Consider the following 72,089-nt stretch of genomic DNA (forward strand, 5'->3'; position numbering starts at 1 on the left):
GGCCCTCCAGAGGCTATGCAGGTTCTTCAGCATCGTCATCTGCAGTCAGACTTGTTGCGAGTAAATTTTTCTTTTTTTTTTTAAATTATACAAACGCTGTTACTTGCTAAAACAACATTGGACAGTGAAAATGAATACCTTTGTGAGATTTGTATTCACACCTATTTTATACGGGGAGATGAGTACATCCTGTTACCTTTGATCATCTTTGGTAGTTTTCAAAACCACATGTTCCAGATCACAGTGTTCTGCCATAAAGGCTCTAATTTGTATAATCTGTAACATTTATGATTAGTTTCTAGTTTTGGAAAGTAGAAAAGCTTTCTCCAATTTTCCTTGGTTGTTTTTGCGGCTGCTGTGATAACATATGGTATTATAGGTAGACTTGACAATTACATAGTGAAAATATTTCTCACACCATGCAAGTATTTTAGTTTTAGAAGAAAAACAAACTGGGTTATGTGTATAACTTTATACGGTTCATATGGGGCAAAGCTAAGCTGCACTGAACTGGGAGGCACACAATTATACATTTCAAGACAAAACTGAGCCATAAAGGGAAAGGGGGTCTCTGCAGATTCAACTCAATTAAACTTTATTGATCTATAAATACTGGCCGCCTGATTCTGACGTGGCTCCCCGAACACATGACTGCAGATGAGATTGAACTCTCCACAACAGAATTAAAGAAGTTGTAACATCTTGCTGCAAACAATGAAGGACCTTACCTTCACCCAGTGGTCCAGTCAGCTCTATTACTTCTTGTAGACGATACAACTGCAGAGTGATCTGAGTATTCCTGCAGATGACCGGGCTCCCACTGGTACTGGAAGTCTGACCGTGTGCAGCGTGAAGAGGAATGGGGAGAGTACAGTCCCCTGTGGTGCTCCTGTGCTGCTGACTGGTCACACACTCAACCACTGTTACCTCTTTTCCACCAAACCAGTTCCTGTGCTGGTGCTGGTTCACAACATGTTCAACTTGCGAACCAGCTAAGAACCGGTTTGTTTTTTCATAGCTCGGGTGCTAAGAGGAGTCAGTTACATCACTGCAAATGTCAGTTACGTCCAGAGGTGTCAAGTAACGAAGTACAAATACTTTGTTACCTTACTTAAGTAGAAATTTTGGTTATCTATACTTCACTGGAGTAATTATTTTTCAGACGACTTTTTACTTTTACTCCTTACATTTTCACGCAATTATCTGTACTTTTTACTCCTTACATTTCATTTTGGCCTTTAAAAAAAAACTATCCAGTTAAATTGCTCCATCCGGATAGAGTGAATTTGGTTGTGGTTGTTTCAGATGTTCTTGTCCAGTTTTGTTCTTACATCCGTTCCCTCAGATTCCTGCAACTAAACTTGGATGTACATTCCAATAAAGGTTAGGATAAATGATAACATGCCTCTGAAGTTTGACTTTTTGCACCATTACAATACTTATAGGTAACTAGTCATCATATCTGCTGCTCTCTGAAACACATGTTAATGCTCAATAGTACACATATATGGTTCTTTAATATATTTACATTATACTAAGATGCATTCATTTTCAATGGCTTTTGTCCTTAATGGCTTTTTCCCCCTTACATTACTTTTACTTTTATACTTTAAGTAGTTTGGAAACCAGTACTTTTATACTTTTACTTGAGTAAAAAACTTGAGATGATACTTCAACTTCTACAGGAGTATTTTTAAACTCTAGTATCTATACTTCTACCTGAGTAATGAATGTGAATACTTTTGACACCTCTGGTTACGTCGCTGCGTTTGCATTGGCGCGAAACTGAAGCAACAACAGCGTATTTGCTCGTACTTGTAAGGTTTTACAAGTGAGGACGTGACTGTCCTGTACAACATTACTTCAGCTCAATCAGGTTTGTAGGGATTCATTTATACAAAGCGCTCTTCGGTCCACTTAGTTTGAGGTCTGGATGTTGATTGGATCATTGCAACACCGTGAGTTTGGTTTTTATCCATTCTGATGGAGATTTGATGTTTTTGGGGGGGATCTTCCCCCTCTCACATGACACAATTTAGCCAGGTTGTAAATATGTCCTCAGGTTTGATTCAACAATACTTAGGACTTCATGGCTGACTCAGGGACAGCAAGCTGTCCAGGTCCTGTAGCTACAAAACAAGCCCACACCATCACCCCTCCACCACCTGCTTGATGGTTGTTATAAGACATCATGGCCAAACATCTCCGCTTTGGTCTCGTCTGTCAAAGGGACATCGTTGCAGAAGTCTTTTGTTCAGAGACAGCTTTGTCAAACTTGAAATGTGACAGCATGTTCTTTTTCAAAGGAAAAAGCTTCTTCCTGATGACCCCAGAAGCTGTATTGTCTATATTTAGTTGTACTGGGAGGAACATTAACGTTGAACACGCTCAGTTTTTAGTGATTGTGTTTTTGCCATTTCTCCGTGCATTGTACTTTTGGTTTTGCGGTGAACTCAATGAGCTGCCCAAAAAGATTGACAACTGCCTGGAATGTTTTCACCTGTGAAAGGTATTTCTCACTGAAGAACATAAATTGTTTAAAAATTGGTTTTATAACACTTCCCACGTTGCTGTGCAGCAACAGTTGCTCCTTCTTTTATGATCGCTGCTGATTTCTTTCCTCTTTGACATTATAACACACCAGAATTTTCCAGATAAGCAAAGTGCTCACACTTGACCAGTTAATCAAGCAGTTTTGATTAGCAGCAGCTACGTACCTGGTGAACTCTGATGGAACCAGTGAGGCTGCACTTGGAATTTCACACACTGTTGTTCTTCAGCTGTGAGATCAACATTAGAATAAAAGCTCAGCAAGACATCAGTTGTGCATCATCTTGTGAAAAAACAGAAGTCAAAAGGTGGGAAGGTTCAGCCAGAAATGACGGAGAAATCCACAGGCAGCTGTTTGTTCAGCCCCAGCAACAACTCTACCAGCACTGCACACTTTGACAATAATAATGCAAAGTCTTAGTCATGTTGGTAAAAATGGAACAAGAGTGCACAGCGTCAGCGTGTTCAGCAGCATGGTTTCAATGTCTAATGGATGTGTGACGCACAAAGAGAAGAAGAAGAAAAAAGCATCACTTGGTCTTTGAAGTTAGAATCCTTTCATAGTTACAGTATCAAGATGGTCACTCAGGATTCAGATACAGACTTGTGATTTTATTTCTGGACTCATGGATAAGACCACTTAGAAAACAATAATAAAATTGTACGAAAAACAGATTGTTGATGGAAAAATATGCATATCAACTTCTGGTTCATCTAGTTCCAGTAAGGAGAAACTAGAGGAGTTTTACATTTGTGTTTGCTTGAATTTGCAAGCTCCGGAGGAAAACAATTGGTCTTCTGGTTTAGATGTTCTTAAGGTGGGAAAGAACCCAACGGAGGCCAACAGAACTTCTGTGGAGATAACAAACATGTCAGATCTTGGAGGTCCATGGACATTCACTCACCTTTGGAGCCAGTCCCAATCGCCAACAATTTTATTACCACACTGAAGTCAAACCAGAGGAAATACATATTTCAGTTCCTCAACTGACTACTGGAGGCCGGATCCAAAACGGAGTCAGTCTCCACTAACTCCCCTGTCAAAATGTTCACCTTTACAGCAGGAATGAGCAGGATTTTTTGATACCAGATCAGGTAAATTTATATAAATCAATACATTTATTTCTAATATGAGGCATAGACTTTTGGTTGTTGGTCAGCTCAACCAATGACTAGCCATTATCACTTCCTCGTCAGGTCCCCTGCTCCTCGGCGTAGCACAGTACAGGAAAAACCTCTTCAGAAGACCTGTGGGTGATGCTCATGGGTCATCAGTCTGGTCCAGTCTACGGCCCGGCCCTAGTGGTCGGTTGAGAGACTACAACTTTTCTTATTTCCACTCTGTCTTTGCAGCCTGGAAGTTGGGATGTTGGCACTTTGTTTCCCAGCAACTAAGCTTCCTCAGTGAACCCGACTGTGATGACGCTAACACTGTTTTTGCTGTCAGCGTCCTGCAGGACTCCCAGCTGATGAGCTCAATAATATTCATCACTCATGTTCATAAGCAGTGTCCCTGAGTTCTATTTGCGCTGCATGATTGCCTTTCTCTTCTGGCGTCTGGATCTAGGGCAGAGATTTAAATCTCTTTTTGTCAGGCGTCATACATTTTGTGGCGATAGCTTTGGAGAAATTGCACTGACACGAACTGCGAAGCCTTCCCTCCGCGTTTGCGTTCACTGTTTGTGTTTGTCCTCCTGTCGCTCTCCTATTTCAGCTAATCTGCCTCTCAGCCTCGAATTGTCCCTGAGTTGGTGATATGACACCCTGGGGGTCGGCAGACGTCACCCTTCACTTCACTCTCCAGGATATTAAGTGGATTTCTTCTTTTTCTTTTTTTTTAAGTAGTTGGCACAGAGCTGTCAGTCGTGATTCAAGGTGTTTTCTTAAACCGCTGCTGCAGCAGCTGGGTGATTTCAGGGTGATTTAGTGGTTCTGTGGCTACAGACGTCCCGCTGTAATGCATCACCACAGACGGGGGTCTCATCCCCGGATCCACTTCTGATTGAAGCTGCACCTACAAACAGAGCCGACACCAAACGGACTCTGTTTCTGTCATTATGGTTCCGAATAATCCGCTACTTTGTTCATTGATGTAATTATTATTTTTGGCTTATATAGATCTTTTCAAATGTATTCTCATGTTCCTGAATCACCACATGACCCGTGTTTGGAGGGAAATCAACATCCTCACACTGAACACTGTTGTGGGTTCAGCAGGTTTTTTTCTGCTGCAAACAACAAATATTAGTTTTCTATAAACAGAAATGTCCTCTTGTCACCTCTTGTTATCTGAAACTACCACAAACCACCTGTTTGTACGAACCCACCGTCGGGTAAATGTGACTGTCAGTTTTTATTCCAAAGTGGGGTCGACATGTTAAACGGTATATAACGGATCTCATATTACGAGGTTTCAATTTTGCAAACATAATGTGGTGGGAAAACAGTGCCATATTTGAAACTCTGAAAATGTAAGCTTGAAAAACAGCAAGGGGGCAATAAGACGTTTGAATCTCTGAAACTGTGAGGCTGAAATATGCATGTTGCAGTTGCGAAAAATAAAAATGCAAGTACAAAATTATACTTGCAGAGATTCAAAACTTTGTTTCAGACTTTCAAAAATTTAGTTAAGATTTTAAATTTTCAAACCCTGATTTTCAAGCTTTCAACATTTTTTCTTTCAGTTTCAGATAATGGCAGTATTCTCACCTCATAAGCTCGGACCCTTCAGCGTTTCCATTGGTAAACAGCAAAATGGACACAATCAGACACTAACGTCACCAATGTTGCATGAAGTTTGTGAAGGTGTGAAAAATGTCTCCATCGAACTGTCCCACTTCTTTTTTTTCTTTTGTCTTTTTATTATCATAATGGCATGGCATGAGAAAAATGTCCTCTAAAGCTGTAATTATTATTTCATCAGAAGGCATAAAAATCTTGGAAACTTCAAGGCGAGAGCTTCTTTTTTTTTTTTTCACTCAGCTCAGTCCTCTGGGCTGGAGTCTGCAGATTAAGGTGGATCAATCTTTTCTCTTACCTCAAAAAGTAAGACTCGTTTGCATCCTTGACAAAGGCCCTTTCCTCATGTACATGCTTCGGTGTCCCTCCTACGAACTTCTAGTTATTGTGCATATGAAAGGAAACACTTTTATCCTCCTCCACAGCATGACTGAGCACCGAAAGATGATTATGTTTAATTATTAATACAATAGGCTTTTATCATTGCCTCGGCTGGATGAATTAAAGTCCGTGTAAGGTGGTAGAGTTGAGAGCTGCTTTATCTTGCTGCATCCTCAGGCAGTGCCCGCACACAATTAGCTCTCCTGGTCAAACTCTGCAGAAAAAAAACAAATGTGCTGTGATCGTCAACAGGTCCACAAGCAACCAGTTAATACACGTTGCAATCACAGTGAACCAACTGACCGTGACTAATGTGAAAAAGGATATCGAGCATGCAGAGAGGATGATTATCCCAGCTCTGATAGGCCCACCGTTAACCAGCATTCAACAGAAATCAGCGGCCAAGGAGTCAGACAGAGCTAGAAGAGTGAATATTGGATTAAAATTGATCAGGGGTTTGGAGAGACACCTCTAAATGGATTCCTCGTGTTGTTTGCCGTTTCTGTAAGCAGGCTGCTTGTCAACACTATCGACATAATAAGGTAATTATGGACGATAAATCAGAGTGGCATGTTAGTCAGCAGCTGGGAAAGCAACATTAAACAGTCTAGAAGAAGGCAAAAATGTGGAGCTGGTCAACAGATCTCATTGTAGCACCAACACCTTGCACAGATTATTCATTTAGACAAGTGTGTGTGTGCGTGCGTGCGTGTGTGTGTGTGTGCGTGCGTGTGTGTGTGTGTGTGTTCAGAAGTCTGATTAATTGTGTTCCACTGTGTTGTCCAAAAGCTGTTAAGAACACACGAGTGAGCCGCACGGTTGCCGTCGGTGACATGAAGCTTTGCTACCACGACACACAGTCATGATGCCTCACAGTCCTGGAAACCCTTCATGAACATCAGAGGAAATAGTGTCCTCACTGCAGCTACAAATATGATTTTATTTTTTTGTTTTCTTTTTCAGACTGAAACCCAAGCAGACAGCCTCTTGGGATTTTACTTTCAGATAAAAAACAGCTCACATTGTTTCCAGAAAACCTTTCAGTCTCCCTTTGGCTTTATATCTCTGGGATGTAGCCCAGCTAATGTGTGTGATTGCACTAAAAAAACGCCAGTGGAATGTTTCCTGCTCAAACCTAAAAAAGTAGAATTAGGCGAAAAAGCGAATAAAATCTTCTTTACATTCTGAGGACTATGATGAGGTGATATAAAAAACCTTCCCCTTTTCCAGCTCTTAGAACTTGGCAAACAACAAGAACAACAAGGCAAGATTTATTACACTGCGTCATTATTTATTTAACAAAAACCAAACCAGAATACAGAAGTGTTGTGTTAAAAATCAGAGTACGCCCTTACTTCATCCACAGGATTTCAAACAGTAAGGAGCTGCCAGGTACTGCTAATCATTTCTATAGAAGCCGTTCTTTAGGCAGTTTACTGGTCTGGAGCATTCAGGTGTGTGTTAACTCAATGCCAAAGAGGCAATAAGCAATGAGCTTAACCCCTTGATGCCTCATGTCAGATATTTGATACATACCTTTCTGACACCTCTGCACTATGCCCAAAATCGAAACAATAACAATAACAATAACATCAAGATTATAAAATCATTCTAAAAAATAAACACAGTAAATAGAGGGGAAAGGCACAATTGGTAGGGTTTATAATTTCAGTATATAATAAACACAAAATTACATTTTCTGTGTATTATTTAACATATCAGGCAATAAGGGTAATAACAATTGCCCCATTACTCTGGTAGAGTAATACACCCATTTCTAAATAATTTTAAATTAATAATATTTCTACAGGGGAAAAGATTATTCACAACGAAGTTATCAAACCGCCCCTTGAACGCAGACGAGCCAGTTCAGTATCAGTTGCACAGGGACCAGAACTCAGACATCTGTAGCTCCCAGACCCAAAGAAGATTTTCCCAAAGTCCAGAAGAAGAACAATGACCTGAAGTACATTGAGGTCCCTTTCATGCCGTCAGTTACTTTGGTCAACAGAAAAAGCAGTTCAGAGACCTTCCAGTGATTGAATTTTGTACATCTTTAATCATCTTTGTGGTACAAAATTTTATATATAATATATAATTTTTGTTGGGTCTTGTTGAATAAATGCACGAATTTCATTGCTCAAAAAACACATTTTTTCATATGGTACGTTCATATGAGGTCCCTTATCACCATCTGTTGGAGACACTTCTTAGTACTTCAAATCTTTAGGATTTCCATCCCTGAGTGGATTCTGAGTGGGGGAATAAATCTCTCTGGTGTGGGATTTGAGCTTCGTAAACCTGCAGGCCTTATATGTGCAACAAAAGATAGATAACATGCCAAAGGAAAAAGAAAAAGCTCTCAAAAGCACAATTTATTTATACTCTCTGTTTCTGTGATGGGAGCTAGTTGTCATGGCGACCTGCTGTAACGGTACACCTGAGAGGTACTTTCTAAAGTGATGATGATAATAGGTTAGAGAATTATGTTGAGCCAAAACTCTGAGTTTTTGGTGTCAAAAAAGGTGGCTCCCTTTTAACACAACTTGATCACCATGGTAACTGGTGATAACGTAAGTTACGGATGTAACTATGGTTCTGTGAATTCCTGGATGACTGCCAGTGGCAGTAAACAGAGTGGATATGTCTCCTCGCGCTCCGCGCAGGTCGAGATTTAATAACAACAGTGTCACGTGAGTGACGTGTAGGCTACCTGTGCGTCTATAAATACCGCCCGGTAGACTACATCCGGCCTCCCAGAATCTTCTCGCAGGAAGTTCGGAGTGACCGGTGTGACTGGCAGTCATCCAGGAATTCACAGAACCATAGTTACATCCGTAACTTACGTTCTGTTTCATTCCTTCCAGACTGCCAGTGGCAGTAAACAGAGTGGATGACTCATACCAGCACTGTCACGAGGAACAACACCCACCTAGTGGTCAGCCGTAGAAGCCAAAGGCAGAACGGCCGAAGCCAGCGTGGACCCAGAGGCCACGTTAAGGCGATAGAACCTGGAGAAGGTGCACGGCACCGTCCAGGATGCCGCTGCACAGATCTCAGACAACGGTACCCCTCTCATTGCCGCCCAGGAAGTGGCCACACCCCTGGTGGAATGACAGACAACGCCTGACGGGGCAGGTCTACCTGCCACGTCATAAGCCTGTTTGATTGCTTCAACAATCCAGTGGGAGAGACGTTGCTTCGACAGGGCACGGCCCTTGTGCGCCCCCCTGTAGCACACAAACAACTGCTCAGAGCGTCGAAAGCTCTGTGTTGCCTGAAGGTAGAGCTGCAACGCCCGGACTGGGCACAGCAAATTAGCCCGCTCCTCCAGCCGGGACTCAAACGGGGGAGGATGGTATGCTGCCAACTCTATGGCCTGATTGGCATGGTCAGGGGGTAACACCTTTGGCAGGAAAGCGACATTTGGCCACAGGGTCACTCCTGAGCTGTCTGCCTTCCACCGAAGGCACGTAGGACTGACTGAAAGGGCGTGGAGCTCGCTCACACGCTTGGCAGACGTAACAGCCAACAGAAAGGCGGTCTTCCATGACGTCGTCCTCAAGGACCCCCCTGCCATAGGCTCAAAGGGTGCCTCGCCCAAGGCCTGCAGGACCAGCGGCAGGTCCCATGCTGCCGCACGCTGCACTCTGGGGGGGCGCAGTCTCCTGGCACCCCGCAGAAACTGTGCCACCCAGTAATGCGCACCAACTGGTCTACCATCGATGTGGCCATGGTGGACAGAAATAGCCGCTACGTGCACCTTCAAGGTCGAGGCCGCCCGGCCCGCCTCAAACAGATACTGCAGGTACCGCAGTACAATTTGTAACGGACAGGAGATCGGGTCAAAACCCCCGTCCCTGCACCAGGAGGAGAAAGCGGCCCAGCAATGCGAATACACCCTTCTTGTGGAAGGAGCTCTAGCATTCTGCAAGGTCTCACATACCGAGGGCTCAAGGTGCGTCAAGAATGACCCTTCCCTCTCAACGGCCAGGCCCAGAGTTGAAGGAGGCTCGGAGAGGGATGCCATACCTCCCCGCCCAGCTGGGACAGGAGGTCCGACCGTACTGGGAGCTGCCAAGGCTCCCCGTCCAACAGGCTGAGGAGCGTGGAGAACCAAATCCTCGAGGGCCACTTGGGCGCCACCAGGAGGACCCTGTGACCCGATAATCTCACCCTGTGAAGCGTGGGCATCACCAGGGGAATCGGAGGGAACGCATAAAGGAGGCCTCTCGGCCAAGTGTTGGCGAGAGCGTCCATCCCGAGCGGGGCACTGGTCTCTGCCAAGGAGAACCACAGTGGACAATGAGTCGTACACTCCGAGGCGAACAGATCCACACGGGCTTCCCCGTATCGATCCCAAATCATTCGCACCACCTGGGGGTGCAACCGCCAGTCCCCTGGGGGCAGCTGCCGGCGTGAGAGGGAATCCGCCACCACGTTGGCTCTGCCAGGGAGGTGCATTGCCCTCAAGGAGGCCAATTGAGGATGAGCCCACATCCACAACCTCCGGGCCTCGTTCAGGGAGTCCAGCGACCTGGTTCCCCCCTGGTGGTTGACATGAAACACTGTCGAAGTGTTGTCTGTCCGGACGAGGACATGCTTGCCCCTGAGAAAGGGCAAGAAGTGCCTCAGCGCCAAGTAGACAGTCCGGAGTTCTAGGACATTGATGTGCCGTCCCCGCCACAGAGGGCCCCAAACCCCCTGGACTGACCTCTTCTGCCATACCGCACCCCAACCCTGAGGTGAGGCATCTGTTGTCACCACCTCTCGCCTCGAAGGGACTGAGCCGAGAGGAACACCGTGCAATAGAAAGGTGCTGTCCTGCCACCGGTGGAGATGAATAAGGCACTGGTGGGTAACCTTGACCTTGACCCACCTGTGAAGGCGAGGGTCCATCTGGAGGCTGTTGAACCACATCTGCAGGGGGCGCAGGTGCAGCAGCCCCAGAGGTGTCACAGCTGAGGCCGCCGACAGCATCCCCAGCAGTCGGAGCCATGCGTGGACGGGCAACCTCATCCCGAGGCGGAAGGACCGTAGCAGGTCCTGAATCCGCTGTGCCCGCTCTGCAGTAAGGCGTGCCTGCATTGACACGGAATCGAGGGACAGGCCGATGAAGGTGGTCTGCTGCGTAGGACGCAACAAGCTCTTCTCCCAATTTACCGACATGCCCAGAGCCTCGATATGTGTGAGGACCCTGGATGTCATCAGCTCCGCCTCCTGGAGCGAGGGGGCGCATATAAGCCAGTCGTCCAGATATGGGAGAATCTTTACTCCCGACAGGCATAGCGATGTCAAGGCCGCCCTCATGCATCTGGTGAAGATGCGAGGAGCCAGGGACAGGCCGAAAGGCAGGACGGTGAACTGGTAGGCGTGGCCTTGAAAGGCAAAACTGAGAAACCGTCTGTGATCTGGGTGTATTGGGACGTGAAAGTAGGCGTCCTTGAGGTCTATGGAGGTGAACCACTCCCCTGGAGTGACAGATTGAAGGACGTCGCGTGTACGCAGCATCCGAAATGGGAGGACCTTCAGGTACTGGTTCAGACCCCGAAGGTCCAGCACAGGCCGAAGAGAAGTGTCTTTCTTCGGAATGAGGAAGTATGTTGAGTAAAACCCACTGCTCTGTGTATGTGGGTGAACTCTTGTGATGGCCTTTTTGTCCAAGAGTTTGGCTATCTCCTGTGACAAACACAGGGCCCTCCCGCGGTCTCTGACCGAGGTTTCCCTGACCCCGGAGGGTGGTGGGGGCCGGCGGCGGAACTGCAACCTGTAGCCCTGGGACAGTGTTCTCAAAACCCATACATCTGGAGAATGGGCTGCCCAATAGGCCAGGTGCTGATGTGAAAACCTGCCCACCGCCGGCCCGAGGCCCTCATAGAGTGCCTCGAGGATTATTTGGGGGTTTGGGGGGACGCTGGTGTTGCCCCTGCACCCGCTGAGACCGGCGAGGTGGAGGGTGTGCGCCCCTGGGCTGACGCCCACCACCCCCAGCAACCCGGCTGTGCTGCCAGGGCTGCGGAGGGGGGCTCGGGGGATGTGAGCGGCGCAGGTCTTGTGCGCCCCGTCTCCTGGAGTGCTGAGCTGGGGGTCCCATGCTCGCACTCCGACGACCCCAGGCCTCTGATGCCTGACCCGACTGCTTCCTGCGCTCCAACGCCTGTTCTGCCTCTGGCCCAAACAACTGGCCCGGCACTACCGGAAGCTTCCGTAGCGTCTGCCTGCAATCATCAGACATGGGTGCCTGCGCCAGCCACACCTGACGCCGCGTCACCACCAGGGTGGACATCAGGCGGCCAAGCTCTCTGGTCATCAGCCCGAAGGCTTGGAGCGCAGCGTCGTTAGTGTCACCCAACTCCCCGCCCTCATGCTCCGACTGCAACATCTGGGACTGGGCGAGGAGGAGCACGGAGAGGGAGTTCCCAATGCGAGCCATGCGGCCTGCCGCATCATAAGCCGTCGAGAGAAGGCTATCCGTTACCCGGCACTGAGGCCTAGGACAGCGCGCCTTATCTATGAGCGCCTCATCTCGTGAAAGGACCAGTGAGGCGATACACGGGTCCACGGGAGGCATGTGAACCAGGCCATGTTGCTCCGCCTGGCGCATGGAGGCCAAAGTCCTCGCATCCTTGCCATGGTAGGCAAACGCCTTTGGATCTGCCCAGCAGCGCCGCAGCTCCTGCAAAAAAGCAGGCGAGGGCGGGACATCAAAGGGCGGGGCTACAGGAGTCCGGCGAAAGAATGGGTTGCTCGCCGGTTGGGCAGCGGGCGCATCATCCAGCCCGACCTTAGCCAGGGCCGCACGTAGTGTCGCCTGCAAAGGGCAGGGCCCCTCTCCCAGCTCAGTGCTCCCAGAGCTCCTGAGGGATGTCTCCGAGCCAGCCTCTGCCTGTATGCTAGCTGGGTCAACCACCAGACACGGCAGCTCAGGGGAGGGATACTCGCCAGAGCTAAACACACTGTCACGGCCTTGAAACATGGAGTTTGAAGCCCTGGTAGACATAGCATCGTCTCCACAATCTGACTCCCAGGGGACCGCCAGAGGTGGGGAGGGCAGAGCCCGCTCCCTCACTAAGGCCTTAAGCTGCTCCAGTTCAGCCCGTAAATCCTCCATCTCACTGCGTGAGGGAGCATCCTTCGCCTTCTTCTGCGTAGGGCCACTGCGCTCGTCATGGGGCCCCGCTCTGCGCTTGTCCCGGTGCTTTTTGCGGGAACCTGCACTGACATGAGCGGGCCCAGAGGGTGGGAGGTCGCTCCTAAAGAGGAGGCCTTCCACCTGACGCAGCCGGTCCTCTCTCACCGAGAGCGGCAAAATGCTGCAGTTGATGCAGGGGTCGGAGAGGGCCTCCCTCAGGTGCCCCACCCCCAGACACTGGGGGCACAATTCATGGCCATCCTCTACCAACAGTAGAGTGCCACATGATGTACAAGCCATCATCGCTTCCTCCAAAAAATAAAAAGGGTCAAGTTAGGAAATCTGGGCGAGAACCGAGACTCGATCAGAACATCTAACAGACTCCTCACACCACTGTTCTTAATCCAAACAATTCAGTGTGGAGCCAGGCAATCCAAGCGAGAACTGTGGCCGCCACAGAACGCGTCCGGAACCTCTGGACTAGCTTTTTTTTTTTTTTTTTTTTTTTTTTTTTTTAAATATATATTTTTTTAAATTTATATATATTTTTATTTTTATTTTATTTTTTTTTTTTAAAGCTTAAGTAAAAAATACTCACCAAGCCAGGCTAGGAACCAACAGACGAGAGCAGTGGGCGGACCACTGAACGCGGCTGGGACATCTAGCATGTGGAGGAATCAGCTCAGCACAAACAATTCAAGACCGTTTGTGTGGCTGGGGAGCGAGCCAGCCCGACACACGGGCGCTCGGATCCTCCCGATGGAGAAAGGGAGAGGTAAGATGGCTTGACAGCCACAGCCTTAGAGGGCACAACGTGCGCTCCGACCAAGAGTCACAGGCAGGCTGTCAAACACCACCAACCAGAGTTGAGCTTACCTCCCCGAACCTGCAGAAAATATAGATCCGAAACACGGATCCACGGAGCGATTAACCAGCGATGTACGTCAGGTTAACAGCGAGAAGATTCAAGAGGCCGGATGTAGTCTACCGGGCGGTATTTATAGACGCACAGGTAGCCTACACGTCACTCACGTGACACTGTTGTTATTAAATCTCGACCTGCGCGGAGCGCGAGGAGACATATCCACTCTGTTTACTGCCACTGGCAGTCTGGAAGGAATGAAACAGAACTGATGATACTCTGAGGCAGGATAGGTTTCAGATTCAAATCAACTTTTCCTGATGATACCACAAAATCGATCAACAAGACAAAACCCATAATTTCAACAAACACAGCCGTGGAGGCTCCACTTCTGAAACACTCCCAGAGGGACCTGAGTTTGCACTGAGGACGGAGCAAAACCCCAGAGAAGCTGGACCGTGGCAGTTCCCTCCTCAGCAGGAATGAGGCTGACCTTCTACATATCGCAGCTTTACATATCATCAAGACATGTTTTGAATCTGCAAACCCCAACTCCGACAGAAGATGGGGCGGTAGAGAAAAGGCAATAGTTAAAGGGGACCTATCATGAAAAACACGTTTTCTCTTGCTTTAACATACAGTATATAAAGTGGCCTCCCCTCAGCCTGCCAACTCCGAGTAACGAAAATGCGTAACGAAACGTAACGGATATGCGTTTTACATAGTTTGGCCTCCGATGCGTGAAACCACGCCCACAACTAACTCCGCCGGCCGGAGCTTCCGCCATTTTTTCGTAGCGGTGTATCGCGTCATTCAGGCAGCCAATCAGCACAGAGCCTCATTATCATAGCCCCGCCCACTCAGAATCCCGCATAGATAATGAGGTTAGAGACTGGGATGATAAAGACATGGCTCAGAGGCTGAATTTCTAATTTATTTAGCAAAAACAATCAAAAGCTTGTTTTTAAGACATTCAAGGCCTGTTTAAAATAGGTATTAGATGCCATAATAGGTCCTCTTTAAGCTAATAGCCATTCACAAACCAATGTCATATCTTCCCAGCGTTCCCGGGTCTGGCTCGGAGCCTCCTTCTGGGAATCCTCCAGGAGGTTTCCTCACCAGGTGCCTGGACCATATGAGCATATGAGCTGGTTCCTCTCAATGTGGAGCAGCAGAGGCTCTACTCCCCCAGATGGCTGAGCTCTTCACCCCGTCTCCAACGAAGAGTCCAGCCACCCAGCGGAAGAAACTCACATTGGAGGATCGGCACACCTAAGTAGGCACACACATATTGCTTGTTCTTGCGGAGTACGGTTGGGCTCCATGGGTGAAGACCTAGTAACCATGGACGGGCCCCCCTGACGTGGCTCCAGGGTGGGGCCCTGGTGCCCTATATCCAGGTGAGGGATGGATGGCATTTGGCTTTTATTTTCCATGTTTGTCTAGAATCAGTTTGAGCCAGGCCCGTCCTCCAGGAACCAGAGTGCCTTGCAAGACTCCTTCAACATAGCTCCAGAGATCCTTTGGAAACACAAACTTCTCGACACCATTAAAGGAGCATGAGGCTCCTTTTAAGAAATGAGACTCTCTAGCGCCACCCTTCAACACGACGGCCGTCGGGGTACTGCAGCTAACAGCCGGCACGGGAGAACGGGGAGACCGTGCATGCAGCGTCATGTGACATCACATCTGCAGGACAGTGCGGGAAATTCGGGCCCGAATTGCAGCACATTTTGCAGCACACAGCCTGTTCAAGGCAAAGGAGAGATACACTAGAGGGCTCATTCTTTTGGGTTTGGAACGCTTCATCTGACATTATTACTAGAAAACTTAAAACATATACAAATTTTTTTCATAAATCCTGCCTCAATCCTGCCTCATGCTCCTTTAAGGTGGCAGGAGAGGTGACATAAATTTGAATGAAAAACAAACTTTTTTTTGATTGGGTTCATGTGCCTGAAATCCAGTTGAAAGTGTTTGTGTTCACTGATCAGAGATAAATATTTTTCAGCGAGAGGGTACGATTAAAATTCTGTTATAATTTATCAAATAAGAACAGAAACAACGTTGGGTTTCTCTCCTGTTTTACTTGCTCCATCAGTGTTGGTTTCTGCTTTAATCCTTTTTCAGGTCTTTAGAAATAAGCTGCTACTGATGTGTGCAGAGCCTGAAGAGCAATCATTTTGATGCCCCTTATGGTTTGTTGAGCCTACTAATACAATGAGAGTCTGACTGTGTTGAGTCTGCTTGGTAATTCCCCTCTCTGGGCTCTTATCCTTGTCCTGGAAGCAGGTTTATCAGCAGAGAGGGTCCAATTTTATGAGGATTCCTCAGCGAGGTTCTTGCTAAATCAGACAGATGACGTCTGCTTCATAATCCCAGCCTCTGGAAGCACTAAATCTATTTTGTCAGAAACATTTACCGTTATAAAGATTTCTATACATATTTACCAGCAGTGACATTTAAGTTTTCTGGGATCAAGGGGCATTATTCCCGCCGACCTCCAGCCCTCGAGGTGCTTTAGTTTGACTAAACGTCTGCAGACGTGCTTTATGCGAACGCTCCCGCGGGAGCCCTGTTGACGCTGATCCAACCCGTCAGCAACAGTGAGAAAATGAACCGTGTGCATCACTGATCTGTTGTTAAATATGCCCACAGGCGGAGGCAACATGGGATTACCCTCGCCGCCCGGATTCATGCGACGCTGGGTTTTTGTGAGGCCTGACTCCAGAGGTCCTCCACCTCAGGATGGATCTCGGATAAGAAATGCGTGCGCCCGTTGTGGGCTGTATTCAGATCCAGGAGAAGCGTAAGCTTGCTGCAGGCGGCTTGTGGTTGATCTGCCTACATGGCTGCGTTTGATGCCAGGGCGGCTGAATTAAGAGCTGGTGATTAAATAAAAGGTTTCTCACGCTGGTTTCACTCATCTCTGGACGGATGGAAATGGATTGTTGATCAGTCAAAAGTTGAGGTGAAGGTAGAGTTTTATTCTTTTCACCTGCCTCCTCGCTCTTCCTCATCTTCACATCTCCTTTTCCATTCTTTCGTCTCCCATTTATCCATCCCATTCATTCAACATCTGACCTTTTCTTCCTTCTCCAGTCTTTTCTTCCTCTCCTTATTCATGCTAATCTCGTTTTTGTTTCCTTGTCCCTCTATTATCCTCCATCCCATCATCTAATCACCTAATCATCTTTCATCTTTTTCTTCTTTATCATCTTTTCCCCTTCACTTTCTCATCTTTTGTTCCTTCTTCTTCTTCTACACCTCTCTTCATGATTTTTCCTCTCCATCCTCCCTTTCTTTTTCCTCATCCTCCTCTCCACTCTTTCACCTTCATCTCCTTATCTCTACTTTCCAGTCATCTCTCTTCCTCCCATCATGTCTTCTTCTTATTTTTTCATTTCTCCCTCCCTCATCATCTCCGCTTCATCGCTCTCTCCATCTCTCCACCTCCTCCCACACGCTCTCCTCTCTAATACCTTCCTCTCGTCTCCCACTTCATCCACCTTCTTCCTCCCTCTTCATTTCCAGCTCCTCTCTACGCTCTCAAATCCCTCTAGTCTTCCTCTTCTTGTTCTCCTTGAAAGAACTCATGCTTGCTCTCTCTCCTCCTCACTGATCTCTCACTCTCTCCTTTCATCTCTCCTCTCCGTTAGGCTCTCCTCTTCCTCGCCGTCCTCCTCCTCTCAGTAATAACTGAACAGAGGAGGCAGCAGCAGCAGTGTCACTCAGCTCCGCAACAACTCGCATCAAAGTGGGGACTCTTATTATTGTTTTCTCCTCTTTTTCTTAAATAGATTATCCTTTTAATCAGTTTCTTTTTGGTCAGTCTTTTCAGTCGATTCTTCTCTACTTTTCATTCTTTTTTCTGCTATACCGATCTTTGTCAGCGTGCAGCAGTATGGGGATACCATACATCCTAAAAAAGGTTTGTGCCCCTACTCCAACTAGAGCATATTGCCATATGCTCGTCTTTTTTTATTTTTTGCATCTCGTCGGACATAAGTAGGACAGTTTTGTGGTTTTCATACAGTATGTCAAGGTCTGGACTCCCACGTGCGCAGATGTGAATGGATCTTCAGAGGTATTTTTGAAATCTTGTGTCAATATACCTTTGATTGGGTGACAGGATGTGTGGTGGCATCGAGCAGTAACACATCACTAAGTATTGACCAAAGCTGTTGTCCAGCACGGACTGGAGAAATGTCATTTCAGTCTGACCGAAAGCTTAATTGTTCTTAAAAATCAAATATTCAAAAGCTGCAGGATATTTTTGGGGATATTTTTTTCGGCTCTGGAAACACAACTCTGTCTCTTTTTCCTTTGTGATTTCATGCTACTTTACTTTCTCCCTGGCTGGTACAAACACCCTCTCCCTGTATAAAATGCAAAAGAAGTTAAGCACACAAGCAAAATAAACAGCCATTTAACCAGGATGGACTTCCAAGATGTATCCACGACTGTCATGGCCACGTTCCCGTCCACTTTTCCACCAAATTCCTCTTTGGAGAATTCCAGCCAGACGTCCTCGTCCTCGTCCAGATCCCCTCCTCTGCCTCCGCACTCCCCGGTGGTGTCGGTGTTTATCGTGCTGGTGGTGTCGGTGATCATCCTGGGGACGGTGGTGGGGAACGTGCTGGTGGTGGTGGCCGTGTTCACCAGCCGAGCCCTGAGGCCCCCGCAGAACCTCTTCTTGGTGTCTCTGGCTTCAGCTGACATCCTGGTGGCGACGCTGGTCATCCCCTTCTCCCTGGCCAATGAGGTGAGGACACTCTTTCTTGGATTTTTTATGTACGAGAACCTTTGTTTGCACGACACAGACAAAATAAAGTGCTCCCATGAAAACAAAAGGGACGTGAAGCACCACTGGCATGAAAAACCTCATGATTAAACTTCTTCAGACAGGCAGCGATTTGTTGTAATCCAAATATGACCCTTTTCCCAAATTGCAAAGGTTCAGGGAATGACTTTAACTGTCATTATATCTTGTCATTTTAAGACAATGCGGTGATCATGCAGCGAATATCACGAAAGAAGAGAAACAATATTCAGGTTGGTCCTCTAAAGTCCAAATGCAGATCAGCCCATTCCTCCATCCCATATACTAGAACACTGGACACACCTCCTGAGGCGTCACCTGCAGGTTTTCTGAAGAGTGGCTCTGAAGCCTCTTTTCCCTTGTAATTCCACATGTTTTCCATCTTCCACATGAAGAGAACAGACACTCGAGAACGCTCCCACCGTATGTCAATCACAGTTAGCCTGGCTGAATTAACTTATGCTGACCTATGATGGTAATTAATACTACTTCACATTCGCTCTGATCAAACTTCTCCAAATATACTCATTTCAAGTGTCACTACTAAAAACAAGATCTGAAATGAGTGTTGCCAGAACTGAAATGAGGACTAGCAGAGCTTCGCTATGACCCACGGTTACTTGATCTCCAGCTTCTGGGATTAGAGCAACCTCGTCAGTAAAACCCAACAGTGACTACGTTTACATGCAGTCAAAATTCGGGTTATTGCTAATATTCCGGTTACTGAAACATTCGGAATATTCTGTTTCCATGCGTGAGCAAACAGGGTTATCCCTGTATACATAGTAATTAATCATTCGGGATATCCCGATCAAACCAGCGACGCTCGGAGAACGTAATGACGCAATTAGCATCATTTCCGCTTCCCCTTCCTGTATCCAAATTCAAAACAAATGCTGCTTCGCGCATCTTTTCGCTCACCTTCTTGTAAATCTCGCTATCCCGGTACTTTCTACCGTCTACAAATGCAGAAATGTTCATATCCTTCATTACATTTATAAGATGATTAGTCTCCTCCTCACTCCAAAGGTGTGGCGTGGTCTTGCGTTACGCCGAGTTTATAAGAACTTCCTGGACTCAAAAGACCAGGATTCCTTGTGAACAGAGCATGCGCAGAAAACAAATTCCTGTTCCGTTTGATGGGGATATCCCGTTTGGCGTTTACATGACCCAATATTCGGGTTTTAAAAGGAGTAACCCAGGGGTCATATTCAGGTTTTTAAAAACCAGAATATGAGCAAATTCGGGTTATTAAAAGGGGTTATTGGTGTTTACATGGCCGTGCAAATTCGGGTTATTGCCAATATTCAAGTTTTAAAAGGGTTATTGACTGCATGTAAACGCAGTCAATGTGACTCCAGGTCCCAGCAGACTTCTGCCTGGAAGGGTCCTGAAATGATCCCCCCTGACCCCTAGCTCCTCCAGCTGATCCTGTCATGGTTTTGGGTTTCTAGCTTTAATTGGCATCGTTCCCGGTAGCCTACTTCCTGTTCTACTTTGAAAGTCTGTGTCCTTGTGTCTTAAGTTCTAGTGTGACCTTTCTAGTTTCGTTGATTGTTTAAGCCTGTGTCTCGTCAGCCCTGCCTCTATATATTGTCTTGTCTTTCCTTTCCTCCCTGTTGGTCTGTGTTTTTTCCAGTCTGCGTTAGTCCTTGCCTTGTGGGTTTTTCCTATTTGATTTTTGTTTACCATTATTGAAGGTTTTATTTTTTCATTGCATTCCTGCCTGAGCAGAGCTTTTTCTTTAAATTAAGAATGTTTTGTTGTACTCCTACTGTCTCCATCTCCCACATTTGGGTCCTACAACTCGAATTGCAACAGGCGCAGAGGAGCTGTGGAGCATGTTTGCCACTGGATCTCCACTTTCAAATGTTGTTTCAGTGGCAAAATCAGAAATGGGAGCAATATTTCTGATGTTTGGTCAGCGCAAGCTGCCTGCTACATCGCCAAACTTCTTCCTCAGACCCTTCCAGACCAACCCACAGTTTGACTATGTTCTGTCCAGTCAATATTCACAGCTCAGATGTCCATACAGTGCTAGGTAGCAAAAGTGATGACTGCTTGCCTTTGGCTGTGTTGGCTGCCAATCAAAAGTCCACACCCCTAATTATTAGTCCCGTTCAAGAAGTTGTCAAGCTTTCCTCTTCCAAGAACACCCTCTGTCTTGAAATCCTGTTGTATCTACGCCTACTTTGGTATCTTCTATGTGACTGATTGATGGGTTGATTGTATTACTCTGTTGATGTTGCTTTGAACAAAAGCAACATCAACACTAAAAAAAAAAAAAACTTAATATAATGTTATTAAACATTTATTTATGGCTTTATTTACTTTTCCCTGATGAGGGACAACAAAATTCGGTCCAGTTGTCACGGGAATGACATCTAACTATGGAGATTTATCCATATTTTGGACTAGACCAAAATATGGATGGAGGTCAACTGAGATTGAGTCGCTGCTGGAGCCAGAGCCCAGTGGTGAGTAGAGGAACTGCACGTGTTTCTTCCTCCTGGATGTATAAAACCCCAAAGTTAGACCGTTGGAGCTCGTTCACTGTCCAGTGGAGTTAGTCTTGTCCACCTCGGATGCTATTCAGTTAAAAACATCTTTAAATTGTTTCCGTCACTGCAGGATGTGCACACTCAATATTTCCCCAATGATTTCCAGCAGCATCACTCCATTTGGTCCATATTCATGATCACCGAGACGACATGCAAATAACAAATGAACCCAGCGCAGGGTATCCATTTCAAACTGCCCTTAACTCCAACATACATGGTACTATTCATCTTTCTCAGTGGGTGTTTGAATAAACATTTACAGTGTTGTCATGGATTAGTATTACTAAAAATGGCTATTCCAACGTTTGGAAGGTTTGTGGCGTATGACTGGTTTTCCCTGACTTCACACCAGAACACCTCAGGTGATCTGGAGCATTTCAGCACACACTGAACTGGAAAACTGAAAAAGAGCCTCAAACTGTCACATGAGCCTGGAAATGTGCTATTATACCTCCACAGCTTGCGTGTGAGGCTTCTCTAAACTCTCTCACACTGTCACTACGGTCAAGAGCAAAAAAACAGCAGCAGCGAAAGTCAAGAGGGCCAGGTGAGATCCCGCTAATGGAAACATGACAGAAAGCTTCAGAGTGAACGATAACTGAAATGGTTGAGGCAATGCGATTATTTCGTCTCTCTAAAAGTAAGATAATTGTGCAGGTGGAATTATTCTACCTGCATGATCAAACATCCCCCTCTATCCAATGTTGGGTCCTCTGATGTGAAAACAAAATTAGCATTTTTACCCCTGGTACCCCAGGGTTTAGAAGTCTGAACTTAACAGCTGGTGCCGTGGTCACAGTGATCTCAGTTTAGAGGAGTCAGATGAAGGAATTATGATGGGCAGCGAGGCTAATGGCTGCTCATAATGAGGCTCACAGGAGGAATAATTGTCATGGGTACCCATGTCAAAGCTGGGTTAAATCACATCTAGGCCACACCTGCCTCCAGCAATACATGCCACGACAGATGTCACAACATCTGCCCCACATAACACTTACCGCCGGCAAAAGTAACTGCGATAAAACCCCAATGTGTCTCACCAATCTACAGCAAAGATAACAAAATTAATATTCCTCAACTCATGACTCGTCGTGTTAGTTTATAGATATGAATATTCAAACCTCAAGGTTCTTATGAATGGGAATGTAAAATCAACTCTTCTGATCAGGTGCAGGTTTTTAAGAGTTTACATGATGCATAAGTTTCCGGTACGACAGGCTCAGGTGTGTTAGTTTAAGAATGAAGAGAAATAAGAGCGTTAAACCCACCTGGTTATATGCGGTCTCACCCACTGTAATATTCCCTAAACAGAAAAAAACATCACAATTTGAAAAAAGAATATCTCAAATGTGCTGTGGAACCAGTGTGATGAATAATACATGACATATATAAAGCTTACAACATTCCCCGAAGCTTTCGCTGCACAGGAGAAATAAAAAATGGATGAAAACATCCGTGGGGACAAAACTGCATGAAAAAAAACATACATGGCACTTTCTTTCCTGTTTGTTTGTTTTTTTCCATCATGTTTGAAGTATTTTGTCTGGATTGATCCAGGACTGGCACGTCCAACCTTGCCTTACTTTTATATGTCAGAGGCAAGAGGCTGCATCCCACTTCTGCAAAATACAGAAAGTGAGAAAACTTCAGCAAGCCAAAGCAGTGGCTGGGAAAGCTGCAGTTCCTCTACTGACCTCTAGAGGCTGGTGCCAAAAGTGAGTCAATCGCCATGTGACCTCAATGTGAAGAAGTTTAACTTTACAGCAGAAATAAACACAACTTACAGCCTGGTACAAAAATACTTTGGGTCTCCTTAGTTAGATTTCACATCAATGGGGTCAGTGGTTGACATTTCCCCCAGTTTGTTTCTGTTTTGCCCCGCCCGTGTCCAATCTGCCCTGATTGTCTGCACCTGTGTCTCGTTATCCCCTGTGCCTTGCTCCTTGTGGTTCCGTACTGTGTTTTCCTCCATGTGTCCTGCCAAGTTTTTCCTCCAGTTTTTTTACCCCTGTTTCTGTGTTATTGATCCTGCTAAGCAGCGCTTTGGTTTTTGGTCCTTGCCTTTTTTGTGGAATAAACCCTTTTTTGTTGAACTCCTGCCTTTCGCTCTCCTGCATCCGGGTCCTCACCACACCAGTCGTGACAAATGGCAGCTGTAAATGTATATATAAATAGGGACGTGTGTGTGTGTGTTTGTACAATCCCCATTGTACTTGTTGAAACCAATGGGGCATATATTGAAATATCTTCCAGTGGGGTCCTGAGGCAAAGACCTTTAACGCTACTGGCTAACTACCTCATATCGTGAGCACAATCGAACAGAGAGACATACCCGCCCAGACGTCCCCTGGTCAAACAAGGTCTTTGTCAGGCACTGTGTTAGAAAGGACCGACTGGAACGTGAAATGCACCTGAGATCTGAACAAGGCTAATAATCTAGAAACCATAGTGTGCAAGGCTACATGAAGAGAATGTGGGACATGTGGATGCTTCGATACCCACAGTCCACGCTGACACAGAAACAGCCAGCAGTGTTCCAACATACAGAAACGCCAACTGCTCTCACAGCTAGAGGTCGAGGAGGTACAACACACAAATGGTATGGCAAGGGGGAACCAGGACAATAGGTTAGAAGAGGAAGTTGGTCTGGCATCTTAGTTGGTTCCCCTAAAAAAGATGTAAAATAACGTAGTGACGTGTTCAACTAAGGTGTGTCCTGTTATTGGCATCACAGGTGTCAGTCAGTCAGTCTGACTATTTAAAGGGTTGGGGTTAGGTTCCATCAACGTTTGAACCAACGTGGACGACTCCACTGTTGGAAGAACATCATCGAAAAGCCAGACTGGAATTTGTCTAAATGCATGTTAACAAACCACAAAATTTCTGGGAGAACTTTCTTTATGGGTAAATAACTGTCTACAGGTGCTGACGTGTAAATGAGAGTTACACAAATCCCTTTCATCTGTTAACTGTCAGCTGAGCTCCAAAGCAGAATTCATCCCAGATTCCTTAAAAAAAGAGATATTCCTTTACATTTTATGGTGCTCTAAGAGCAGAAAGTGAGCTCATGAGGCATCCAAATCTTGTGGTCACCACTTGTATTGTCTTATAAATAACCCATAAAACCAGTACCAGGAGCAGGGAGGTGCGGTTGTGAAGCGAACGAAGGAGTCTTGAGTGTCCCGACTGCTTTTGTACTGCGGTTTAATTCTTTTTAAATAAGTAATGACCCAGTTAAATAAATTATGGCAGTGTAATAGTTTGTGTGCTTTTCTGGGGTCGTATTTACTTCATCTTAAGACCTAGTATGAACTTTCTTTTTTTCTTCTTAATGCTCTTATTTGTAAAAAAAAAAAAACATCAAAGTTGTCTGAATTACTGGAGGGGACAAAAAAGCTGGTGCTGATTTGAAGAAATAGTTGTTATTCGAAGTTATTTCTCTCTTTTCTGTGGGTAGGCAGCATTGAATTACTTTGAGTTTCCTATTAAGCATTCTGCATGATAATTCTTCAAATTTAGACTGTAAACATCTTGTTAAAGTTTTAAAATATGAATAAGGAGTGGCGCTCCTCCCAGAGGTTGGTTTGCTTCTGCTTGATATAAAGCTGTTGATTCCTCGCCGATGATGTTCTCCACCCAGAAATCAGACGGCTCCTTTTCATCCTCACCAGGAGTTCAAGCTCTCTTGGCATATATCAGCTTTAGTTTGTCTATGTCTCAGCAGTATGGTTTCTTTTGATTAACACCTGTTTTATTCACAACAGCCTGGTACTTTGGATAATCCTTGTTTTTTGTGTCGTTCGCTAATTGTCTCTCAATTGAACTGGTTGCCCTGTTTTCCAGTTGATGGACTGATGGAATTATAATGAGGGGACTCTTTGTGACAAATGTTGTCACAAACTGAATTTGGAGCAAAAACAAACAAACCTGCCTTACTGAATCATTCAGACCCAGAACTACTCTGTATCCCAGTCGGAGGCTAAGTATATAAATGCCCTTGTTATGTAATAGATAAACACATATCACCAGAACGTACTGCTTCTTTTTTTCTCATCATGAAGTTAGAAAACAGCCTAAACTTCACGTCCACATCACCACTGACCCAACACGTCAGTAGCAACTGTTTGGGCCTGAAGTCCTGGCTGAGGTCAGTTACTGTTGCTGAACTCATGTTGAAGGGCAACATCACTGCTTCATGTGTCTCTGCTGGATTGGACTGCTCCAGTATGAACCAGGATGGGGGGATTGCATCCGACATCACCACACAACCATAAAACATTTATTTACACACACACACACCACTGCATCATTGACAACACACACCACGCTACACACACACCCCATCCATCGCTGTCTTCTGTCTTTCACTGTCTGTGGTTTCAGTCTCTGACAGAATCAATCTCAGGTCTCAGTAAAGTTTGTTAGATCAGACTGTCCAGAGGCCTGAAGGACACGTTCACCTTCACTCTCACGTACACACAGGAAAACCTACATCTACAGTACTGCAACATCAAATTGCATATTACTGTTTTTTTTCAATTGCTTACGCATTATTTCAAAACTATGTCTGTTTTTCTCACGGCTCTACCGACGAATTCAACTATTGGCCTTTGTCTCACATCAGAAACACATTCTTATGTATATTAACCACACACGGTTATATAGTATATATAGTATTTATGGCCATAATAGTTCATCCGCATTCCAGGCTATGTCTCTTTTCAAACATCAAGGAAAGAATCGAAGGCAACATCAGTGTCACCACATGCTTCCTCTATTGCCTGGAGAAGTTTCCAGCGGCATGTTGAAAATAATTCCTCAATTGGGTTTAGAAAAGGTCCAAAAACCAAAAACAGAAAAATTGGAACGCTTGGCAAACCAATTTTGGACCTACAGAGCGATGAAAACCTACATTATCCTATATAGCCATATGTTTTGCCTGGTTTGGATTCTCTGGGGTTGGAGCAAGAATCCCCTGAACAGTATCCAGAAATGTCAGGATATGTCCAGTGTTATAGAGGCCAAGTGTTGCATCTTGGTGCAGAACATCTTTATGAGTTATGGTGGAACACATGGTAACATTTCCTCCACGTTGGCCCGGGACATTGATAATTGCCCTCTCTCCGGTGATATTTCTCCCTTTCCATCTTAACTTATGTGGATAAGGTGGGATTCAACTTCATCCACATAAATATATTCATGGAGAACGGGGTGGGCATCCATCTCCAATATCCTCAGTATTACAGACAAAAGAATAGATCAAGGATATGCACTATACACTAGTCTGTCTCAGCAGGTGAAAGTGGGATGTACTGGCAGTACTATGCACAAACCTCCTGTGCTCATGCCGCAGGTTCTTGACTCTGTCACAGTTCCTTTCAAATGGGACCTTGTGCAGCTGCTTCAGTCGTAACTGATTTCTCTGGAGGACACGATGTATCATGGATAGACTGACAGCATCAATATCGTTGCATACAGTTACATCTTCCGCGATATGATTTTGAATCTCACGCATTCTAATGGCATTATTTGCCAAAACCATATTCACAATTGTGGTCTCCTGATCTTGTGAGTATATATGACTCCTTCCTCCATGATACTGTCGTCTTTGCATTCTGGAAAAATCAGAAATAGCTGTATGAGTGTACTGTACGTGCTGTAAGTCAAGGCTGCACTGCTCTGTGACCATTCATACAGTGTATAAATGGATGTTTTGAGCTACAATTTTACAGCTATGCAGAAATGGATATTACTGTACATTACTGTTGATTATTGCATTCCTTTTCTTATTTGAAAGGTTTGAATTATGGCTGCTGTGATGAAAAATTTAGCCTTGGCCACTTGACTAAACCAAAACTGCTTAGAGCAGCAAAATATAGCCTTAGCCTGACTAAATATACAGACTGGTAATCTGCTTGAAGAAGATTATCACTGACCTTAAATATGTTTTTGTCTACTCAAATCGTAAGAATGAATCATCCTTTATGCCTTAAGTATGCTTCCTTTGTTTCATTGTCATTCTGCATCAAGACGCCTGCTGTACTGTATGTTTCGACACTTTTGCATGCAACTGTTTAATTAAATCTACTGAAATCTGAATCATCTATCAAGTCTTATTCTAGGTAATTTAGACACTCACTTTCAGCCCAGATATTCACCTAGTTGGAAAGAACGTATTAAAGAGCATTTGATGGTTTTTCCAGAACAGCTGCCACTGTAAATCAACTCAAGTTGGGTTTGACCCTGAGTTCAACCTCTCTCATGGTCAACGTTTCCCAATCTTGGCACAAACCCATCATATACTGTTCATGCAGGGAGTTTTAAAAAAAGAAGGAAAAATAACAATTTACTGCTTCTTGAGCAACAAATGTTTTTCCAGCGTCCAGCTGTGGAATCGTAATCCTGATGTTTTTCACGTCTAGGTTAAAGTAAGTATTTATGAAACTGCAGACTGATTTCAGGTTTACATTATGTCTTGTTTGTTTGTTCTCCATTTGCATCATTTTTAGTTGTTATCATCATTTGTTTTGTAGCTCGATTGTGTTTCAGTAAAGAATACGACAACAAGCTTTTCAACCTTTGGCTACTTAGATCAGGTACAAACCCTTTAAACTTGTAGTCATTGGAGTCAGTACGGGTGGGTTCTGCATACCGGTAATCTCTGGTACCGGTACCTACCTGGGTCAGTGCCAATGAACTTTTAAGAAAGCGTGGCATTATCAACCTAACCATTATCAAGATCTAACCCTCTTGACATTGCTTTTATGTTGTTTCACTGAAAGATGTTGTTTTATTTTTACGTCCAATGATAACATCAAAACCGCCGTCTCTCGTAACTATGCATGTTGAAACGGTCAGTTATGAGAGAGACATTCGACAGCGTGCACTGCAAAAAATGCCAATGTCTTCTTCACAGCTTCTTCAGCTCCGACGCAGTCAGCTAAGTCTCATCTAGTGAGGGTATAATATTAATTGTAAAAATAAGTCTCAAACTAAAAATCTGACAACATTGAGTCACTTTCAATTTCTAACATTAAAAATGATTAATAACACCACAGGGAACAACAGCTGCAGCCTGGAATCTCTAGGGAGAGTCAAATTAATAATGATATTAATAGATTTTAGTAATAAGCACCTTTCAAAACACTGAAGGATGCTGTAGAGAGATTTAAAACGTAAGTGAATAAAAAAGCCTATCAAAGAAACTGAAAGATATGGACATTGTAATTACAGACAGACTATCTAGAACATGAGAGATTTTAGTCTGAATTTAAATGAGTTACTTTTATGGTATGTTTGGTTGGGCAAAGAAGACTAAAGAGAGATGGGGGAATTCTCATTTTGATCACAAATATCACATCCTGTTCACATGTGTTCATTTATTTTTGTTTGTTCCAAATTATAGAAACTAGTATCAATAAGAGTATCGGTAAGTGTTGGTATTGATGAGCAGCATCGGTGTCAACAACCACCTGAGCTCACAAATATCAGCTTTTAAATCCACATCCAAAAAAAGACCGACTTCTCTCCCAGATTTAAACTATGGTTTTATTTATAGTATGACATTCCTTGGTATTATGGTTTTATTTTTTCTTTTCATCTTTTTTTATTCACGCCGTCCTTGAGTGCTAGAAACTAGATGTATCTGGTTAAACTGTAATGATATAATAATAAAGTCTCAACGATGCCGTCACTAGTATGAAGTGCTTACCATAGGTATAGTTTTATGTTTTAAACCTCAATTTGAAAGCCAAAGTCAATAACTAAGTGCAAAACATGAAAATTAAGAAGCAAAAAGGAGCAGTTAAAACAATAATTTACCTAAACAAGTTCTGTTTGCTATTGCTGCAACAAAAATTACATACCAAGATTAGTTTATCTCAGCGACCATAAACTCTGTTTCGAATAAATCTGGTATCAAAATAGAAGTAACACAAGTGAGATTACAGCATAAGTGTAAAATCAAGTAAATATATTAGCAGGTGGGAGCGAATAAAGATGAAGCAGTGCTTAAATTGAGCAATTTATCTCTGTCTGACAAAATCTGAATCATGTGGTGAAGAGCTGAACCCTCCAGAAATCATTTCTATAACATCTCACCTTTTATAGTAGAAAGATGACTGTCCTGCTGTCGAAGAGGTTTTTAAAGAATGATGTCAAAGAATCTAATGTCTAATCTATGTCTGAATAATGTTTAGACTTGGCCATATTGGCAAGTCAGTCATTCAAGCCCCAAACAATAAAACTGGATTTAGTTGATAAACATGTTACGATTTAATTTCTTTAGGGTTTTAACTGTTTAGGGTTCATTTGTATCAGATGACCTCTTTGGTAGCTGCATTATCCAGCTCCCTATGGGTCAGTTGTTCCTCTGTGAGTGTTATTACAAGCCGATATCTCAGGAAACCCCTGAATCTCCACCAACAGAATCAGTATAAACTTCCCAGATTCATCTGCATTATCCAATCAGAACGATGGAAAGATTGTATATTTCATTAGATGACAACTCAGTATGTCTTCCTGTTTAAGAGTGTAGTGGTAATAAAATGTCTGAGAGATCAGAAATGATTTTGATTTGACAGACTTGAGATTAAATTAATCAAATGAGCTTTTCATTGGAAGATGATATAGATGGCAAAGCATCAAGGCTAAGACTGAATTCAGGGTTGGGCTGTAGAAGGTTAAGGTGCAGTGGTTCTTCGACTGCTAACTCATCTGGTTTTTGCTGCAGAGTGGTGGTTCTTACATGATTACAATCCGTGGAGTCTCAGCCTTAAACCAGTAAGAGGCTAGTTTTTGTAGCATGTAGTGTGCGGTTGATATTTGGGGTTTTCTGCGGCATGCATGATGTGTTTAGTCCGTAGCTTGCTGTTGGTACTGTGTTTTGTTTAGGAGGAAATGGTCTTTATAGGATTAAAGCTGAGCTTTTCCCATTTGTTTGATGTGCTGCATGTGAATGATGTATCATGTTCCATGTGATTAAAAGACCTTGAATGATCTCTGCATCATTTTGCTTTGAAGCAAAGCAAAAAAGTAGATTCCTGAACCTGGTTAGTCAGGTGCAAGAAATAAGTTGGGCTTCCCATCCTGATTCCCAGGGGTTAACGTGTGAAGCCAATTAATATTACTGTATTTTCATGCTTATCATATAATCAAATCTGCCCACACACCTTCATTTAAAGTGTCACTACTGCAACAACATCAAAAACGAGTGTTGCCAGAACTAAAATGACGATGATCAGAGACGATGATCAGAGCTGTGCTGGTCCTGATCATGAGGTCACTTAGCCTGCCGCTAGCAGGGGTTACACCTGTTGTCTGTCTAATAAACTGCCGGGACACAACTTGGGCTGAGTGTTGGTTCTGGAGGCAATGCTTTCGGCGGGAGCATTGCCACCATCAAAAGTTGGGAAATTTTCAACTTTTGATGCTTTAACACGCACATCAGTCCATCAAATTGCAGCCACACATTGAGTGCTGGCCAAGGAAATCATTCTTGAGGATGGGGCAATTTCAAAATACTTGGTTCATTAGTGGCGTGATTCATTTGATTGGTTGTTTATGGTCTGATTAATTCACGTCAAAAGCACCACCCGTCAAGCAATAATGCGGCGCTGCTGTGTGAGCGTAGCATTATTGTGGCCCATGTTGTGGTTACATATCTAGGGAAGTGCATGTCGGACTGATTAGGCAGCAGCCATCACCCCTCCCTCTCTCCAGCCACCTCCTCCAGCTCTCCAGTAACCCTTGACACAAGCGTGGGTAAATGATAAATGGAAGTGGATGGATGTCTAGTTAAAATGGAGGATTGGTTCCCAGCCACGACAGGCTACGACATACGCTATGGCGCTATGGCGCTGGGTCACCATCTAATGCCCTAGCTGTTTGCATGGCACTAGCATGACCTCAGGACCTGCAGTGATTTAAAAATGACACTCCAATGTCAGTGTTTTGTGCAGCGCACTGAGATGAAAGAAGCAAAATCTATTTTTAACACTATTTTACAGAAATGAATCTGGGGGTGTGTCGTCAAGGCCTTGCATTACAATTAACATTTATTTAAGAAATTTTACATGATATGAATTCAGATTAATTTTTCAATTCTTATTTTTACTTTTAGTCCAATAAAAGATTATTATTGTCATGGTCTAGGTTTCTGTGGGGTTTTGGGTTTCTTCTTCTTGTATTTTATTCGGTTCTTTAGATTTGGTCCTGTGTTTATGTTTTGTTTTGTAAATCAGGAATTGGCACTGAATTAATATCACAGATATCCTTTGCAACTATTACACATTATCGCAAGTCTGGAGTTAATAAGTTTCACAAACTTGAATTAACGAGATGGCTCTCGGATTTTGTAAAGTTTCTCTGAGCTACAGTTTTTTTTTTTTTTTTTTCTATTTTTATCCCCCGCACTGAGCTCAGGTCTCCTTCTTAACCTGAGGAGTGAGCAGCCGCTTCTTTTCACCAGACAGGGTGGGGCTTCTCCGGCCGGACGTAGCGCGTGGAAGGATCACGTTATTGCAGCCAGATCCTCCCCACCCCATCTGGCGCCCCGGTTGGCCAGAGGGGGCATGTATAGCCCAGGACTGTGTGCATGTTTTTGTGAGGGTAGCTCACATTAGCTACCCAAGGTAACACGGGGAGAACATGCAAACTCCACACAGAAAGATCCTTTCGCCAACCCCACCCAGGGTGTGGGCACTGAAGTCATGAAGGAACTTAACACAGGAATTGAACCCAGGACCTTCTTGCTGTGAGACGGCTGCACTACCTGCTGCGCCACCGTGCCCCTGAACTATATATAGTTTAACCATCAAGTGGCTTCCTGGGAAGATTAGCAAATGTCTTTCCACTTTAGAATGAAAGGACTCCATTTTATTTATAAACAGACTTATAAACCTGCTAGATTGATGGGCTGCTACAGTTGCTTCTCTGTGACTGTTGCTTATGTCTTTCCTGCTTGGCATTGCGTTTACAGAATGCACCAGATCAGCAAACTGCTTTAAAGACGTCCTCAAACTTGCTCATTGAGTGTAAATTATTAGCAGCACATGGCTGTATTTTACAAGTTCTGTTCAATATATAATGCCATAGTTTAATAGCAATTTGTTCTGTAATTATGTTTTTCTGTGGTTGTATTTGTGTGATTTAAGTGAGGTCCAAATCATTTTTTCACATCACAATATTTAGAGTATTATATCAGATGTCACTTTTAGTGGCTTCTGTTGCAAACTTTCACTGAAGTTCATTGGAAACAGGTTTTGCTGTAATTACGGCCTCATAGAATGAATCGCAGAACAAAGTAATCCTTCATTTTGATTTTAAATGAGGATGGGAGTAGCAGTTAAGAGAGAAAACATGTATCAAATTTTGCCTTTTTTAATTACAGTTCAATCCTGTGAAGCCTAAACACTTTTCAAGACACACATTATTCATGTGAGTTCTGTTAATGCCATCACTTTGCTTATTGTCTTTCCATCCATTTGTTAGTCAGTTATCGTGGCATCTGTTTCCCATAGCTGGTTGACTAACAAGAGACTGAGTTTGCTGTTCTGCTTAGTGAAGAGACTTGTGAGGATGTGTGCAGATGTAGATGTATTCTGCGCTTTACAACGTAACCAAATGTCTCAAGTGAACTGAATTTAAATTGAATTTAAGGGAATTATACAGTTACTCGTTTAGCAGACGCTTCAATCCAAAGCAACTTACAAAGGTGGGCTAACAATAAAGCTACAGTACAGTTATGGCGCTTTTGCATTAGTCCCGCCTCCACCCGGCTCGGCTCGGTGCGGCCCCGTGTTGCACGTTTGCACTAGGGGCTGAGACGGGTAGAGCTGCTCCAAGCAGATACTATTTCTGTAACCATTCCGGCGAGGTTCTTTGCGGGCTGAGCCGGGACTATTTCTGACGTCACCACCCTCCGCGCCTCTGATTGGTCGGGGGGCGGGGCCGTCAGACGTTTGAATCAGGAAGCGGGAGTCAGCGCGAGAGCGACCCGCGGCTCGCGGCGATTTTATTATAAAGCGCAAAATGTCTGTTTGGTGATCCAACTATGAGGTGCAGATGTTCATAAACCTGGTGGCTGAGGAGAGAATTAAAAAAGGGATGTAGACGGGCTGTTTTACTCTCAGCCGCTCGCGGCTCCAGCTGATTTCTCATCAGCGCCGACATGAACAAAGCGGTTGCGCAATCGAGTACGTCACAGCAGCTTCACCCCAACCTGCCCACTTCTCCCCTGGCTGTGGAAAAACAAACGGGTAGAGGCGGGTAGAGGCGGGTAGAGGCGGGTAGAGGCGGGTAGAGGCGGGTAAAGGCGGGTAAAGGCGGGTAAAGGCGTGACGAGCCGAGTCGGGCTCAGTAAGTCCTAATGCAAAAGTGCCATTAGAGACATTAGCCTTAAGTGCTAAGTCAGTTCAATAAATCCAAAAAGTGAATCATGTTAGTTTCCAAAAATGACAAAGTTAAATTTAGATATGTATAAGAAACTGAATGTTAAAAAAGTGCGGATGAGTTAGGAGAGGTGGTGTTCTCGGAAGAGATCCATTTTTAAAGGCTTCTTGTGTGTACAGTAGGAATTTTCCTACTCTGACAACAACTAGAACCTTGTTCCAGCAGGAAAAAAGTGTACATATATAGCATGCACATTTTTGGTTTCCTGTTTCACCATGGATAGCACTTTGGTAAGCCTTCTTTATATATCAGCAATGCATTAGCTGAGGAAGCTCAGGGACCGGCGCCGTCGCTCCATCTGGGTCCACAAAGAACTGCGAACCTGGTACATCCCTTCGCAGGGGCACATACAACCACACACACATCTACAATTTTGAATCATCAATCAACTGTGGGAGGAAGCCAAAGTACCCGGAGAAAGCATGAGTAGAACATGCAAACTCCACACAGACTCCGGCCGAGGCCGGTAGTCAAGGCAGGAACCTTCTTGTTGTACTGTGCTGCTTACAGTGCTAATCAGTAAGCAACCGTGCTGATCACGGTGTGATCAGTTCTGACACTTTCAAATCTTTCTGATGGTCATTCCAGCATGACGGGGTGGGCTATTTGAAAGTATTTTTTTTTTCCCAAGCTCTGTTTTCATTCTTGGGATCTGCATTAAGGAAGGCACAGTTGTGAACGAAACGTATGATAACTTTAATTATGAAGCATGAGCAGTCCAAAAATACATTTAAATATAAAAAATATCATATGTGGGAGCCAGGAAACATACAAAGATGGACCATCATTGTGTTTTGTGGCATTCAAAACACAATGATGGTAGATATGGTAGATAGATGTTCATGTCATAAAAGTTGCTACAATCACTTTTTTCCATTACTGACAAGAAAAGCAGCATTTATTTTGGAAAAAGAAGCTTAATTTTAGTTTTAACACAACATTTTCAAGATGTATCTCTAAAGTCCGGTTCTGGGGCCTCATCTATAAAGCTTGTTTGCGCAGAAAAAGCGCCTGAAAGTTGCGGAAGCCGCCATCTACGCAAAGCCTCGGATCTAAAAAGAAAAAACTAACCGAAAAATCTGCTTATCTTTACGGCAACTAGGACCCTCCCGTAAGAATTTACTTAAGACACGGCGACGCAGGCTGTGAGGTGGTGAAATGAAGCCAGATTCATGTCATACTCTTAATAATGTCATCACATATCACAACATATATCAGACTTATAATAAAATAGCGCTAATCGTGTTCCTCTTTGTGTGAAGCTCAGCGTCAGTCAGGACTCTGCTGCTGCTGTTGCTGCTGCAACCTCCTCTTCACCCACCGCTTTAGGACAGAACAAATCAGGGGCTTCGTAGAGCGTTTAGGGGCTCCACGGAGCCCCTCATTTCTTCCCTAAAGGGACACAGATTTTTTTATATATATAATGAGTTTTACGCGCGCGTGAAACCTTTAGGAAACCTTTAGGTTTAGGTTTAAGCCTAAATTATGGTTCAGCGTTAAAACGACGCAGAGCCTACGGCGTAGGGTACGCGGTGACGCGCACCTACGCCGTAGGCTCTGCGTTGGTGATGCAGAACCATAAATCAGCCCTGAGCAACTCTGAGGGGAGACGGGAGGGGAGGAGGGGGAGCGGGGCTGCCGGGTCGTTTCTCGCATCGTCTTCGCACAGGGTGTGTCGATGATTTGCAATTAATGGCTGATCCTACCGTTAGTTTTTAAACTGTAAAAAGTGGGGGGGACAAAAACATGATTTTGAAAAGACGGGGGGGCATGTCCCCACTGTTGCGCCGGGGCACTCACAGCGTTCCGCGCAGCAACGGCGTGCTGCCACTTGCTGTATTTTATACTATTTATTTTTCTACTTTTACTGTGACCACAAAATAATGTCGTTTTCCTGTCCTCCACCTCATCCTCAACATCTCGATCTCAGATCTCAGTGAAATTCAGTGGCACGGTGTCTGGATACTTCTCATTCATCCTGAAGCCAAACAGGCTGCAGGAAGCCACTGCGCATGCTCAGTAGGCTCACCCATATGCATTTATGGTAATAAGTGGGCGTGTAGAGGGCGGGATATGAGGCGGATTCAGCTGCGCAGCCTTTCAGCTGGGCTGTGATTTATAAAGCCAACATTGCGTGCAAGTGTGCTGCACATGGTTTTATTGATCCAGATTTTTTTTTGCTCCCGCCATTTTCGGCTTTTGGGTGTACGTGCACTTTTAGTATGACTCCTACGCAGTCCATTTTAAATGAGGCCCCAGATCATTGGTAATCCCAAATACCCAGACTGAACTCTCTCTATGCGAACAACGCGAGTTTTGATTTGTTTGCATTTAACACCAACTGTAGGTTGAACAGGTGTTACTGAACAATGTCAAATGCAGACTTCAGTTCTTCAGTAGTTTGTGGAAGGAGGATGATGAGCAATATAAGATGGGATCTTCAGCATAAAAATGATTGCAGACATGTGAGACATTTTCACACGGATAATTAACATATGAGAACAGAAGACACACACCTTTCTGCACATGAAACACAGAGGAGGAAGTTCCAGCTACTTGAACAGATTGTGTTCTTCCTAATTAATAATTGAAAAACCGATCTACTGCACGTTCACAGTCCACAATTATAGAGCCTTTTTGCAATGACATTGTGGTTTACTAAAGAGCTCTGTGTAAATCTACAAAAAGTGCTGCACAGTACTTTTTTTTACAATCCAGAGCACCAACAACGTCATTTACAGTTTTGACAGCTGCAGTTGTTGTACTTTCTCTCCCTAAAACCAGACTGATATTGAGATAATATATAGTTATCTTCTAAAAACTATTTCAGTTGTTCAATAGCAAGTTTCTCAAGGACATTTTGCAACAACACACAATTTTGATATTGGCCTGCAATTTTTAACAACTGAGGGGTCCCCTCATTTTAAGCAAAGGAGATTTTCAAGTGCCAGGGATTTCATGACTGATGATTGTCGGTAAAAATAAAAGTTAGAGGATATGATCTAAGCAGCAAGATTTAAAAATGTGGGTCTAATAAGTCTGGGCCAGCAGACTCATTAAGATCCAGTTGAGCTAGAGCTCTGTGTACGTCTGCTCCATCAATATAGGCAGAAAATTAAATGGCTGGGCCATGGGATTAAGAGGTGATAATTGGGAGGGATCAGATTGCTTGTTTGGCTATTTGGGGTCTGAGCATAATAAATCAAACAAGAAGCCTGAAGAAACAGTGTTCATTAAAACAGTTTAAAATGGCAGATTTCTCTGGTATTGTGGAACAGTCCTTTATGATGCAAGATTGCACATCATATTTGTGGAGATCCATAAAAAAAACAATTTATTACGTTTGAAAACTTTTTGGGTTATTTAAATGTTTAGTGGTTTTGGAGAAAGAGAACTCAGATTTTGCCTCAATGAGAGAAGTACATTTTGTCACAAAGTTATCTGAAGCAAATCAGCCTGACGTTTGGCTCTCCTTGCCTTGACTTAGCTGAGGCAACATCTCTGTCCTTTAGTAAACTAGACAGATTTCAAATAAAGCGTAATGAAGGGATATTCAAGCCAGCTCAACATCATTGATAAGAGAGATCCTGTCCCAATCCGTGCACCAAAGGTCATGGAGAAACGCCTCCTCACAGAACTGCTTGATCTGTTTTAAACAAGAGTATTATTCTTGTTTGAAATCACCAGAGTTCAACAAGAATTCATTGGCATTCTTGTTGCCTGAAAACGACTGTAATAATGATGCATCATACAGGTAACACGGGTGAACTCTCTGTGTTAAACATCTGGGATGCAAAGGTGCTCCTTCAGTCGGATGTCCAGAATTACATCTTCCGTTGTTAACGTACAATGCAGCACTCCTACCATACTCCTTTTGGTGTTTCAAGTCTTTATAAAATTGATGATGATATTAACACATTTTATTTATAGGCACCTTTCTCACACTCAAAGATACCGTACATATGGTGAAAACACTGTACCATAAATAAAACCATAATATACAAGACATAAAAACTATTTAAAATTAGAAACTGCAACTGCGGTCAGGTAGAGAAAGCAGTCTTAAACAGATGAGTTTGATCGTGGATTTACAAATTGTGAGTGAGTTGATATTTCTGAGCTCAGATGGTAATGAGATCCAGAGCTGTGGAGCAGAGCGACTGAACGCTGTGCTCCCCGTGGGGGTGACACGGACAAGGGGGTAGTCAAGTGGATTAAGGCAGATGATCTAAGGGTACGAGAGGCGTGGCAACATGAAGGAGGTTAGACAAATATTTGGGGGGGGGGTTAATGGATGACCTTGAATGTTAATAGGAGGATTTTGAATTCCGTGCGGATCTTGACGGAAAGCCAGCAGAGTTGTTGCAGGACGGGAGTGATATGATGGATGGAGAGGGTGCTGGTGATGATGCGAGCAGCTGAATTATGAACCAGTTGAAATTAATTGAGGGATTTGTAAGTGAGGCCAAAGAGCAGGGATTTGCTGTAATCCAGGCAAGAAGTAACAACGCTGTGAGCAAGGATAGCAGTTGTAGTACTGTCCAGGATGACACCCAGACCCATAACCTGTTGGGAGGTGGAAACAGGGCAATTGCCAATAACAAGAGAAAAATGGAAGTGGTTAGGTAGAGTTGAGTGTCATTAGTGTAACACTTGAGAGGCCCCATGATAGAGCCCTGGGGCATGCCTGAAGTGACAGGGGAAGGCTGGGATGTGAAAATCTGCTTGATTCATCCCAAATCCATACAGCAGTGCTGAGTGATGCTCATATAGCCACATCTTAAAAGACGGGATAGCTCACCCATCCTTACCTCCAGAGATCTTACACTCCACATGATTAGCTGGTCTTCCCGCATGTAAAAAAGTTCATGTTGTCATTGACACTCATCAAATCAAATGTTAAGAAGTCCCAGAGTCCTCCAGGCAGAACATCAGCTAAACCAACATGAAAAGTGTTTAAAAATCATAGTTTCAATAGAAAAAAGATCACTACTCAAGAAAATATGAAGACACACTTTGACAGAGAAACTGCAAGGGGCTGCCACTTACATCATCGACACATGAAGCAGTGTCCAACATTATTTCACACTTCTGAGATTCTGGTTTGTAATGTCTGGATAGAATGTTCAATTAGTCTGCTTAGCTACAGCAGCTGTCTGAGAGAAGCTGGTACCAAAGTGTGATCTGTAACTAAATTTCACCATTCCAGCAGATCCAAACACACCAGAGAGTTTGATATCAACCACCCGCCAAACTTTGATCTAACAACATTAACATAACACAGAGTTCCTCTGAAAATCCACAGTGCAAAATGCACTTCTTAATCTCATCAGATGAAAACACCCTGGCAATGAAAAGATGCATGTCTAGTCCTTATCTGCTACGACAGACTTCATTTTCATTGTAAAAGAAACTGCTGGAGTTCGAGGGTGGTTGTTTTTTGCAGCTGCAGAGAGATTGGTGGATTAAATAACTTTCAAGGTGACCGGTTTGAAACTGCGGCCAAGTTTTCCTCCAGAGCTTAAAAAGTTGCTACCAGGCTGGCACTAACAAAATATTGACTGCATTTTTATTTGGAGGTAAAATAAACCCTTAGCCACATCCACCAAGGCCTCCCTGACTGACTTGATTAACCTGACTGAACTCCCTGATTTGGGATTGAAATGTTGATATGAATAACTTCTCAAGGTCATAAATGTTTTCTTGTCTTTCTAGGTTATGGGATACTGGTACTTTGGGTCCACCTGGTGCTCCTTCTATCTGGCTCTGGACGTCCTGTTTTGCACTTCTTCCATCGTCCACCTTTGTGCCATCAGCCTTGATCGCTACTGGTCCGTCACTAAAGCCGTGAGCTACAACCGCAAGCGGACGCCGAAGCGGATTAAAGTGATGATCAGCATCGTGTGGCTCATCTCCATCGTCATATCGTCCCCACCTCTCCTCATGTCCCAGAATGAAAACGATTCGGAGACCGAGGACGAGAACAACGTGCACAGGCAGGAGTGCCTGATCAACAACGAGACGTGGTACATCCTGTCCTCCTGCATGGTGTCTTTCTTTGCTCCGGGAATCATCATGATCCTTGTTTACTGTAAGATCTACCGCGTTGCGAAGCAGCGAGCTTCTACTGTATTTGTAGCTAAGAATGTGATGGAGAGGCAGCCCTCGCAGTCGGAGACCTGCTTCGTGGGCAACGCCACCACGTGTCAAAGGAAGGGCGGAGCCCAGTACGAGCTGGACAGCCCGCTGCCCTCGAACCGACGCAGCTTTTCCAAAGTGGACACCAGCTGCAGCACTCACAGGAGAGGGGAGCTGGATGAAATCGATCTGGAGGAGAAGGGCTGTGACATCAAACGATCCTCGTCCTTTTCCTCATCGCTCCGCTTCCCTCGGAGAGCCAGCGGGAGGGTGAAAACCGAAGATGGAAAGGATGCCGAGGGAACAGCAAACAGGTTGAAACCCCCTCTTCCCCCTCCGTCCTGCGCCTCCATATCATGGACGACATCCGACCAGTGCTCCCAGCACTTCCTCCTCCCCTCCCCGCTGCCTCATCGCAACAGGCAGAGGTCTCTGTCCAAAAACAAAGTGGCACAGATGAGGGAGAAGCGCTTCACGTTTGTTCTGGCGGTGGTGATGGGGGTCTTCGTCCTCTGCTGGTTCCCTTTCTTCTTCACTTACAGTCTCCACGCCATCTGCAGAGACAACTGCACCATCCCGGACACACTCTTCAACCTGTTTTTCTGGATCGGATACTGCAACAGCTGCCTGAACCCTATCATATACACTATTTTTAACCGAGACTTCAGGAGGGCCTTCAAGAAGATCCTGTTCCAAGCTCATAAACGGACATAAGATGAGAATGTAAATGATGACATGTGTCGCACACAAGTATGCACACACACTTTTAATCCTGTTTTCCACTGTGCTGTCATATCGACATTAAAGGGCTCGTCATACTGCTGTTGTATTGATTTATTATTCAAGCACTCACTCATTTTTCAAACAATAACTTTATCTTCCACTAGAGGAAGATAATGATGACACTAATGCTGTGAAGGGGGCTATCTTAAACCCTGGCTCCTTGATGCAGCGACAGCTCGACGCTGCATCTTAGATTGTGTCTGAACTTGAATGATAATTAGAGGAAAATGGCTGCAGGGCAGTGAACTAATGTCCCCAGGGCGCTCCCAGACCTCTGTAACGAGCTGGTTGGCTCTTTCCGTAATTTATATAGTGACAGAAAAACAGGAAAAGCTGGGATAAATGTATTTATGTTTCGATTAATCCACCGAGTGTTAGTTTTTAACTTTTGTGCCTGAGAGTAATTAAACATGGGGATCATCTTAAGTTAAAACTGCAAGAACCGGCGTCTGTGAAAGTTATTAGTTTTTCCTTTCTGTAACAATGTTCTGTTGACACTGCAGGGCTCGAGGGCAAAGGCATTAAAAATTCATGTGCCGTTAAACAGATGGGTGGGTTGAGCTGTGAACGGAGACGACAGAAGAGAAAGAACGGGAGAGGGAGGAAAAAACAAAGCCCAACTAGACGCAAACCTCTGAGTAAATCAGAGGCTCGTGCAGCTCTGGGTAATTATCATCTTATTCTCGGGATGAAATAAGTGAGCAGGCGGCTGTGGGCTTAAAGAGCTCCATCACTGCTTCTGGAGAGCAGTAAAGAATCTGAAGAGCTTGACCTTACTCTGACCTGCAAATAAGGCACCATGCATCAATCAGCTCAAAGTTAATCAGTCACTTCATGTTATGGTAGAGCAGTTTGTTCAATAAAAGCCTGATGCTTTTTTTTCTGGGTGTCACAGCTGGCATTGGGCGATAAATCCGAAAAAATCATTCAACTGCTATGTAACATCGACCTGTCAGGTGTGTATACACACACACACACACACACACACACACACACACAGGCGGACAACTTTGTCGGTACCTATCCACCAAAGAAGGAAAAAAACACAATTGTCACTGAAATATCTTTTAAAATGACAAAAGTAATAATTTACTGAAATTAAACTCATGAAAATCAGACATTGGTTTTGAATTTTGGTTTAACAGAATAGTTTAAAAAGAAACAAACTAATAAAACTGGCTCATAGAAAGATACTTCAGAATAGTCCAGTGTTTGGTTCTGAGTGGTTCTTGGCTGGTTTTAGTTGTGTGTTTTGGGTCATTGTCCTGTTGGAGGACCCACGACCTGCGACTGAGACCAAGCTTTCTGATTCTGGACAGCACATTTGTCTCCAGAAGGTCCTGATGCTTCAGATTTCATTATAGCTTCACAGATTCAAGACACCCGGTACCAGACGCAGTAAAGCAGCTCCAGAACAGAACCAAGCCTTCTCGGTATCTGATGGACCTTGACCTTGGAGTTCACCTTGAATCTCTTTTGGTTTACATTCTGATTCCAACCGTAGTCCCAGGATCATCCAGCTGCTTGGAGATTTACCTTCAACATGCTGGTCTAGAAGGTTCTTCCTGATCTCCTCAGACAACTGTCTCCTGTACTGTGAACACCATGATACCAAACAGCAGAGGGACACTTTTCACCCTATAAATAGTCAGACAGAAGACTGATCACCTAGGATGTTAATCATGGGACATTTTAGTTTAACATGTCACTGTTTTGTCCAGGCAAGCTACATTAGTTTTTTGTTTGTTTTTGTTTTCTGGTGATTGTCTTGAACCACAAGTCAAAGGTAATGTCTGATTTTCACCAGTCAATTTTTAGTTATTTCAGTGATCATTCAAGGTTTTTCATGTTTTATTTTAATGGAAGCGGGTACCAACAAATTTGTCCATGTGTATGTCAGCATATTATCTGTAATGAAGTGAAAATACATAAAGAAGATCAATGACTATTTACAACAACACAAAGGTCTCTTTCCAGGCAGACAGGAAAGTTGCACTTTCATTGTTATGAAACTGAAATCGCACTTTCAGGGGAGCTGAATAAGTGAGACCAGAAAATGCAACACCAGTTTTTTTCTTGTTGTTGTTAATGCTTTTCTTTTTAAGGTAGAGCTCTTCTGAGGCAGCTTACGACACTATTGGGGTTTGACAGTGAGGCAAAGCTAAGGGAGAGATAAAGAAAATAGTTATTCATAATCTCGAACAGCTTTTGACGTGGTTTCCATGGTTACGGACTGTACAAAACTAAAAAGAAATATAGCCAGAGCTTAAGGAGAAAAACAATCTGAGTAGCAGCAGCGATCGATGACCTTCTGTTCCTGCATCACTGTAACTGTCCTTGGCAGCGTGAGACAATAATGTTTATAGTAGAACAGTTCAGAACATTTATGCAGTGGGAAAAGGTGGTAAGCCTTCAGGCCCGCATCAAACTTTAGTTTTTTGTTTAAATGATAAGACATCAGATGAAATTGCAATAACCTGAAAGCGGCCAAGGTGAATATACAGTATCTCCTCACTCAGAAAGAACCTCGACACTACTTTTCCCCCTGTGTTTCCGAAACAGGAGCTGCAGCCTTGTTTGTAACTTCCCATCACTGCTGCCAATTTAAAAACTGTATCTGTTTTATTTGTATAAAACATGAATTTGTATGATAAACCATGATTTATTATGCTGAAGATTGTTAATGGACTGAGAGCAGTTGTTTCACAGCAACGCCTGACCTGCAGAGCGGCTGCAGCCAGGCCTTGAGCAGCACATGTTAAACAGTCTCAGTCAATTTACGTTTACCTGCTGCTACTCCTGATTTCACTGTCCAGGATCCTCTAAAGTGTCTCATTCAGCCTGATATTCTGTTTTGCCACCTATTGCGGAAAAAAGTATTGAATACCGCTGGATGAATACATTTGAACCATTCAATGTGACTACAATACTTAAATAAATTATATAACAGCAGTCTTAAAAACTAGATTAGTAAATCATTTAATTATCATTTGCATGCAAAAGGCTCAGGTTTCAGTGCAGGAGTGACCCAGAGAGTCTCCAGTACCACAGTTTTACAGAACAAAGATCGGTGACCTTCAAACAAAATAACTTACAGTTCTCAGAACATCTGAACACATCTTGCAGGTGTGTAAGACAGCTAAACCCAAACTGCACAGACACAACACTGATCTGACCTGCGTGGACTCATACGACCTCACGGAGGGGCCGTCAAATTAACAGTTGAGTTCTTAAGTTAAAGAGCAGTGTTCAATTCAATTTCAATTCCATTTTATTTATATAGCTCCCAGAACATGACCCCCGAGCAATTATTACATAAACCTAACATAAACAATGGCAGGTAAAAAACCTGGAGAAAAAAGGAGAAAAACCTTAAGGCAAACAGTGGCAAGAAAAAACTTGGGGGGGGGGTTTGTGCAGGTAAGGATGACGGCAGAGGGTGGGACTGCAGGTCGGCATGCAGCTCAGCAGCACAGAAGAGAAAAGGAGGGGGGAGTCCAAGCACAAGAAACTACAAGAACAATGAAGAACACTTATGGTGATGAGGTTTTATTTAAGAAGAAGAGGAGAGAAGAGGGGTAATGGACACCGCTCAGTGGATCATGTTGGTGTCCCCTGCAGCGTAGCTCTATAGCAGCATATCTACAACGAAACTATGTTTGAGATTAACTATTTTAGTCTTGACGGCGCAGGTGACGGCGTGTGGTCTGCGTGGACGAAAACCACACGCCATAGGCACGGCGTCGTTTTGACGCAGAACCATATTTCAGCCTTATAAAGGTGGAGTTGGTGTCAGCCTCCTTAACCCAGATTGGAAGTTGTTTCCATAGTAACGGTTCCTGTTATCAGAAGGCCCGTCCTCCAAATCTACATTTGGATACTCTAGGAACTACGAGTAAACCTGCACTCTGAGAACTGAGAGCTCTGTTAGGTCTTGCAAATATCACGGAGCTAGGCTGTTTTGGGCTTTAGTGATAACATTTTGAATTGGTCTAAGAGTACAGGTAGCCAATGGAGTGAGGGTGACACTGGAGAGACGTGGTCTCTCTTGTTCAATCCTGTCAGCACTTGCACTGATGCATTTTGGATCAGCTGGAGGATATTCAGAGAATTACTTGGACATCGTGCTACGCATGAATTAGTTTTTCCGCATCACTCTGGGAGAGGATGCCTCTAATCACTCCGATACTACGGAGATGGAAAAATGCTGTCTTACAAACCTGATTAATATACGTTTTAAACAACAAATCCTGATCGAAAATAACACAAACGTTTTTTCTTAGTTATGCGTTAGGCCATCACAACACCATATAATCCCTTCCTAAAGTGTTTGGGACCAAAAATAATAACCTCTGTTTTATCAGAAATTGGAAGCAAAGGATTAGTGTTCATCCAGTCCTTGACGTCCCTAAAACATACCTGAAGTCTGGCTAACAGTTCTGTTTCATCTGGCTTTGTATACAAATACAGCTGTGTATCATCAGCATAGCAATGAAAATATATCTTGTGATTCTGGATTATACTTCCCAAGGGCTGCATGTATAAACTGAACAAGCATGGCTCTAGCACTGAACCCTGCGTAACACCATAGCAGACCGTTGTCTGTATACAACATGCTCTAACCTGTGCAGTAAAAGGCTGCGATGCGTTCAAACCCAAATCACAACCAAATACTCAGTAATTGCATAGTCAGACTTGACTGCAATGTGCACATGTAAATAACCTTTTCATGCCGACAGGCGTTCTGAATGTCCATCGTCGGGACCAACAACACTCCGAGAATTTCGGATCCACTAAGGGGTGTAGAAGTGAGGAGAGCGGACACAAAACATGAATAGACTCCGGTACCAGCTGTCTCCATTGAATTCTGTGTGATTGAACGAATGATCTATAGCAGACCTGATAAAATTAAATATATTCATCCAACTATTCATCCATTTTTTTCTCTCAAATTGAGATGAGAACCAATCTTTTTTTCCCTCATTTTCAATTCATGTTTCTGTCATTCTTAAGAACAAAATATTAAGTTACATCATCATAAGAATGGTGATTAAAGTTTTTTCTTTTCCATCCCAAGATGGTCCACATGAAATAATCAATAAATAATAAATCCCTTCATTGTTAAGAGCCGAACTGAAGTTTTCAGCATGAACTGATTTGCTTTCAAACTTCATTTTTTTAATGTTATCATTATAATCTATCATCTTTTATCTTACTTTATTTTTATTCATAGCTCCACAGTTAAATCCCAGATGAAAAAAGAATTATATAATTATAAAGAATAATTGCTTTATTGTTTTATTACAGATTTATTCAGTGATATTTTATCACTGAATGTTGTATTTTTGTTGTGCAGTATCTCCAATTGTCCTTTTAGGTCATCATTTCTCTCTCCTCACAGATTGGGCTGTGATTTTTCAAATGATCAATGAGAATTTTTGTTTAACAGAAATTGAAATAGAAATAGAAATAGGAAGACTGTTATTGTCATTGGATGTCAGACATAAAATTACATTTGGAATGCTTCTCCATTTTGTTCCACAATAAATAAAATACCATGAATAAAACAAAATATATAAGATAGAATAAAATAAATTAAAAATAGAAATAAAAGCCAGGCACAGTAGAATGACATTTACTGTATTCCTTGTTGTTGCATGATTTCACCAGGATTTGTTCTTTTGGATGGGCGTTTTTTAATTTTTTTATTTTACACTTATTTAAAGTGGTGATGGCTGTGGGAAAAAAGCTGTCTCTGAGTCTGTTAGTCCTGGCGTTAGCGCCCGCCTGACTTAACTTGATGAATTAAGTTTAATTATACAATTGTAGCTCATGTGGCACAAACATATAATTAATTAGTAAACATTTATCTTTGGACAAATATATTATCTAATCCATCTCTATAAATTTAAAGCTCATTTCTAAAACTAAATTGTCCCCATCTGCAGGTCTAAACAACTGCTCATAAATAATAATAAACTCCCACTAACTCAGACAGACAGAGCATTAGGGGAGGGGGGGGGGGCCTCTCGGTCTTTATGGTTCAATTTAATTTGCATAATAACTCTGACGTAGTCGATTTCAACCAGCTCCAACCATAGACATAATAAAGAGTTAAAATATAAATAAAATACATACAATTCTTTATGTCTATGGCTCCAACCATCGCTTCAACCATCTTTTGAAATGACTGGAATTGTCTCCCAACGCATGCGCAAACGTCAGCTCATGAAGACGCCTGCAGCGCATCAGGACTTCAGCCCCGTGTACTTGATTGACAGACAGCTCAGCCAATAGCCGCCCCCGGAGCGCTCCGGTCAGATCAACTCCAGGAATCTTCCAGTTCCAGGCGTCGTTTTTAGACAACAACCCTCTCCTGCGCTGTTTTGGTTCAGTTTGTAAAGCTTTTCTTTCAAAAAACACTGGTGTTGTTCTAATTCCCCCCATATAGTTACATGAGCCACTGACATGAATTGTATTCATCTTAGTTGCATGAATTTCACTGCATTTATCATTTTGGAAATAATTGCAAGACTAAATTACCGCAAAGGATATTTTTCTGGACATTTGTCTATTCTTTCATCACTGAGGTGTAAACAAGCACACGTTCTGCTTCAGCATCCCTGAGGACTCTGCCGTGCTCTCATATGAATGCATCCAAGAGGTTTATTTTAAAATCTGCCAGCTTGTTTGGTTTGGAGGCTCACAGACAGAAAAGACCAACAATGACCCTCCTGCTGCCAGGCTTAGGCGATGGAGACGAGGTCCTGGACGTAGCCCAGAGGCTCAAACAACTGGATCCCACTGAAGCAATGCATCACCGGCATTGATTGTGTGGGTGTCAACAAACTGCTGTGAGCCAAAAATGCAGATAATTTTCTGTTTTGTTGTTATAAACTGTGTACAGACACATAAACTGTATAAAAGTTGGAAATAACCTCCATTATAAGCCTTTTAAGGCAGTTTTTTAAGTCACACACGATAATATTTAAAGTATAAAGAACAGATATGAGAACCTGATGTTCAAATGTTCACAGAGTTTATTCACAAATAATTTAAAAACACAAATACAGATAACAATCAATTGAGTTAAGTTTGTAAAATGGGACTCCCCAGACGCTAACTGTAGCTTATGAATAGGGGCCCAGTCACACAGCAAAACAACTATTACACAGATACATATAATAATCTTATTACCTAAAAACAAAACACACACACACAATAAGACCCTGAGACCTCCTCAGATTTCCTAGATACAAAGATATTCTTGTAAAAATAATACATCAGGTATTGGTACATAAACATTCACAGATAGTTTTAGAGTGAGACATAATTTGACAATTAGACATAATTTAATAAGAAGAGACATCATTTAATAACAATTTTTGTTTTAGTCTCTTTTTGAAAATTGAGAGAGATCCAGGCTCTTTTATAGCACTATGTGCTCATTCCAAATGTTTGGACCTTTACAGGTTACATTGAAACTTGTACATTTCAGTTTCCTTTTCTTTCCCTTTAAAATGGATACAACTGGTTTGCTTTTTTGTTTGCTTAATCAAACACATTTTTCTTTTAATAAATCACAGTTCAGTCCTACTTTAAAGAGAAAAACCATACAAATGAATTGCTGCTGATAATTGGGGGAAACTTTACAACTAAGAGAATAAGTCGGTTATCTGGTTGGAGTTGTTTTATCGTTTTCGTGACTGAACTACTACATAACTTTGCAGGTGTTGAGGTCAGACATTCACCAGTATTTTGTTCTCAGGCAGCAGCAGAAGAATCATCCCATTGAGATGAGATTTGGCAACGAGCAGCAGATTGTTTCCACAGCCCACTCTGTCCGGTGAATGGGTTGCTCCAAACCAACCAGAACCACTCGGTGAGCTGGAAACATCAGTTCCTACACGCTTCCATCGCTGGTCCATGTCCAGTGTGGTGAGAACCATGAGGCCAATCAGCAGAGTGACCACTTTCAACCCTTAAGATGATCAGACTGATTGACTGAAGACTGAAGACACGTTAGATGTTCATTACAGGACAAACTTTGACTTAATATGCCACTGTGGTCACATTATTTTACACCTTTTCTGAAATAATAAACGAATTTCTCCTGGACATTTTGATTTGGTTATGTTGTTTAATCTTTATTATTCTGTTGGATCATAATTCAAAATTAAGTCTCTCTTTCTTTAGTCAGTGTTTTTCATGTTATTTCAGTCACCATTCAGTGTTTTTTTCTCTAAAGGAAGTCATGGTTTTAATGTCACAGATTCATCATTTTGTGGGTTCTTGTTTGTAAAAATGCTGCTTGTGTTATCGTTGAAGTAAGTGGAACATTATTAATCAGCATCATAAGTTAAGATAAGTATGTGTTCCATCTGACTCCCGGGCTTGTTTGTCCCGCCCACTGGTCCGGGTTGGGAGGAGTCATTTGCTATAAATGTTGCATCTTTAATTGGTCTAAAAAGACCAAACTGTGTTTGAAACTTCTGTCCAGGTATGTGTGTGGAGTCTGGGGTTGACATTAAAGGGATAACTACATATCTGAATATGGGCTGTGTTTCTGCTCACAAAGGTTCAGTTGTTTTTCAGTTGGTTTGTTTCAGATGTTTGAAGAGTCCAAATATAAAGAAGAAATGCATAGAAATAAAAGGTAGGAGCTTTCTAATACCAAACAGAGATGCCAGGGAGTGTGTGAAGCGACTGTCATTTGTGCAGGCTTTTGTCTTGCGTGTTTCTCTCTAGCATCATTTTTAATATTTTCTTTCCTCCTTTGATGCCTTTGGGCCCCACGTGTTCTTTGATGTCTTTATTTTTCAGGTATTTCTTTCTTCCTTAACTTCAGGTTCTTTTCTTTGTCGTTTTCATTCCTGCGTTTCTTTCTTTTTATAAAAACACGGCCACTGAAAGTCCTGGAAAGTAAAGCATGCTGCCTCTATAATCACTCGCTAGTCATTTGAAAGAGGAGGCAGAGGTTGTTTATTTTCCTTCAATGCAAATTGGGCGCAGCAGAGATGTGACTTTGTGCCAAGGACAAGGAAAATTTCTTATAAAAGGAAGACAGGCGGCGGCTCCAGCCTAAATTCAGATGATGAGTTATATTCTAACCGCTCTGGGATTCACATAACTCCCATTATCAGACAACTTATCATCGATTTTCAAAGCTAAGGCGGTTTGTCAACAGGAAGGACACAAACTTTGAAAACTTAAATTCAAACTCCCTTCAGCTTGCGATCGACATTCAAACGTCAGTATTTCAGCAACTTGACGACATTGAAGTGTGAACACAAAAGAACACTTAAGATAATCCATAAACTGAGACTTTGCTCATTTTATTTAATGGCAGCTGTAAGCGCTCGCCCAGGTCTTACCTCAATTTTGATTAAACACTGCAGTAAGAAGAGTTTTGTGTTGTAAAGTGAATTCTGGAGGCATAAGCAGAACAATCCGTCTTTAAAATGGGTTCTTTTAGTTGTGTTTGAAAGTGTGTGTTGTGCCGATGCAGGTTATTAAAGCTGTTTAATCCTGTTGGCAAGTGATTTGCTAACATGGATCAGTAATCCATCAAATGAACCAGCAGTCATCTGGAGAAGAAGCTCAGATGTAAAACAAGCAAAGGGAGGCGGTAACGTCATATCTGACCCTCTATTGACGTTTCCTGCGGTCGTTTCCCTGCAGTCTGAGAGAAAAAAACAATAATCCAACAGCAGAAGTTGCAAGGACTCATGGAACGGATAATTGTGAGTGCTGCGGTGAATCTGAGTGGAGAAATAAAGACTTGAGGTGAATCAGAGCATATCTGCACACAGAGAGGAGGCTTTGATTGATGAGTAATGCAATATCAAAAACATCCCAGTCTCAAATCAAAAAGTACTCTCCACCCGTAAGTACTGCATACAGATCTGAGCGGCCAGAGCCAGCCTGCTTAAAGGACCTGACCCTGGAAATGCAGGAAAGTACACACTGCGGTTCCTCGACTGAACACTAGGGGCTCTAAAAGAGAGTCCACCTCCTTTGACCTGGATGTTGAGATGTTCAACTTTGCAGCAGAAATAAACACTTTTAAAGCCTGGTTCACAACATGTTTTTGGTGTCCACATCAGGTGAAATTATGTAAAGCAATAAATGTACGTACAGTTGTATGAATGAATGAATGAATGAATGAATGAACGAACGAACGAACGAACGAACGAACGAACGAACGAACGAACGAACGAACGAACGAACGAACGAACGAACGAACGAACGAACGAACGAACGAACGAACGAACGAACGAACGAACGAACGAACGAACGAACGAACGAACGAACGAACGAACGAACGAACGAACGAACGAACGAACGAACGAACGAACGAACGAACGAACGAACGAACGAACGAACGAACGAACGAACGAACGAACGAACGAACGAACGAACGAACGAACGAACGAACGAACGAACGAACGAACGAACGAACGAACGAACGAACGAATGAATGAATGAATGAATGAATTTTATTTTTGTGTCATGTCCGAAGACCCATCCCTTACAAGATTATAAGACACCAGAAACAGAAAATCATCAATACACAATATCACACGCACTTAATTGGGAGCTGCACAATGTACACCGGAAAAACTAAATAAATAAATCAAAAACCAGAATGGATATTTTTACATATATGTTACTTTTCTTCCTTTATCCCACGCTTTCTCCAAATAGTCAGCAAATGCAAATACTTTATAATCAAAAATCCATTTGAGTCTCTCAGCATCGCTTACCCACATCAAATCCAGATTCTTACATCTATCAAATAATCTTTGACGCAGCTCACGATACAGAGGACAATAAAATAGAAAATGGAACTCATTTTCAATGTCATTAATGTCACAGTAAGGACAAATCCTCTCTTCTTCTGGGACCCCTCGATAACGCCCCGTCTCAAGGTGCAGAGGCAAGATTCCACCAACGATTTGGGCACATAATGATCGTTGTCTTTTAGATAACGAGGCACAAACATACTTTTCACAGCTATAACAACTTTTTATCATACTAAATATTCTTAATTTTGGTTTATACAATATGTCCTGTGACCATTTGATCTGATATACATTAAACAAGGCTTCCTTAGCCAAAGAGACATTCACAACGCTCCAATTCTGAAATACATGCAAGTCTACATACGCTGTATACCTCAAACAGTCAATGTACAAAGCACACTTCATACATATGAGGAGGGTGGTTTGGTTTTTGCATAATTTTGTGAAATACAAATGATAAATGACAGCTTGGACCACTTTGAGCACATTACCAGACAAAGAAGTGGCTTCTTCAACAGAAGGTTGAATAATCAAGAGGTTCCTCTGGATATTTGAGGCGGTGAAAATGGGTCAGTCCGTGACATCTCTGGAAGCGTAGCTGTGTATCTAAACTGGATTCCAGTCAGTTCAGAATCTTGCAGCGAATTCAAACTGACAACCAGCGAAGGAGCAAGTGAGGAATAATTCAGAGCCAACTTTCAACCCACACAGAGAATCTGGTACTCATATCTCTTTTGGAGAAAAACTGGGACAGATATGAGTTAACAGACTGCTTTTACCTCCTGTACTGTCATAATTGATTCCGGTGGGCCACGGGCTGGTTGTTACGTGCACACTTGTGCTTGCACGTTGGCAGAACAGCCGCTATTTTTATATCAAGTGATAACATTTTGTCTAAAGTCTTTATCGAGGCGGACAACTGATGGATAAATGGAGCCATCAAAAGGCAGACAGCAGATGGGACGCAGATAAAGGCTTCGGATGCTGAAGCTCCTTTTTCAGCAGCAAAATGGAGGAGGAAGCAGCTTCTTATCTGTCACAGTTTTAGTTGAGAAGTATCAACATTTTTCAAATCCATTTTCTCACATACTTATTTAGCTCTCAGCCCCTCGAGGGAGCACGGGCCAGTGATTATTTCACTCCTACATTTGCTTCTGTCCTTGGCAAATGTTTGAGAAAAACAAGGGACTGAAGCAGGGCAGACATTGAAAACTTGGAACCACAAAGTTGTAAGAGTAAGCACATGTGGAGGTGCAAAGATGTCAGAAGGACAAGAGACTTTTACAACAGTTTGACAGAAGCTAAAGAGGCAGCAGACCATGTATCACACGGCAATGAAACGACCTGCTTCATCTAATCAGGGAAATCAGCAGGTGAAATATTAATGAAGGCACATTCGGTCAACCGAGGGTAAAGCTTCTGTCCCAGCTCGGTGCACGGATCTCTTAAAGTCCAGTCACACATTTCTTTTCTTTTCTTTAGCTGTCGTATAGACGCCCTCCCAGTTGGCTCTAAAATATCTACTTCATGATTGATGATCAGTGACGACAAGCCTTCAAACACTTCCAAAACAAGCCCACAAACAGCTCACAAACTTTGGCAAAGCTATCGTGTAAAGCACCAAAGCTGGAGTCAGTTTACTGAAATATTCTTTTAATTTCGAACCATGTTCAAAAATCCATCTATTAACTTTTACCTTTTCAGTTTCAGATACCTGTCATTCCTGTCAAACACATTTTTGGGGGTTATTTCTCTAACCTACAAACGCTGGAAAGCTTATTTTAGTGATGTAGATATAAAAGCAGGTTTTAGATTATTTAGTTTTAGCTTAAAACACACATAAGCTATGCTTGATAGCCAATTTTTCATCTGGTTAACAAGCATCACATCCACTTTTTACTTTTTAGCAGTTCAACTGGTTGATGTTGGGTGTCATTGTCATATAATTGGGAGTCTAATGTCTGGTTATTAAACACAAAACATTAAACTTAAAAAAGATCTTTGTGGCACGTGTTTCTTGCGTGAAATCAATACTGTAGTGAAATCAATACTGAGTCAGAGGCTGAGATGAAACCAGACACAATGAGAGAAAAATGAGCAAAAGTGATCCTGCAGGATCACCACGCTCCTAAATCAACTGGAACTAGATCTTACAAGCTTGACATTTAAATATATTCATTTTATTGTACTTTAGTGTTATTGAAATACTTTTCTTTTATGAAATACTTTTCTTTTTTGCTTACCTTTTGAATTATAGTTAGCATATTTTTCTTGGGAGACTGTAATATGAATAATTGTGTTTTTCCTCCCTCATGATGAATTTATAGCCGTCTGGCAACCCACCACCGTCGCTGTTGCAGGAGAAACTGTCTTAACCCTCCTCCTCCTCATCTCTCTGAGGCTCAGGCCCCAAAATAAAGTAACTTTTTATGCTACTTTAGAAATGTGGGTGGATGGCCAAAGGCGAGACAAATAAAATCCTAAAAGAAAACACAAAAGAAATTCATTTTTAAAAACCACCCTGATATGAAAAACAGCTCAATGGGATTAGAAAACAGCCAGCAACGAGGAGAGATGAAGAGCATCCTTGTAGCTTGTACACAGTTCTCAAAAGTTGAAAACATAGAGGCAGCAAAGCCCCTGTCAGCACTTGACTCTGTTACCATGGAAACACATCCCTACGTATACACTCATAAGTAAATAATAGCACTTTATTAGGTACACCTGGTATACTTACTGTAATACAGTCTTGGCAACACATGCGTGTGTGTGTGTGTGTGTGTGTGTGTGTGTGTGTGTGTGTGTGTGTGTGTGTGTGTGTGTGTGTGTGTGTGTGTGTGTGTGTGTGTGTGTGTGTGTGTGTGTGTGTGTTATTAGGTACCTAAATAATATGGAATGCCTGTCAAACAGTTATATAACGTCTCTGCTGATCCATGAGCGACATCATTCATTCATTCCTTCATTTATTTTCTATACCCACAGTACTATGGGTCACTGGTGATTGGCATCATTGCACAGACTAACTTTTGTGTTTTTCTAACACAGTAAACAAACGATCCACCGAACAGGCCAGAGGCGTTCGTATCCCACCATATAATTAGTTTATTGAGTTTATTGCAATCCTGACAGCCATACCTTATTTTTGTTTCAAAGAAACTTTCCTCCAACATTTAGCAACTTTCACTTTGATGTTAAAAAAAGCAGCATTTTGTAAATTGCAGTTATAACCAACGTTCTCTGTAATCTATGTAACTAATGGAGATCCCAGAGGCAGTGTGTAAAAATATGTCATAGGGTGAGCTACAGTAGATAGAAAACAAGAGTTTAAAGAGATTTAAATAAAAACTGAGATTTTGGAAAGCTGCAGGGAGGTATTATTTTTCCCTTGATACAAGTGCAAAAGTAACTATGCCCTCTTTTAATCCCTTATTCTTTGAAAAATTTAATAACCTCCTGAACTCCAGATGAACAACACATAACCTTTGTAACTATCACTATTCCTTTAACAATGATGCGATTAATTAAAAAAAAAAAACAATAAATAAATATGGACAATACTGCTTCCATAGGATTAAAGACAGTAAAGTTCAGGTAGTTGCTGCTAATCATCAGCCCCTGATGAACTGATCATCAGCAGGTGTGCAGGTGTTTCAGTAGTTTGTTGGTCTTCAGCAGGGGTCACCAATCCTGGTCCTCGAGGGCTGGTGTCCCTGCAGGTTTTAGATGTTTCCCTACTTCATTGCACCATGATACAAGTGACTGTGTCATTAACAGAATTGTGCAGCCCTGGATGACAAGCTGATGACGATGATTAATTAGAATCAGGTGTGTTAAAGCAGGGAAACATCTAAAACATGCAGGACACCGGCCCTCGAGGGCCAGGATTGGTGACCCCTGGTCTGCAGCTCTCAGACATCTACCAACAGAGGCTCGGGAAGGAACCTACAAGCAGCGGTCTTAGAAAAGCACATTTTTGTTGCACATCTATCTGGAGAGACATTCAAAAATAATTTCCAAATGATTTGGATTTCAGTGTTTACAGTAAATGTTGGAAAGATTATTTACAAATGAAAAAACATTCAATTTGAAAATAAGCAGTCTGATAGACTGGAAAATAGATTTGGGTAATTGCCATCAGTATCAGTGATGTGGGGTGCTCTTGTGTTCAGCGAGGTGTCAGAATAATCATTTACACTGACAGGTAAAGCATCAATATTTCAAAGAAGATAAATGGAAAATTGCAGTGTTGACTCAACAGCCAAAACAGCAATTAAAAAACAAAATCACACAGAAGTTGCTGTCTAATGTCCACCCATCCATTCATGAACCCATTTCATCCTGCTCAGGGTCAGGGGTCAGGCAGAGCCTTTCCCAGCACCAGATACCGCCGTTCAATTAATCCAGGCCGAATAAATAATAATACATTGTTAGAAAATGGATGGTACGTGTGTGGCTCGGCTCCTGACGGTCATCGTGATGAGTCCTTTTCTCATTACAATGAGGAGAAATCATTTGCATCTCTTCATCTATAGTCAGAAGTCTCTCTGGGCTTTAATTATGATGGATGAGGAAACTTCAAAAGATCCTGATTATAAGATGACAGAAGGTTTCCGACTTGGGTAATTGGAGAAAAAAAAAAATTTAAAAAAGATTTTCTGAGGTCAGGGGACAGTTTTGACTTTTCCCCTGCGAAGGACGAACAATGCCATCAGTGCAACCAGGACAACGTCCTCGTACATCAGCCGAAACCTTTCTACCACCAGTGAAACACAAGACAGGTTGTCTGATCCTGTGGGCCTCTAATAGTTTATATTTATTTGTCTTTAAGATTTAAAACCTGTGTCTTCCTGTATGTATGAAACACTTTCACACATGAACTGCAGCGCAATTTCCTGCTGTGCATGTGTGAATGAGTCCAGCTGTGACTCACGTTACATTCTCCATATATTCTTCAGTGCTCAAATGTGAAAACCACAGACTGTAACAAACAGTGGACGAAGCATTCGGTCCCGTGACCCGTTGGGTTGTGAGGAGCAGTTTGAAAGGCTCTTATGTGAAACGTCATTGGCCCGGTTTCCCAGATCAGTTAAGTAGTTCTTAACAGCGAAAGACTTCTTTCACAGGCTCCTTAAGATGGTTTGAAAGAAGTCTTTCGCTGTTAAGAACTACTTAACTGATCTGGGAAACCGGGCCATTATCTGTAGGGCAAGTTCTGTTCCAGTTCTCAAAAACACATCTGACCAAGAACGGAAGAAATACGTGTTCTCGCTCCACCTAATTTATCAAGGATGCCTCCAGTGGAGACTTGAGACGGCAAAGTATCCCAGAATGCATTTCGCACCAACAAGCAAAAGTAGAGGAGGGAGGAGTAAAATAAACATATAACTTTCTCTTTGTTCGACAGGATGTAATTTTAATATTTTCTCATGTAGTGTCTCATGCAGCGCCTGCACCATCGCTGCCATTTATAGTTATAGGAACAAATTAAGTATATTTTACGAGAGTTGGAGGGAATAAATGAGCATCACTCGTTTTTAACAGACATTGAACCCAACTATTATTCTACCTGACTTGAAACAGCATAGAAGAAATAGCAGTAGCGATTTGTAAGAAGGAGAAATCGACCATTACGTTACACATAACGTGATAGTCAGAAAAATTTGGAGATGCATGTTGGGCGCCGCAGAGCTGGGGAGGGGGGGTTGCCTTGACAGAGAGTGTCTGAGTCACAACGCGTCATGCGACGGAGATGCGTAAATTAGACTTAAAAAGGGGGTTGAAGGTGCATGTCTGTATTCAGAGAAATAGAGTTACGCTCTGTGACTTGGGGCGTACGAAGCTGAACAACGAGCAGAGGAGCCCAAACCCACAGAACGCACCAATACCACCTGCCTCCTCAGGGACCATTCAGTTTTAACACTGCACCGATTCCTATCTTTTTGGTCTCCAAAGAAAGTATTTTACCTGCTTCATTTTTCCTCTTGCACAGGTTTAAGAGGGTCTTTTGAGAACTGAATGAAAGCTTGGGTGGTTTGTGGGTTGTTTTTTTTTTTTTTGTGGTGTTTGATTGATTCCATTTTCCTTGTTTTGATGCATGTTGACAGAGTTTTAAACTGCCTGGGTTGAAATATGAATACTTTTGTGACGGAGTGCCATCGGATTTCTTCTCCTGTCAGGAAACATCATATTTGAACCTTTGGAGATGTGACGTCGCTGCAAACATATTTATTTATTTCAGTTTTACGTGATTTTAAGGAAATCTGGAGACTCTTTTCCTCCTTCGAGTGAATCCGGGGTGAGGAAACACTTTCAAACCATAAATGTTTTGGTTTCTTGCTAACCATAATGCTGTAAATAGCCCATAATGCCACATTACACAGTTCCAGTAAATGAGAATGACATTTTATCGTCTTACCCTGAACTCTAAACACAGCAACGTTCCTCGTTTCACATCTGAATGAGCAGAAATCACCTGGGTCTGAGTCTGGTTTTTGGCTGCTCAGTTCTGAGGTTTCTCAACAGGTGCTAGGAACAGGTTTTCTATTGTGTTCATCATGAGTTTTAACCTTCCATCTAAAACAGAGAAGTTGTGCACTCATGTTTTGTTTTATATGAGAAGATCCAGTACTTACTCTCAGATATAACAAGATATAGGCAGCAACACAAGCATGCCTTGGACAGCTCTTAACCTCCTCTGCAAGTGTTGCAAGCAGGAGGTTCATATTCTTCACACTTCTAAAAGTAAAATCCGTTAGAGAGATCAGATCTCCAGCTGTTGGGCTCCCCACCAAGTCGCCGTCATCTTTGACTTCACACACACATTAATCCACATGCAGTAATGGCTTGAATAATTATCGCAGACTCCAGATCATATTTAATGAAGCAGCACATTGTCATTTTTTCTTTTAAAAGCACTTCCTGGAACACTGATTGCCGTGTTTTTGGTGAACGTGTGAGGAGAGATGGGGCTAATGAGCTTGAGAGTCTCATCACGCTTAACAAATAAAAGAAAAATCCACATGTGTTAAAAACATGGTGTTACTTTGTTTTATTCTGCTGTGAGGGTGAATATTTAAATGCATTATGGTCTACGTGCAGACAGTCCAACTGGTGTTGTTGGTTTATCCTGAACATGGACCAGAGACAGTACAGGAGACAGTTGTCTGAGGAGATCAGGAAGAACCTTCTAGACCAGCATGTTCAAGGTAAATCTCCAAGCAGCTGGATGATCCTGGGACTACAGTTGGAATCAGAATGTAAACCAAAAGAGATTCAAGGTTAACTCCAAGGTCAGTGTCCTTCAGATCCCAAGGAGGCTTGGTTCTGTTCTGGAGCTGCTTTACTGCGTCTGGTACCGAGTGTCTTAAATTTCTGCAACTACAATGAAATCTGAAGCCCATCAAGACCTTCTGGAAACAAATGTGCTGCCCAGTGTCAGAAAGCTTGGTCTCAGTCGCAGGTCGTGGGTCCTCCAACAGGACAATGACCCAAAACACACAACTAAAACCAGCCAAGAACCACTCAGAACCAAACACTGGACTATTCTGAATTGTCTGTTGAACATCTGTGGAAACATCTGGAACATGGGGGACCATCTGGAGAAGAAACCCTTCAAACCTGAGACATCTGGAGACATTTGTTCATGAGGACCAGGACACGTGTCCACAGGTGGACACATCTCACTGGCTCCTGTCGTTCTGGTTCAGGACACGTTCATTTTTTAATGATTCTATTGAACCACAGTTCAACAGCAATGTATGATTTTTATTTGTCGGTTTTCAGTAAATATTTTTACTTTCGTCAGTTAGTAGTTATTCCAGTGACCATTGTGGGTTTTTATTTCTTTAATGAACACGTAACTTCAAATGTGTCCATGTGTGTAATCGCTTGTACCTGAGTATAATCATAAGGTCCGATCCACATGCACTGACATGGTCCCATGGACAACCCACAGGACAAAATGCTGTCCGGGTCATTTCAATTTCAGATCTGATTAATTAGACATATTAATGTGTTAGTAATCACGGCAAAAAGAAAATCCAGCAAATGAGCATTTTCTGGTCATATGATGAAGGGAGAAAAAATATGTTTTTGTGTCCTGAAATGCCCTGAATTCCCAAAACACAGTCTGCACCTGCTGTTTAGTATTATTGTAACTGTGAGAAGCGCTTGTTCACACGGGAGAAGTCCTGTGTGAACCAAGCCTTAGCATGAGAACTGGCAGGCGGGGGTTGAAGGGGCAACCCCCTCCGCGAGAAAGGTATAAAGACGCGAGAGCCGGAAGTCCGGATTCAGAGTCAGCTGCGGGTTTGTGCACGACGCCGAGCTAGGGTTTCTGGCCGCTCTACTTTTGGACTGTCGGCTCTCCAGTCTTTCAGTGTCGAGGTAAGAGTTTAGGCCAAGCCTATGTAATTGTCTGTTGCTTTGTCATTCGCGGGGGATAACTTGACACAGAGTTATCCTAGCGAAAGGGAAATTGTGTGTGAGTCTTTTTGTGCAAATGCTTGCTTTTCTGGCTGGTAATAAATGTATTCATATCTTATAGCAAAAGCGAGTGTGTGTCTGATTCATTTTTGCACAGCCGACCGCTCCCGAACCATAAGTGAGATTTCTCCCAAAACATATGAAGAAGAAGGTGTTTTTCAATTCATGTTAAATTGTACTGGTGAAGCATCATAATAGACTTCTAGCAAAGCCTTATTAAATAAACTTATTAATAAACCTTCCTCCAGTATTTACTAGAGCAACAAATTATGAATAAACTTTATCTTTTATCTTGTTTACTCTATTGATTTGAAATCCAACTGTGTTCCACAAAGCAGTAGACAAGGACACGTTCAGCTATAAATATTCACATCTCCTTGATGTTCTTCATCAGCAGTGAAGACAAAAGTGTGATTGTGGGCGTCGTGTTTTGTTTTTAAAGGTTGGTGTTTTTCCATTCAAGCACTAGTCTTTGAAAAGATTTTTCCATGCTGGTTTGGTTGCTGCGCTTCATAAACTATTTCTGCTGGTACTTAACAATCTGCATTGATGACTAACCAGGAACAGGAGGGTTGTTAATGCTGGAGAAGCCAGTGACGCTCGCAAAAGCCCAACTAATGCCTGCAGTGACATCCCAAGTCCAGACAAGTTGAAAAGAACATCTCAAGGGTGCAAAGGAGGGGAAAACAGAAACGAAGAGGAACTATTAAAGGGGACCTATTATGAAAAACACGTTTTTTCTTGTTTTAACATATATGAAGTGGTCTCCCCTCACCCTGCCAGCAGAGGGGAGATGAATTTCTGCAAGGTCTGTGACCCCCGCCCGACAGAATCCCCTAGTGTCACGTGATTTTTTTTTGAGCCGATTAGAATCTGCGCCTATGGTGACGTCACCATAGGCGCAGAGGTTCGGCCTCCACTGCTGAAACCACGCCCACAACCAGCTCTCTCCGCCGGCTGGAGCGTCCGCCATTGTTTAGAAGCGGTGGCTGTTTGAACAGCGAGGGAGAGTAGAAATGAGATTTTGCATCGACATTTACCCTCATAAAAGGATCAGTTCCCACAGCACGGACCCGGCAACTGCACACGAGTCAGCGGTATGTTCCCTTTTTTTTATGTTATTTATATTTGTATGATCTTTGCATGGGCTAAGTATTTAGCTTAGCTCCGGAGCCCCGGCGCCGCATACGGAGCTGCCGGAGCTGCTCACGGACCGGCCCGGCTCCAGTGTTCCCTAACGGAGCCACTCACTCGTTAGGTAAATTAGCAATACATTTTTTCTGTCTGGTTTCAGATCTTCCAAGCACCTGAAGCTGTTCAACGAGACCTTCAGAAAACGCACGGCCCTTCCTTGAGCCAGCAATAGTGCATAAATGTTATTTATATACAACTCATATTTTATTTTTTTAACAATAAAGTTGCCATTTGTGAAAATTCAGTGTTGTGATTTATTTACAGTTAATATGATTCATCTGTCTTATAACATAAGAAATGATGAGAAATCTTCCTGTGTGAAGACGAGGCGACTAAAGGCTGATTTATGGTTCCGCGTTACACCAACGCAGAGCCTACGGCGTAGGGTACACGTCGATTTAACGCAGAACCGTAAATCAGGCTTTAAGATCCGTTTAAATCGTGTAACTGAATGCGAGCGTCCGACTATCACGTCGAGCTGCGTGACATCGGACACTCTCTGTCCACACTGAAACCGTTAAACTCGCGGCCAGTTAGGACAGTCTAATAAAAAAATAAATAAAGCCATGGAATTGATTTTGTCGCAGAAGCTTCTCGCATGGGACACGTTTTGTGTACGACGCAGCCGGCTGCTCTGGCCGGAGCAAGGGTTTATTCCCTCCCCTGCTACACATCATTCAGGCAGCCAATCAGCGCAGAGCCTCACTATCATAGCCCCCCCCCCCCGCCCTGAAAATGAGGCGCAGAAAAAGAGGTTAGAAGCGGTAAAACTAGTGACAGGGCCCACAGGCTGGATTTCTGATTTATGTAGAAAAAACAAGCTTTAGATTGTTTTTAAGATATTCAAGGCCTGTTTAAAATATACATTAAATGCCATAATAGGTCACCTTTAAATATTTCTTTCCCCAAATGTCATGAGCAATGGGAACTTACTGGTAGAATAAATGGATGACGCCAGAACATTGAAAGGATCATTGGGATTACAGTATCAGGTGTTGGCCAGAGGTGGATGCAGGAACATAATCTGCCATCCATCCACCCACCCATCCATCCACCCATCCATCCATCCATCCATCCATCGATCCACCATCCATCCATCCATCCACCATCGATCCATCCATCCATCCATCCATCCATCCACCCATCCATCCATCCATCCATCCATCCATCCATCCACCCATCCATCCATCCATCCATCCATCCATCCATCCATTACAACAACACTACTCTTTCTGCTACACTTCCAACTTTCCAAGAGTTTCTCAACTTATGTGTAGTCATTTTTTTCCTTAATGAGTCCTACTGAAATTATATAATTGTCCTTTGGGGTGTAATAAAATATAATTCAATTCAGCTCAGTTTGTGCCTCCTGTGCTGCTGCCTGCTGTCCTCCTGGTCCCTCGCTGTTCATCTCCACAAATAAAAACAACCGCTGCAGTGTTTCAGCCCGGCATCGCCATCAGTACTGTCACCATGATCAAGAAGGCCCTGAATAATAAATAAAAAAAATCCTGTCCTTCCAAATCAAGCTCAAAAGACTAAACTCTCAAGTTAAATGACTGTAAACTTATACAGAGGAGAAACAGAGGCCATCCTCAAACATCACAAACCCGAGATGGCAGGAGGGCCCTGACAAAAACTTCCCGGAGATCTGTCCCCATCAGCCAAACATCAGAGGGGTCTTTGAGGCGTCTGTGCAGAAGCAGAAGCATCCCAAAAGACAAAACCCACTGAAGCCGGCTGGAAATGATGCAGAAATACCTGCTGCTGTACCTGCAGACTTCAGAGCTCTGCCCCCAGATGTATGATTCAACAATCTTTTAAAGTGTTTAATGATTCCACGGAAGAAATGTTTCTTGCTGTGGGACACGGAGGATACTGTAGCTCAAATTTAGCTACAGTAATGACTGAATTCCCCTTTAACCGTTTTGTCCACGCTCCCATTTTTAAGATTTTATGAGCTGTGGGAGGAAAAATTCCAAATAAAAAAATAAAAACTGCCCAGCGTGATGCCTTAGCTGCACTTACCACCACAGGACAGCAACATCTGGATTTTGAGAAAGGATTTCATCAGAAAATTTCATCAGACCTGCTGAGAAGGTCTTGATTATCCGCCGGACTCCCACCAGGAATGGGAAGAACTAGTCAAACCTTCTGACATCACCTGCAGGTTTCCCAAAAAAACAGTTTTGAAGCCTCCGTCTCCTCGTCCTGCGCAGAAAAAGTAGGTCCAGGAAGCTGGCTGGAGCATGCCCTCCTCATGACAATCACATCAGATAAAATGATATAGAAAATGCCGTGCCGTTTTCGCATCGCCTTCGCAGAGTGTCTTGATAATTTTGCAATTTGCAAATAATTGCAATTACAGGCTGAGCCTACTGTTAGTTTTTAAACTGTAAAAAGTGGGGGGGACGAGAACATGATTTTGAAAAGTGGGGGGGACCCCCTGTCTCCATGCACTCACGCCGTTAAGCGCAGCAACGGCGTGCTGCCACTCACTCGCTTTATTTTATACTATTTATATACTTTTTCTACTTTTACTGTGACCACCAAATAATGTAGTTTTCCTGTCCTCCACCTCATCCACAACATCTCGTTCGCAGTCTCCGTGAAATTTAGTGGCATGGTGGCTCGACATGTCTCATCATGCGTCTCATTCATTCTGACGCCTAACAGGCTGCAGGAAGCCGCTGCGCATGCTCAGCAGGCTCATTCATATGCAAATACTACTTTGCATTGCCCATTTATGGTAAAAAGTGGGCGTGTAGAGGGCGGGATATGAGCCGAATTCAGCTGCGCAACCTTCCAGCTGGACTGTGATTTATAAAGCGAACATTGCATGCAAGTCTGCATGCACATGGTTTCATAAATGCAGATTTTTTTTTGCGCCCGCCATTTTCGGCTTTTGGCTTTACGTGCACTTTTAGTATGAATCCTGCGCACTCTTTTATAAATGAGGCCCCTGATCACTCGTATTTTAAAGCAAATGCGCTTTGTGGTGTTAGTTTGACTAAAGCCGCGTTTATACTTGCAGTTCAGAACGCGTACGCGAGACGCAGGATACGCGTGACGTCACGTCTCGCGTATCCTGCGTATCCTGCGTACATTTGACGCGTCGACGTGCACGTTCTCAAAAAGACACTGAACGCGTACGCGACCTGCAGTTCTCGCTCTGGCCGCTAGTATCGCTGTTCCCGGTCTGATCCCAGCTGGCACGACTATGCTGCTCTCCCCTGGAGAAAGTTCCCCGTGCATATATTTATGCAATATTTAACTTCCCCCCAGGGTTTCCGTTGTCCGGTAAAATATGCCGAAGTCCGGTATTTTATAATCTCTCCGGTCAAAATACTCACTGGTGCTGCGGGACTAGAGTCCCCGGGAGTACCGCGGATGGCGAGCCCCGGCCGCCGAGCCCCGGACAACCCCCGGCGGCCGAGCCCCGGTGGCCGAGCCCCGGCCGCCGAGCCCCGGCGGCCGAGCCCCGGTGGCCGAGCCCCGGTGGCCGAGCCCCGGCCGCCTAGCCCCGGCCGCGGAGCCCCGGCGGCCGAGCCCCGGCGGAGGTACGCGCCGAGCCTCGGTGCCTCCCGGAGCCGGGAGGAAGCGGAGCCGGGAGCCGGGAGTCAATTGACGGGACTTATTTTATTTTAAATACTCTGTTTTTCAATAAAAATACTATTGAATGACTTGCAAATGAATGACTTGGAATCATATTAGGAACAATACATTTTTTTACCATGTTAATCTTTCTTATATTGACATCTACTTCTCCATATGAACCTAAAATTAACTGGATTTATTGTTTCGTCATTCTTGTTGAGATGGGTGAGGAGAATGCTGGATAAATTAGTCTGGAAAGACTATCCACTTTTGATAATAAGCAATAATAATAAGATAAGATAAAATAGTCCTTTATTACTCCCTCAACGGGGAAACTCACGTAGCAGAAGTACACACACACACACACAGGGAAGGGGGTAAAACAGTAATATAAATAAGTAATACACATTAAAAAAAGAGTAATAATAATAATAATAATGTTATGGTTTTCTTTAGCTTCCTTCTAGGCACCCAGAGCTTTACAGAGATCATTATTCATTCACACACATTCTCCCCGGTGGTAGCTCCGTCTGTAGCCGCAGCTGCCCTGCAGACTGACGGGAGCGTGGCTGCCATATCGCGCCAAACGGCCCCTCCGACCACCACAAACATTCATACACACTCATACACATTCACACGATGTTATAATCTCCTACATCATCCAATATTGTCCTGTAAAAGTGTTCGTTTTTCTAATCTGCTACCGCTGCTGCTGCTACTACTTCTGCTACTTAATATAAGTAGCTTTTCCAACTGTTGCTCTGCTTACTGCCCCCTATCGGTCACCATCGGTATGACAGGCTCTACTCGGGTGGTACGCGACGTACGCAGTGGAGCATGAAACAGACACAAAGCAGGCTACGCAGGCTACGCAGGCTACGCAGGTTACGTGCGTAGAGTATATTTCCGGCTTAACAGACCACCGTGACAGGCTTTGGTTTGGTCTGGAAGGATCTGAGCTCGTGCTGACCGAGCGCTGTCTGAACGTGGCAGGCGTTTCTGATTTCACCACCAACACGACATTTGAAACAGCTCTGTTGTAAAAGTTTGCTCCATGAGCGACTTTCTTGCCTCGATGCGCTACCCACTCAGAAACCCAGGAAAGTTAACCTACTTCATACAAAACGGATGCATCTATCGTGGTGAAAAAGCTGTGGAGCAGCACAACAGGTGAAGGAGAGGCCTCAGCAGCAAGAGGAAGGAAGTAGAAGTCCCTCAACTCAATAAGCAAGTGCAGAGGTACTTTTGAGGTTTCAGAGAGCTCATCCTGCAGTAAAACAGCCCTTATGGCTGATTATGTAAATATATCTGACATGATCAGATTAATTCTGATACACCAACTTACCAAAACACAGCGTTTATCATCCAAACTCTGGTGTTTGTTGTCGTCTAGACTCCAAATTATAAATGATGAGACGTCCCGGCTCGTAACCTGTCATCCTGTTTGCCTGGGAAAGTCTCCAGCAACCAGCTCTTGAAATAGAACTGGCTGGAGAAAATGGATGGATGGAGATTAAATTTGCATTTGATTTAGAAAATCTGTTTTATGTCTGCAAAGAAGAAAACAAACACACGCAGAAAACCCACACAAAACAGCCAGACGCACCCAAACACACACCCTGATATCATTACCAGACAATGGAAGGACACTGATAATGACGCATTGTAGACAATAAATGCAACCTCAATTTATTTTAATTTAATTTCTACAAGATTTTCATTTTAATGCATCTGTGTCGAGGCTTCAAGTTTCATCAAGGCATCAAGCCGACCGGCCAAGGTTTAATGCCATTTCCAAGTTTTTTCAGAGCATTAATGCATGCCGTCAGAGAAATCATGACCTCATTAGAGGGAAAGGCGACCCAGCTGATAACCGGCTGCAAGTTGAGTGGAAGACGCCGCTCAGCTCTGCACAGCCTTTGAGAGCAGATTTACACTTAATACTGGCCGCAGATGTTAATGCTCTGTTTACGCCGTACCGGGAGGCAAACTCGCTTATTATGAGCCTGTTCAGGCCCTCACTCCCACTGATAAAATCCATCTATCAAGCAGAATCTGCTCTGCTGTGTCTCATAGCGAAATGTGAAAGTGAGCTGAACGCTTCTGGCAGATAAAGGTGGCAAGTGTGAAAATGTTTCAAAAATACCATGAAAGGAGGAGGTGGAGGAGGAGTGAAACATCTAGAGATGTCCAGGCCAGTATTCAAAAGATGCCTCTGTAGTGCAAAAAAAAAGGACTTGATGTGTCATGAGAAGGGCGGAGCCATCAAGAAAGTACCGAGAACTGCACAAAGATGACTGACATCTTGTTTCACACTGCAGAACATCTTTTTCATGAATTTGAAGCTGCGTGGGGAAAACCGCTCAGCAGCAGTGGTACTTTTCAAGTATCATCATCAGTTAGCAAACCAGCTGCGAGGTCTCAATATGCACAACATCTGGAAAACCAAGTCCATCCTGCGTCAGCTCGGAATTTTTTTCTCATTCTCATCTCTCATTCACTGTTAATGTCCTCTGAAACTACTACTACTGTAATTTAGCAGATGCTTTTATCCAAAGGGCCAAATGTAAGGACAAAGGGCCTTAGATCTGAGAGAACAACACAAGCAGTAAATCACATAGTTCAGGTCCAGCTGGATCAGTGCTGGTCAGACTGCTGTGAGTCCAGTTGGACTCAGGTGCTGCCATGCTGGCGCTAGATTTTTTTCCCTCCCCACCCAACAGAACAGTGCCTTTATTCACCAAAACTAAGTCTTAAAATTCACCATCATAAATCCTCTTGTCATAAGTGCATGCAGCTTTCGCAGTGCTGAGTCATGCAAACAGCTGGACAAATCTCCAAACTCATTCTGATGAACAGAGAAGTTAAACTAAACGCAGAAATGTTCCTTAAAGAGCTGAGCTTGCTCTTAAAAGTAGGTACGGACCCTGCAGATCCGACAAAGTAACTTTGGGAGCTCATGATCTGTTTTTTTTTCCACACATGGACAAAAGGGAAGAGAACTACGGATAATGACTTACAAGACAAACAACTCTGGGTTCCGAGACACCAAGCCAATCGATCGGTCTGCCAAAGTTTGTTTATGTGCCGTCCTCCAGATTGTTCAGGTGTGCTTCTGTTGGAAGCGAATCTTTGGAAAAAATCATTCTCTGTTTAAAAACGTTTAACTGCATTATCAACAAGCCAAATTACAATGGTGTGAAAGCCGCGCTGACTTGATATATTTCCTATCAATATTAATGAAAAAGAGCCAGTGTGCTAAAGCCCTGAGTGTGAAACCCCAATTAAAAACCAGAAAGTCAGATTCATTATTTATTATTTACTTTTACTTTGAGTTAGAGTTTAACAGTTGTTTGGACCCACTCTCTGAAAACCCCTGAGGTCTTTGGGTTTTGTTAGATGTCCTGCTGTGGCAGAGCTTTCTGTTCGAATAAAAGACATTGTTGACTCTCCCTGCCTCCCTGGTCTCCTGCATTCTGGTCCTCCTTCATACTGACTTTGCTGGATTTGCCTCTGAGCTCCCATGAAAGATTTTTAGCGGTCTGTGAAATACCTGAATGTTGGCAACAATGGAAAGTAAAAATAAAAGAATCCTGCCTTCTGATTATCTGCAGGCAGCTCTCCAAGGTTTAGTTGAAGTCCTTATCCACAAATGCTTCTGTTGGTTTTGCATGTGATCATCTCTCACAATACCTTATTCAAGGTTAAGTTTTACAGTGTTGTCACAAGTTTGTGCTTTATTATTTGAAAATATATTGCCTGAACTGCAGCAGAAATTTCTGCTGTGCTGGACATCCAGAAGCGCTGCGACAGCAGCTTCTGTGGACACTATTGTACCATCTAAATAAAAAAAACATTACTGTCCTTCCATCATCCACCAAGCTTCTGCTTCTCCAACTGCTAGTCATTTTTCATCAAGAAGTTTAAAGAAATTTCACTTTTCATTCCCTCACCTTCATTTTGTACTCCCTGTCCACATGTGAGTAAACTGTTTATAAATCCAATCACAGCCTCAAGAATGACGCTTCAATTATTAAGGGATTTTTAACAGATCCACAAACCACGAAGCCTTGTGAGCATGCGTTTATATATATCGTTGACAGACTTGTGCAGACCTCAATGACAAGCTGATGATGATCAACTTATTTGAATCAGGTTGTATTGATGCAGGGAAACTTCTAAATCATGCAGGGATTTGGACAACCCTGCTATAAACTCCCAGCATGCTTTGGGCGAGACATTTAATGACACAAAACTAATTAAACAAACAAATTATTTTTTTGTATTACTAAGATTTAAGCAAAAATAAAAATGTGCTTCCATTAGATGTATTTTCTATTTGTGATTCCGGTTTGTGCAATTACAAAGGTACTGGAAATGCCCAGAGAAGGCAAAAGGAGCCACTGGAGGAAGCTTTAATTGTTTGCTTAAAACAGTTTATGCTTAATTAAGTTAAGGGACTGCAGATGCAAATTAGCCTAAGGCTAACTCTGGTGCAATGCATCAAATGTTTACATTTATGTTTTTAATTGCACATGGTCCCTCTCAAATAAAATTTAAGTAAGTAAGTAAGTAAGTTCACCGTAATTAGACAAATGTTCAACCCTTGGAATGTGAAACGCAAACGTAGTTTTAGACACATTGCTGCAGCGGTTCTTGATTGTTTAGCTCGTTTTCCTTTCTAAGAAAGACAAATGTGCATCAAAGAATGACATTTTCAGTGTGAACTGGTGCACTTTGTAATTTATCGCAGAGGAAATGGTTGTTTTAAAGCAGATCAAAAGCAGAATAACCCAGCCCTTACCCCCACCCACCAGCAGCCCTCCACCCCTCTCCAGGAGTGTTACACAGTATTGCGTGTAGCACGTCTTTTGTACTGGATTGGAGATGTTTTAGCCTTTCAGGTTTGAGATCAAGGAGGTGCAGCAGCGTTTGTTGTCAGGTCAGGCAGCTCGCTTTGAGCTCAGTCGGCGCTGCACGGCAGGACTGCAAACAAGCTGCTCCACACAAGCGCATCAAGTCTGCAGCTCTCGACTTGTTGTCATTCTTATCTTAGTACACCTTTAAATTTCATGAAGAATGTTCTCTTTTTTAATTACTTTTTCCTGTTTATTAAAGGTAATCCTCTGTGAAAAGTGCATAACCTTTTTATTTCATCCTCAGAAGAGTGGAACGTCTTTTTCTCTTGCTTTTTTGTAAATTAAAGCCATGCTGGAGCGATCCATCCATCCAACGGTTTCTGGAGCTGTTTTGCTTATAACCTGTTAAATCCTAGGGGTTTTGGAGGCAAGGTGCTCCTATACAGACCTATCCAAATCAAACCAACAATATCTCCACAATATCAGGACAATACACATAATCTTGGGTTCGATACCCCCACAGCACTTCAGTAACTTTTTAAACATGAACACATGAACTGATGCATACAGCTGCCCAGTCCCAGTACTGGGTCTGCCAGGCTGTAGGGCTTAAACATTGATCACTGTCAACAACAACTCTGGTTCAGTGTTGCTCTCTGCTGTGGTAGTTTAGTATTTTTATGCATCCTTTGTTGCTCATATTGTTTCTAAAACTGCATGTTTTATATTTTCACTCATTCTTTTTATGTGCAAGTGGTCGGGATATCATAATTCTTTGCTTCCAAGTCCGGCTCCAAGTGTTTTGATTTTGAGTATTGCCTAATAAGGAGTATCAATCTTATACTTCAATCTACAAAAAAGGAAAAAAATATTCTAACAGATGGCAAATGGTAGAAGCTGCTGTAGGACTGCATTCGCTGTCCAAGTTGAAATATTTCCAATTGCAGACATTCTTGAACTGCAGAGGCACCGTTTTAAGTTTGCAGGTTTGCACCAGCCAGCGAGGAAGGCAACTATTGGCTTTGCAATTTCTACATAACTGGATTCTGTAAGAGAGAGGAATAAAGTCATCGAAGAGATAAGGAGAGTAAAAAACATTAAAATGTTTAGAATTACAAATGAACGTTCAGGGTGACTTTTGAGTGTTGACTTTTTGTTTGTCACAATTTCAACCCTCCCTCTTTATCCTGACTGCAGGCCAGAGAAACACCATTGACTATTTATTCTACCCATTACATTAATTAGAATTATATATGAAAAATCCTTATTATTTATTATTCAATGGTACCAGGACATTGCAAGATCAGCCAGATTTGCATCCCCAGATGTGCATTGTTTTTGCAGTCTGGAAGGAGAGAGATAACGTCTTCTATTGTGACAGCAGCAGAGAGTATAGCTGCTGGAGGACTGAGTCCCCTGAGAGGGCTTTGGTGCGGGACAGGGGCCCAAGGAAGCACTGGCTGCTTGCTGAGAGGAGCGAGGATGATAAACACCTTCAAGTTAGAGTCTACTAAAGTCATGAATGCCACGTGAAACAAGATGCTCGATTCGACTAAGTTGGCCAAACTGACGTCAGCTCACGAGCTACGACTGCTACTCTAGGTTGAAGGTTACGCCTACTCCCTGTCTGGCATTAACTGTAATTGTTAATGATAAAACTTACTGATAGAGAATACATAAGTATATATAATTATTAATAAAGTCACCATATTTCATGAAATAAAATGGAAAAAAAAATACAATAATTTCCACCTGATCCCTATTTGAGAAATCACGTGATCAGCCCCGATTTTTGATCACATGATCAGATCAGGACATCATTAGCCAGTATAAGGCCTGTAAGTAGCCCCTAAACCGTTCTTAACACCAGCCAATTGTTTCCAATATAAATAGTCACCACTCACAAATTTTCATAGTATGAACTTTTATACTTCCATACCTCTGCGTATATATTTTAAACACTAGGTCAGTGAATAAGACTGAAATAGTAACCTGATAATACAAATGAAGACTTGACAAACGTGTACACTTAGGTGAATGCAAAGGGTCGAGAATGTATATCTGACGGTTTGGTGAAGAAATGACGGCGAGAGTCAATAGTGCAGCAGTTTTACCAGATCAGATCGGACGGTTTCAGACAAAATAACATGCAATTTCCATTACAATTCCATTACAATTCTTTCAGATGTGTAAGATAAATGAACCCAACTGCATAGACTCAATACCGGTCTAAATTTAACACAAGAGCTCATTAAGGACATACAGTACATTTCCATCACACACACGATACAAAGGGGTTTTTAAGTCAAAAATATCCTGTTAGGATACTTTTTCTTCCTGGTGGTGGCAGCAGCTATCCATGCTGCTGATTGGTGCTGCCGCCTCATCTATGAAAAGAGAGACTAATAATGACCTGGTTGAATTATGAAGTGCTGCAGTTCCTCTACTGACCACTATGGGATGGCTCCTAAGGTAAGCAGTGGATCATTTCAGGACCATTCCATCAGACGTGTGCTGGGACCTGCAGTCAATCCCCCCGCGACACCGTAGGCTCCCCTAACTACAACAGGTTTCTGCTAGCAGCTGGTCACGTGACCGCAGGTCTCAGCGGAAATCTGCTAGTCCTGGTTTCAGCTCTGGCAGCTCTCGGTTCAGATGTTGTTTCAGTAGCAACACTTCAAATGAGGATGTTTAGACGGATTTGATCAGAATGACTGTAAACTACCGTAATA

The 72,089-nt window shown here is 43.1% G+C and overlaps 2 protein-coding genes across 2 annotated transcripts; one reads left to right on the forward strand and one right to left on the reverse strand.

Moving 5' to 3' along the window:
• Positions 1–9,280: 9,280 nt before the first annotated feature.
• Positions 9,281–13,102, reverse strand: LOC133456285 (uncharacterized). The gene is made up of 2 exons (XM_061734753.1): positions 11,904–13,102; positions 9,281–11,851 (listed from the first exon to the last, which is right to left on the reverse strand). The coding sequence occupies exons 1-2, from the start codon at positions 13,100–13,102 to the stop codon at positions 9,634–9,636; spliced, it is 3,417 nt and encodes a 1,138-aa protein (XP_061590737.1). The 3' UTR covers positions 9,281–9,633.
• A 4,166-nt stretch (positions 13,103–17,268) lies between these two features.
• Positions 17,269–40,365, forward strand: LOC133419694 (alpha-2Db adrenergic receptor-like). The gene is made up of 2 exons (XM_061709064.1): positions 17,269–18,429; positions 39,213–40,365. Exons 1-2 carry the CDS (start codon positions 18,103–18,105, stop codon positions 40,347–40,349), a joined length of 1,464 nt encoding a protein of 487 aa, XP_061565048.1. The 5' UTR covers positions 17,269–18,102; the 3' UTR covers positions 40,350–40,365.
• The last annotated feature ends 31,724 nt before the right edge of the window (positions 40,366–72,089 follow it).

Source organism: Cololabis saira, chromosome 2 (assembly GCF_033807715.1).
Source record: "Cololabis saira isolate AMF1-May2022 chromosome 2, fColSai1.1, whole genome shotgun sequence".
In the NCBI taxonomy this organism is placed as follows: domain Eukaryota; kingdom Metazoa; phylum Chordata; class Actinopteri; order Beloniformes; family Belonidae; genus Cololabis; species Cololabis saira.

What these genes read in the sequence shown, in the direction of transcription:
- LOC133419694 (XM_061709064.1), top strand. Translation starts at nt 18,103, where the DNA reads ATGGACTTCCAAGATGTATCCACGACTGTCATGGCCACGTTCCCGTCC. An exon ending in CCTTCTCCCTGGCCAATGAG is followed by an intron (nt 18,430 to 39,212) that starts GTGAGGACACTC and finishes TTGTCTTTCTAG; the next exon opens with GTTATGGGATACTGGTACTT.
- LOC133456285 (XM_061734753.1), bottom strand. Translation starts at nt 13,102, where the DNA reads ATGGCTTGTACATCATGTGGCACTCTACTGTTGGTAGAGGATGGCCAT. An exon ending in TGGCTGGCGCAGGCACCCAT is followed by an intron (nt 11,852 to 11,903) that starts GTCTGATGATTG and finishes GTGCCGGGCCAG; the next exon opens with TTGTTTGGGCCAGAGGCAGA.